The following is a 71,876-nucleotide window of genomic DNA, read 5'->3' on the forward strand; positions in this document are numbered from 1 at the left end:
GAATTTTAAAAATACCTATGAGATTGACTAGTTGCAACAAATTCTTCATTTTTCAATTTGATTATTTTGTATTTTCGGGAAAGAGGATGTATTTGGATAATTTTAAAAATTATTAATAATTAGGCTCAAATAATATATATTACGGTCTCATAACTGTGTGCTGGTGCACAGTTTACGTGTATAATATTACGGTCTCATAACTGATATTTTATAAAAATATTCTAACATTCTATGGATGCATATTAAGTACTTAATTGTATATGGATTACATGTATATATATATATATATATATATAACGTACACTTAAAACTGTATAATCTATAAAGAAAAATGAGTTTTCTAAGTAATTAGGCCACCTATAACATTAGGTTTGGGATTTAGCCTATGTTTGAAGTTTTTTAGGGAAATAGCCAAACGTATTAAGTGGCAAAATATTTTTTACTTTTTTGTCATTCAATAATTAAAGCAGTTTTTTAAAATCACGTTATTTTTTTTTCTTTTTTTGTGCATGTTAAATTCCTATTTTGTAGAAGGTAGTTACCAATCCACGTTCTCTCTCTATCTTCCACGTTCTCTCTCTCTCTCTCTCTCTATCTCTCTCTCTCTCTCTCTCTCTCTATCCACAAAATCAAATCTGGGTTTTTTTAACCACATTCTCTCTCTCTCAACAAAATCAGATCTGGGTTTTTTTTTAACCTTCAACACGCCAAGATGACGAGGAAGACGCCGATGTCGCGGGCCAAGGGGGCAGTCCAGCCGAAGAAGTTGTCGCCGATGACGCAGATCGGGCGGAGGCGGCTGAGGAGGTCGGCGAAGGCTCGTCGGAGCCAGATCAACGTCCACAGGAGGCGGTTGACGAGGCGTAGGGGAGGGAGAGCTTGGAGATGGGATCGCGACCAGCCTCACGGTGGTGGTTGGCGGGAGAGACGATCGGAGCTTGGTTAGAGGTGGCCCGACTCTCACTGTTAATTTTTTTTTTAACAGTGAAGATTTTCGAATGTCAGTTTTTGGAAAAATGTAGAGGTACATATTATTTATTTACAGTTATTTCCATTTATTTCCATTTAAATTACTTAAATGTGGAGAATGAGATCATTTCCAGTAATTTACGTTTATTATCTGTGTTGACAGGTTCTTACACAGTAACGTCAGTCTTGGTGAAGCCATTCTAGATTAGCGCGCCGCGTGATTAATAATATCTTTGATAAAATATTTTGTTGAGATTTGTTAGAGGTTAAAGGCTACGTATAACAATTTTGAAATTGTCTGTTATTTTATATCGTTATTGCCTATTATTTAATATAATTATATTAATTATTTCCATTTGATTAAGTAAAAGGGCAAATTAGTCTATTAATAATTGACACCTAAGCACGTTGGCTATTTCCCCTAAAAGTTATGAAACATAGATTAAAAACAAAATCTATAGTTTCAAATTGGTTATTTTGCTACACTGCCCAAGAAAAATTGTATATTGAAAGTATTATCGTTGTAAATATTTTAAAAACAATATTTATGATATGTTTAAAATCAAAGCTATTTTAAAAGGGAATCCTCAAAATGAAAAAATTAAAAATTAAAAAAGTTTTACGATTCTCTCATTAAAGATCAATAGAGGGATTACATCTTGTTTTGCTAGGCTTAATTCGGTAGTGTAGGCACAAATAGAAACGTTACCCAAATGAGTTTGTATAGGTTAACGGGGAAACTGTACAAATAATAAGATCGAAATTACATGAACATCAAAAATATCAAATATTCCTTAAATAACACAAATTTTTAATTTTAAGATGATTTTTCCCAAATTAAAAAATTTAAATGAAATTTTAAACTAAAAAAATTTAGATAACCATGTAAACATCGAGAAAAAAGGGTAATAGAAGACTATTCATGAAATAAAAATAAGAATTAAGATATTTTCGAATTTAAAATGCGGTACACGTTAAGCAATTTCTACTAGATAAACATTTCAATCTGCAATCCATTAAGTGACATTCATAAGACGATTTCAGAGGTCATCTACATAAATTTTTTTAATTGGACATGAATATTATTATCTTGGGAATTTCGATTTACAAAAAGTATCTTCTTTTCACGTAAATAGCAAACTTGTCGCAAAATTTTATAAAATTGTTACCACGGTCATTTCTATGACAAACTTGTCACGGAGTCTAGTATTTTATGACAAGTTGGTAATAGATGTGTAAATAAATATCTTTTTTATCTAATTAATCTAAAATGATAATATTCATGTACTGTTCTCGTTTTTAAAAGTTTTTTTCCCACTATAATTGGGCTAAGAGGGTAAAAGTTCACTTGAGATTCATTTTTTTAAAAATACACACGTTTTAAAAAATAAATAATTGGATAGTTTTTTTTAGGGTGATTTAGCAACGTAGTCAATCTCAAACATGATTTTAAGGATCTAGGCGCCAACGTTTGTAAATTGTGTAATCTAACCATTTACAAAAATAAACAGTTAGAAAATATCGAAAATACCTTTATGTAGCATAACTCATAGAAACTAACTACTAGCCAATATTTCAGCCAGCGTGTGAACTGAGCGGAAATTAAACCAAGAAAACTTGATATCGCATGTAAAATCAAATAATATTAACGGAAATTATCAGATTACCTACTATGATCGAATTTTCTTACGTTCAAAATAACAAAACATAACTACTCCTTAATTAAGGGAATTTCAACGTTAAAAGATATTAACGTGTAAATTAACATATAAAGTCAATAAAAATCAAATCAATGATTCAGCACAACTAATTGGACTACATGAATAATAAAAACAAATCAGCCGATTTTAAAACAAAGGATAGTCATGTACGTAATTTGCTATATGAATAATAACGTCACGCCATCAATTTTGGTTACATTTGAAACTTAGTCGAAACGTTAGTTAGATCGCAATTTCAACGTTTCAAGTGGCTTAGTCCATGTATTTTTTATTATTTTTTAAATAAAATTGTATGTAAGTGATTTTTTTTATAAAACATGGTCAATTAAAAATATGACACATCAAAAATAGATCTTTACCGGGGTCAAATAATCGTTTCACCAAGACAATCATGTTGGTATCAAGTTTGTTCAAAATAGAGGTTTGGATTACGAGTTATATATATATATATATATATATATATATTATTTTATAAAAAGATAATAAATATTTATTTAATTTATTAAACGTCAATTTTAGTATGCGTTCAGAGTTGAATTTGTATCCAAATTTATCGCATGAATTACTAAATTTTAGATAAAGTGATTTGAAGACCATTGACAAATGTCTTCAAAGTACGCCATTATTAACATACCTTATAAACATTTATAACATAAAAAACACTTATGACCCAACCTAGTTATATGAGATCCCGCAGGACCTCATTTTTCGTATTATTAGTATCATATATGAAATATAAAAAAAAACCATATTATGAAATGTGGTATCGGGATTTTTGTCACAGAACCATCCGGAAAATGAGATGGAACTGAGATTCCCGTTTAGCACCATTTAGTACTATCTTTTTAAAGTTTTATTTTTTTTAATTGAAAATATGTGAATTTTTTTCTTTTTTTAAATGCATTCATGATTGAAATAAAAAAAAAATATGAGAAATATGGGAATCCCGCACATTATGAAATATGGTACTGGAAATTTCTGGTACCGTGAAAAATGGTTATGGGATTTCTCAATATCATTTTTGACGGTTTTGAGAGTCTCATTTCCCGTAAAATATGAGACGGGACCAATAGATCTCATTTCTCGGGTTTTACATGGCCAGCTTTATTTAGGGTCAAGCGGCTATATAGCCAAATAGAACTTAAGCTTTTGCAAAATAGCCATAGTTTGTCAACTATAAGCAAACTAGCCAAAGTAAGATTAATCTAGGTGGGATTAAATTTAATCACAACGAACTATAAAGATAGAATTTAAGTTTTATGAAGGATGGATTAAAATTAATCGAGCCAGGATTAAAAGTCGTAGTACTCTCAATTGGCTATTTTGCTATACCTAATGAAACTATGACTATTTTGCAAAAGTCATCGTTTGAATTGGCTATTTCATACCATTTTTCCCTTTATTTATAATGTTGGTAAGATGGAGTTAAACTTGAATATCTGTAGTTATTAAAGTCATATTTCAAATACGTGAAATTCATGGCTACCGAATTCATGGACATTATTGAAATTTGCTGAAAATAAGTCATATCTTGAATTATAATTTTTTTTAAGTGAAATGATATATAAAATTAGGAGACACATATTTAACTGCATATATAATTTTTTTTATCCTAACTATCAAATATTAATAAAATAATTCAATTAGACAACAAAAATGTCAGGATTTTGTAATGATCTTGCTCATCATGAATTAAAAATAAATCTATTACATAAATAAACTCATTTAACCAAAATTAATAAAATAACAAAACATAATCGACATATTACATAAGTTAGACCGAGATTCATTTTGATTATCTTTGATCAAGTTAATTTGCTATCATGGTTGATTTAGTTTGCTTAAAAAAATAATCAATTTAATTTATTTAAAAGAAAATATATCAACTAGCTAAATAATTACTTTCCATTAAAATTGTAGCCAAATTATTTAAACAATAACTCAACTTATGTCTATGTCTCAATTATATGATGCATGTTTCATGTATAAGCTTATCTACTTTTTAATTTTTGAAATTATTTTGCTAGAATTTTAACGTAGCGAGTTTAAATGAGCTACATGATTAAATCTATATATCATGATTTTTAATTTTAAATGTAGAACGAACGAAGGAATAACACAAGTTTAATTTGATTTAATATATATAATTAAACTATCATTTTATTTATGAGTAATAATATTTACATAAAAGACCGCTGGGTTTATATATTAAACCTTTCACATTGTAAGACTAAGACCAGCAAAATCATTAAAAAAATTTAATAATAATTCAAGTTAGCTTATAATCGTCATACCAAGACTTCTCTCCCATGCTTTTGATTTACCGTGTAGAAGTCGAGTATATATATAAAAACAAAAATATATTAAAGCAACGCGTGCATTTAACACGTGTCCACCAACTAAACGTGGCTTAACTGGAGTTACCGCGCCTCCCGTCCCGCCCCCGCCCGGACTCCCGTTAATTCGCCGAACGGGAGTCCCGTCCCGTTATATAACGGGACGGAGGCGGTAAATGTCTAACGGGATCCGCGGATCCCGTTAGGCATTAAAAAAAAAAGAAAATTTAAAAAAAGAATTTAATAAATAAAATGAAAGGATTAAAGTGAAAAGATTTGGAATAAGTGGGTAGAAATGAAAAATATGAATGTTGTTAAATAATTAAAAATGGGTAAAAAAAACAATAAAGAAGAATGTGAAATTAAAAATGGGCCTCCTAAAAAACCTCACCGACCCCTAAAAAGGTGCGACGGCGAGGAAAAAGAGCACCCCTTTCCTCGTTAAATGTTTGAAAATGTATCCCGGACAAGGGCCGGGATATCCCTTTGTTATACACGATACTTTAACCATTTATGTTTACGTTTGCAAAATCAACTTCAAAATCGTCTAGAATATCGAAGCACATGAATGTTTCTTGTGCTCGATTTCGATGTTGAATCCAATCTTTTCCGCACGTCAATGCTTCGACCATCTCCGGTTTCAGGCTGCATCTTCTATCGTCGATGATCCGGCCCGCGCTGCTAAAAGCCGCCTCAGAGGACACAGTTGAAACTGGGATGGTGAGGATGTCTTGTGCCATAGATGACAAGATCGGAAACCTCATCGCATTCTGCCTCCACCAAACCAAGAGGTCGATGGCTTCGTCGTCCGACCTGACCCAATCGTTCCTATCGTACTCTTGGATCTCCGGATGGGACCGTGCGTCGGTTGCGCTTGACCTCGTCTGACTTGTCCCAGCTTCTTGTTGTTGAGGAGACGGGCTGTACGCGGGCGCGTTGACGAAGACATTCGTGTATTGGTGTCTTCTCGGATATTGCGTCTGTGATTGAGAAGGTTGCGCTCGGTATTGCGGTAGAAGTTTCGCCTCGTAAACCTTGAAAAGATCAAAAAAAGCTTGCACGATCCTCGGAAGATCAAGTGCAACGTAATCTTGGTCCACAAAATGGTTTCTTATGTATTTCAAAAAAAATTTTAAACCTCCAATTTTACATCGGACGTCTAGAATGGCTCCAAAACCGTATAGTAATGGAACCTTTCCAGCCCCCCAATATTTTAAAAACTTTGCTGTCATTGCTTGAATAGAATCTTGAAAAATAGTTTCGTTTTTATTTTTATCAAGATGCACAGCTATTGCGGTCATAGTATGAAGACCGAGAAAAGAAGTGGGAGTGTAAACAGCAGAAAGATAATAAGTTTCTTTATAAAAAATGTCGAGAAAAGAAACAAATGATTCAGCCATCCTAATATCCAAATCAGATATAGCGTTTTCGCCATGTACGCTGTTAATGTAAGAAACAATAACATCGACGTAACGCTCGGATAAGAAGTTGGTCAGCATAAGAAAGGTTGAATTCCACCTAATTTTGTTATCTAGGTGAAATGTGCGTTCTTGAAGGCCGTTTAGTCTAAGCCGTCTCTTAAGCTCATCTACTCTAGAGGTTGAACTATTTATCCAACTTATGTAATTCCTAATCTTGTTTATCGAAGGGTCGTAACTAGCGGCTCCGGCTTGAACTATGAGGTTGATGATGTGGGTAGCACAACGTTGATGTATAAGGGTTTCGTCTGCGTTAAGTTTTTGGGTCAACTCCCTAATCATGGCGTTGTTGCTAGTGGCATTATCTAAGGTCACAGATATAACCCTATTGATGATAATGTTCCTCGAACACTTGAAACTCTTGAAAAGCGGCTTCGGATGACGGTATTTGTGCTTGATATGCTTGCTCGGGATCCATTTGAGGATAATATGGCATTTGTGTGTTTGGAATTTCGGTGAATTCCGTATTGTGGAAAGTAGGAGCAACATAATTTGGATCGAAAGAGTATTGGGTGTTTGGGTCGGGGGCGTTTTGAGACAAATGCAACCAATTTTCTTCAAAACGGTGCATTCGTTCACCTCGGGAAGCTCTTCCCCTTCGACCTCCTCGGTTGTGGGATGATGATGCCATGAGAAAATGAAAGCTTTAGAGAGTAAAATTGAGAGAGTTTGAGAGAATTAGAGAGAGAGATTGAGAGAATTTGAGAGAGTTTGAGAGAGTTTGAGTGAAAGGTGTGAAGAAAATGAATGAAATGGGGGGGTATTTATAGATTTTAGAAATAAGTGAGAAAAAAAAAATAAAAAAAAAACCTCATTTTCAGCTCCAACGGCTAAAATCCAACGTTCATATTCAAACGGCTCTTTTTTTTCGGCCGTTGGATAAAAAAAAAAAAAAAAAAAAAAAAGCAACGGTCGCTAACGGGATCCGCGGATCCCGTTAGCTACAGTAACGGGACGGGACTCTCGTCCGTTAGGCTTAACGGGACCTCCCGTCCCGTTACCTTCATTACCGGTAGCGGGGATTCCGTCCCGTCCCGCTACCGGTAAGCCACGTTTACCACCAACTGACACGTGTCAACCTCTGAGTGGATCGTTGGAGATCGTGAGTTGTGTCAAATAGCTTTACTCTTGATTATAACATATCGTACTTTATATGTATTATTATATATATAGGTAATGTACCAATTTGAAGAAATATCTATATCTAGATAGGCTGGTAGCTTTTGAGTTTTGACTTTAAAACAAGATTGTGAAAATTACACTTTTACTCCATCAGCCGTATAAAAGACTGAAAAGTCAATCGGAGTTTTTTTTTTCCTCACCATCTCAGAATCCATGTGTGCGTATGTGTTTACACCGCTATTTACCACAGGAATGTGTTATCTATACTTTCTCTCTCTCGTCTTTTCCATAAGCTCTTATTTTGTTTTGTCTGAATGAAGGGCCGACTCTAATTCTGAAAAAAGTAGAAAGTATTTTTCATGCTTAATAAAGTTTAAACAATTTTTTTTATTATGAAGTCAATTATACAGTATTTGCTATTTATGTGGTGTAATGGGCATGACCTAAAATTAAATATCTTGTGTTTATGTAATGTCTCTTGTAATGTTACTTATAAGTTATAAGTAACGATAAATATTTTGATTAATCCGTCAAGGTAAAAGCAATAAAAAAAAACACGTAATTGGTAATTAATTCGGCCAATAATGATACCTACATCTGTAAAGATGATACAAATGGTGGAATAGAAATTCACTATCAACGATAAAATAAGTGCAAAGTGGTCTTAGTTTAATGATCCACCTTTCAATGTCCTCTATTACTTTCAAACTATTTGTGAATTTCGACTCATATTCCCCCTAAATCAGAGTCTCTTTACTTCAACTCAACTCACTTCCCAAGTAGTTGATCTATGTGATTTTGCATGTATTATTTTATCACTCGCACGAAACAGCGGCGGAGAGATCAAAATATAATAAAAACCATACTCAAGAATAAAAGTGTTTTGGTTCAATACTATCACAAAAACATAAAGTGTATAACCAGACTCCTATGGGCAGAATATCACTATCATAGGAGTCAAAACATAGCATTCGATGCATTGCTAGAGTTTTCATATTGATCGCCTTGTTATGATTCGGTGGAGAGAAATTCGAAAACGTATCACACATTAAATCAGACTTGCACAATATAATCACGTAACCGAATCTATCGCGATCTACCAAATAGTAAGTGTCTTTCCAAGATGTTAAGAACATGATGTAGGACATCATGGAAGCGGTTTTGCCAAACTACATAAAAATCCAATCAAACGACAGCATAACCAACTAAAATTAACTGGTTGACTGATATATTTCGATTGAGTAAAAATAACTGCTCGGTTTATTTTGACTATTAGTTTTGATCGGAATTAATCAATCGTTTAATTTTAATCGAACTCTACCACCGTCCTCCATCTGCCTTCGTTTGTCTCCTTCCCTCACTAAGTTTTCATAATTATTGAACTTGTTTGTGTAATTTGGTAAGGAATAAATCATATGAAGTTTAAGTCTTTTTAAACAAAATTAGCTATTACAAGTTTTGCACTACACTTTCGTACATCAAATTTGAAGAATCTGGTACTTTGATATGTTTCCGGCGTTCCCAAAAATTTAGATTATGCCATTTTCTGAAATATATACTACCATTTCTCTGAAACAAGACTAATATCTGAAATATATGGTAATATTTTGAATAATGTGATCATATCTTTTTGTAATACGTAATGAGAGAGTGATCATGATTGTCAGTCAGTCTGTGGAGGCTACGGAAAATTGCAACTCAATTTGCAGCGTCTGAGGTAGAGATCGCTTGGCTGGTGTGAGAGAGATATAGAGAAGTTTAGAGGGTTATCTATATTAAAGGCCTTTTATATAATTATGCATAGATTACAAATATTTGTCACCATTAATTAAAAAAATCCAATTTTATGTCTTACTACATCAAAATGTTATCGTATTTTCGTGGCTTCTGCTACTAAAAAAACTGTTATTCATATATTACTTTCATTTATATACTATATTGATGTATGTTAAGAAAGCTGGGCTTAAAATGCATGACGATGAAGACGTAGAAGTTAGACTTACTGTACTCCAAGTCATAGTATTAGTCTACTGATTATCTAATATCAATTAAAAATGAGCAAATACTTAAATATGTGTTACTCATATAATCTGCACAGTTTAAGTAAGAGCTCGGAGGCACCGAGAACATAAAGAATGAGTTAAATAGGTCCGAGGGTTCACTTTTAAGAATGACCTCTATCAAGCAGAATTTCGAAGAGAAGGGAAGATAATGGGTCAAAGACTAGTCAAACCAAATATAAACACGTGTAAACAAATTCAAACTTAAGTAAAACGCTCACCTCGTCGGTTATGCCGAGCAAACGAGAAAATAACAATCCACTACGCATGTTCTAGAGGCAGTCACTTGATAGCCGCCAGAGGCTTGGGACTCATCACCCATGTACTCGACTTGAAGACCTATAAATACAAGAAGAAATGGGTAGAAGGAGAGATTCATATTCTTGCAGACACGAGCACACGCCATAAGTTTCAATTATCATTCAGAACCTTCTATTATTTGTTTTTTTTACTAGATTCGTCTGTATTTATAGATAATCTTGTCTAGACAGTGAAAGTTTCGGGATTGCATACTCGGAACCAAGTGACTTTTGTGAGACAATTATTGTACTAATTTTGTCTTTCAAATCCATATGGCCAACAAAACAGTACATATAGATATTTATATTCAAGAAATTGATGTTCTTTTCATATGCCATTCGCTATTTATACTTCTATATTTGTAAATTATGTAGAGTGAAAAAAGTAATATTAAGCAAAAGTATAAATTACAAAACAAATGGAGAAATAAAGTAGTGGCTAAGATTTTTTTTAGGAAATAGGAAAGAAAAGTACTGAATCAGACTCCGAGGCTGAAATTAGTTTTTGGAACACACCAACCGACAGGGGTTTTATGTCCACTTTTAAATAGTTTTAATAAAGTGAAAATAAAAATATGAAATTAAGGGCAAGGAACAAAATGAGCTGTTAAATACTCTTTCCACGTGTTTATCATATATTTTATTTTTCACATTAATGCATACCAAATAATAATGAAAATAATATAAAAACAATTACACAGCAACATGCACATATACGAAAGACTACATTCCAATCCATCGGGATTTTTTTTGGTCCAAAGTTTAATTGTATTACGTTTCTTTTTGAAATATTTTCTTGATGAGATTTGGAACTTTGTAATCTCCTATCAGAATTTTGGCTAAATTAAAATAGAACATTTCCGTTTAATTTTATTACTGTCATAAATAAAACTAAAATTTAGTTTTGTAATATTAAAATAAATTCCTAAACAACATCAAAATGTTACCGTGAAGTACACCGGAATGAAATTCTAGTTTGTTCCATTCCGGTCTCTCAAATTTAAACACGATCCATCTATTCGGAATGAGAAAGTAACATACTTTGTGAATCCTTAGAAATATAATTTAAGAAATAGAGGGAAATAATGCTTCGCCTGGTTCCTCGTCGGGAATACGTTCTTCGTCCTTGTTTCCTAAGAAAATAAGAAAAAAAAGCGTGAACTAGAAGGACGAGGAGGGTTTTCCCTCGACGCGTGCTCCGACGCTCAACATTAGTCTTAATGACGTTTGTATGAGTGGAGATAATCTTGATTCTAGTCTCAAATGAATACAAGTGATAGAATTTTCTTGAGTATATTTTTTGCCATAGTTTTTGCGAGAGAGAGAGAGAGAGACTTCCCTTGTATCATGAAGGCATGAGGTATTTATAGAGGTTTGTCATTGTGTTTGGTATTTTTGGGTTTGTTGATGGGTCCCAATTGAAAATAAATAATGTAAACATATTTGTGTATATTCGGACAGTTTATTTTTGTGTTAGGCATGGCTAAAAAAAGGAGTAATGTTACTTGAGCGGATAGGAATATGTGATATACGTGTATGTGGACTCTTTGAGGAGGCATGGATGTCAGTCAAAATCTTTGGTAAAAAAGAATGGGCTTACATAATTTTTTTTTGTTTTTTTTGTTGTGGTTTCCATGATGCCACGTTAACAATTAGTATAAGTTGAGTTTTCAATGGGTTAGAAATTTGCAAGTCCTCAATTCATGATATTTATATTTCCACGTCATGCTGGCTTGTCGGTACGGAAGCCCACGGAAGGACGGAAATCCGCACGTGAAGACAGTCTATCGGAACTGCCGTTTCCCGCGTGGCACGGAACGTGGCAGCTGACTTCCGAATGGCATACGGAAATGGCAGGATGGCAGGATGTGTTGGATGGTGTCGGAAGGATTTAATGCCGAAACAGAGGGGAAAGAGAAATAAGACTGTTGCTTTCATGAGGCACGTATCTCTTACTCACATAATAGTTGGTATTGTTTTTATTTTTTTTATTTTTTTTAATTCCTTATTGGAAGTTAATGGAAATATGGATTTCCATTAAGTTCAACGGAAATTCCATTTCCAATAAACAATGGAAGGCATCAAAATGCCTAATGGAAATACAATTTCCAATAAGCAATGGAAGGTGGCATATTGGAAATGGAATTTCCATTACCTTCCATTGCCCAGGATGATTTCCACGTAAGAAAAACTCTAGAAATTAAAGTGGAAAACACTTTCCCAATTACGTACCAAACACGCCTATATGTTTGCATTATTCTCATGAAGGATTGATGCTGTCCAGAAATTATATAATCATCACCTTATCACCTTATCACCTTATAGATGCGTTTGGGAAACATAATTGGTCATCAAGCTAAAATACATTTACAGAAGAGAAGTCAAGTACTAAACCCTCTCTTTCCAAATGGCTAACTCATTCCTGGGCCTATTTCTACTTCTCTTATTATGCCTTGCTTTGGCGCAGAGTCGCCGCGTTACTGATCACACTTACACTCTTCAGCTCTCCTCCTTAACGCCCTCCTCATCTTGCAACCCTTCCTCCAAAGGTTATATCTCTCTCTTTCTCTGTTTTTTTAGTGTATAAATATATGTATCGGCCTGCTTATATATATTTTAATAAAAGTCTACATTTCTACTCTGTCTTACGAACACTATATCAAAATCATCATTTGTATATATCAATTGCACGACCCATTTTTAAGTTTCTTTACCTTGAATCTTAATTTATATACACGTAACTGAGACCATTTGAGCAAAAATTATCGATTCGATTGTCGAATTAATTTTGTTTATATTTAAGTTGTGAACAATCTGAAATTATTCGCTTACAATACATTATGCTCAAGATATATAATTTAGATAGAACTGGTTAGAAATAGGTCATTCATTTTCATTGTTAGATATGCAATAACTTATTTATTGAAATAAAATATAATGTTATATCGCCGATAAGGATTAAAACTAATTAACATGAATCCTAAATACAACGCCTAGAATCGGTGCAAAAGTAGTAAACACGGATATTTTATTGCGATCTATAAATTAAAGCATCATTTTATTAAATCACAACAAGGAACATGCTTGCTAAAAATACTAAAAGGGTTGGTTCTTAGTTCTTACAATACACTCTATTACTGTTATTATTATTATACGATCATTGATTTCAGTGCCAAAGTCGAAGTCGTCGATGAAAGTGGTGCACAAGTACGGCCCGTGCTCTCACCTCGACCAGCAAAGCAGCGCGGCGGAGATCGCGAGCGAGATCCTCCGGCAAGACATAAGCCGAGTTGAACTAATCCGGTCCCGATTCTCGGGCGATCAGAGCAAGTTTGAGGAGGAAGCAAGGACGACGTTGCCGGCCAAGTCCGGAAGCGAATTAGGGTCGGCAAACTACTACGTGACGGTGGGGCTGGGGACGCCGAAGAAAGAGAAATCGCTGTTGTTCGACACGGGCAGCCATCTGACGTGGACGCAGTGCCAGCCCTGCGCCCGTCAGTGCTACCGCCAGAAGGAGCCCATCTTCGACCCCTCGGCCTCCACTTCCTATGCCAACCAGACTTGTTCCTCTCACGCTTGCAAATTGCATCGATCTGGTAACTCATATATATAATACAACCGCTGCTAGAATTTAATGCTTTTATACTTACAGTTTTAAGGTTTTATTTATTTATTTATGATTAATAACTTATAAATAACCGATGATAATTGTAAATAAACTCTAAAGGCATAAATAGAATGTTAACAAAAATCCAGATAATGTTCGTATCACTGCAATATTATTTACTTGAAATTTACCACAAAAATAAATTATGATTTAATTGTGTTTAATGCATCATATTTACATTTTCATTTATTTTTTTGATAATTTTAAAAAATTTCAGATATTTCTATATTTAATGTAGTAACGTGATTTTTCTACATCTATGGTATTAAACATGATTTTTCATCAAACACAATGGATCTATTTTTGAAGATCTCGGCGTCACGAATCCGTAGGATTTGAAATCACTAAATTTCGAGTTCATATGAGATATATATTGTTTTTTGAAGTTTTCATGTAAAAAAATGTAAAAAAAACATACAGAGAGAAAAAATGACGAATTTGTTATTAAATAAGTACAAATAGACCTTAATCATTTTTCCCTATTTTAAATGAGCAAACTGTGATATATAAATATGGAGTAAGCCAAGGTAGAAAGTAAAAATAATTGCGTGTGTGTTACGAACGTGAAGGGTGTTCGAGGTCGGACACGTGCATATACAGCATAATATACGGCGACGGGTCAGTGACGGAGGGTTACTTGGCGACAGAAACTCTGAGCCTAACCTCCTCTGAAGTCATCCAAAACTTCCTCTTCGGGTGCGGCCAGAACAATTACGGCCTCTTCCGCGGCGCCGCCGGACTCCTCGGCCTCGGCCGCGACGCCAGTTCCATCGTTCAACAAGCCGCCGCCAAATACGGCCGGAAATTCTCCTACTGCCTCCCCACCGTCCGTTCCTCCGCCGGCCACCTCACCCTCGGCCCCGCCAGCTCAGCCGCCAAGATCCAGACCCCAATGCTGACCCTCAAAAAATACCCCAACTTCTACGCCCTGACCATCGACGCCATCACCGTGGGCGACAAGGCCGTCCCCACGGCGGGGCTGAGGTCGGTGCCGACGATCATCGACTCCGGGACGACCATCACGCAGCTGCCGACGGAGGCGTACCGGGCGGTGAGTGCCGAGTTCAAGAAGTACATGACGCAGTACACTCCCGTGACCGTGTCTAACGACACGTGCTTCGACGTGGGGACCACCGGGGAAATTTCGATCCCCAAGATGAGCATCGTGTACGGCGGCGGAGCCGCCGTGGATCTGATGCCGGAGAACATATTGTTTCAGGCGGATGAATCGACGATATGCCTGGCGTTTGCTGACATCGGGGACCATTTTGCTGTTGTGGGGAATGTGCAGCAGGTTGGGTTCGATGTGTCGTACGATCTTGCCGGGGCTAAGATCGGATTTACTCCCAATGCTTGCTAACTACTTTTATTATTCGGATCTTACTTTCATTAGTAGTGATCGATCATATCATGTATTTTTATTTCAGTCTTGCTTATTATGCTTGCTAAACTCCTATGGGAAAACGTTGCCTTATAGTGGTGTTTGTACCTTCTCATCTTCGGATGTGCTTTCGAGTGATAATATCTATTTTTCTTTCTGCTTCTGATAAAAGACTATTATTTTCCTGTCCACAATTTAATCACGTAGTCTATATAAATACTTAAACTTGGACATGTAGTCTATATAGATATGACATTGGCAGTCGTAAAAAAATATGATATTGACAGTCATAAACTTGTGACAATTTAATCACGTAGTCCATATAAATATGATATTGACAGTCATAAATAGATTTTTTTTTTTTTTTTTTTAGTGTTAGTGTCGGTGTAGGATTTCGTCCATCTACATATCAAATTGATTATTATAGGCTTGCACAATGAGGACAATCAGTTCGAAGAATTATAGTGATCGTCTCACGCGACCCGAGCGGAACTTGGCCCAATTGAATCAAAGATTAGAAGCACAAAAATTGGTCTGACGCATAAGACCTGGCCCACCTGTTAAATGCCAATTTTAAATGGTCTTTTATTGAATGTTCGTAGTTATTTGGCGAGCTACAATTAGTAACAATGATATTATATAAATCGAACTTCATATTTTTAAAAATATACAAAATCAATTTAAATAAAAATATTTTAGCTAGCATAAACCTCTCTCTTGGGGATCGTATGGGGCGTAGCTCTTTAGAAAAAAAATTATATTGTAAGGATATTTAGTTGAGAGTATTTTGGAAGACTTATCTGTAAGCCTAATTTTTCTCTATATTTACTATGTGTTACGGGATAAAATAGTCAGACACCGAGTAGGGTAGTCGGAGCCCCGAGCAGAATGTAAAACTCAGCACCGAACTCATAAGTTAAGAACGAAACCTACCGATCAGAACTTCGGAGAGAAGAGAAGATCGTGGGTCAAAGACTAGTCAAATCAAAAGAAAACATGTTTCAAATGCTTAAACGCGCACCTTGACGGTTCAGAAATCGTGTAACCGTCCACCTCAGCGAGAGGGAATCGACAGTTACCGAAAAAACCGTCTAGAACGTGGGATTGATCACCCCACGTTCCCCATAATAACAGTCAAAACCCACAACCACGAAGCTACACCAGACAAGTATAAATAGGAGCTCGCAGAGGACTTTAGGAAGGAGATCACTGATTGATTGATACTTAGAACCTCTAGAAAACATTGCTCTCTTATATTAGATTCATCTGTATAAAGAGAAAGTCTTACCTAAATCATCTTTGTACTCGGAGTTCTTATACTCGGAGTCTGTGTATTTTCGTGAGATATTGTTGTACTAATTTTACAGGTCAACAGTTGGCGCTAGAAGGAGGGGGCACAGCTGAAGAATATGGCTAGCTCATCCACCCCGATCACTGTCCCCAACCAGGAGACGGAGATAGAACATCACAATCGCACCTTGCCTCTCACCCTGGAGGAAATAGCTGAACTTCTCCCAGAACCTAGTCTCGAAGAACAATTCAGACAGATGCAAGAGCGTCTTTCGGTCTTAGAGGCGAATAACAGGGAGCTGAAGAGAAGGCTGCAGGCAAAGAAAGTTACACTGCGAAGCGCGGTAGTGATCCCAGATGAAAAACCCTCACACCGATCAGGGAAAGAACCTGTCGGGCAGGATCCGCAAGTTAAGAAATCTCGGCAACGGCGCCAAAAACTTGTTGCGATTTTTACGCGCGCAAGTGCACGTGTCGCCCAAGTAATATAGTGAATTTAAGTACGAGTGTCGATCCCACGAGGAACAAGCTTAATTAACAAACAACTCACTAGCACGAATTGAACGTAAAGTAAAGATGGAAAGATGTCACAAATTAATGACAAGTTTTAAAGCAACTAAATAACAAAATACTTAAGCAGAAGTTGTAAGCAGAAGGAGAGGCTAAGGACCAAGGCTTCACGGGTTTATTCAACGGTTTGGATACATGACTGTCACGCACAAACAATAATCACTCACTACTATTTGCTAATCATACTCACAGAATGATATTGCTAAATCTCTCTCGAGCATCTAACCACCTATGTCAAAATTAGGAAAATCTTCTCTCGATCTCAATCCCTAACAAAAACATGCATTCATAACAAGAGCATTCACACGATTCTATGACATCCTAACTATCTCTAGCCTAGGCATGCAACATAGTAATTCAAACCAAATCGCTAACAACCTAATCTTTCTCAAGCATCAAGTCGAAGTATAAAATCATGAACAAGGTAGCTAAGCTTGAACAAGCATTAAAAATGGATTTGAATTAAACAAAGTAGTAGAGAATGAGAATTGAATTTCAATCTATTAAATAATATCCCAAAACCGAATCCTAAACCCGCTACGCCATAGTCCTTAATGGAATTAGTTCATGGCGTAGCGAGAAAACAAAAATAAAATAAAAGAAAAGGAAGAACAAGAAATCATACTTGAAATACTAAATTGAAAATTAAAATAAGGGAGTTCAAGAGAAAAGAAAAGAATAAAACTGTGATTGGCGCCAAATTGATGAAGAACGGTTCTCCTCTTCTCTGCTATCTCTCCCAACACTAAGAAAAACAATGAAAAAGTGCCAAAAGTCCTAAACAAAAGTTTGAGAAGTGTATTTATAGGCTTAGGTCGAAATTAGGGTGTTTCCTCTAATTTTCGGAGTAGACTGGGTAACAAAACTTGATCCGACGGCCCAGATCGCTCCAGAAAACGCGTTTCCTTTTTTTTGGATTCGCGCACCTCGCGGCGCGCGGTACTGGGGTCGCGGCGCGAGGTCGCATTTCTCAGGAGGTCGCGTTCCGCGCTTGACGCTCGGGGATTTTCTACTCTGACGTTCTTCAACCTCGCGGCGCGCGGTCTGGAGGTCGCGGCGCGAGGTGAACAATCCCACACCTTCGCGGACCGCGCTAGACGCTCGGAGACGACTCGAGATGCGTTTTCAAACCTCGCGGCGCGCGCTAGGTGGGTCGCGGCGCGAGGTCTGACGCCTTGGTGATTCCTTCTTCGTTCTAGCCTCGTTTTCGATCCCGAATGCCTCGATTCGTGCGGCTTTGCCCCAGATATCATAGAATTCCCATTTTTGACCTAAAAACCTTCAAAACACACGAAAAACCTCAAAACTACCCAAGAACAAGCTCGGATTTAGTTGGGATAATAGGAGTTTTCTACGTACGACACGCACCTATCAAATACCCCCAAACTTAAACCGTTGCTTGTCCTCAAGCGACAAAATAATAGACACAAAACAAAAACACACCAAAGAAGTTACCTACACTAAATTGGTAAATCTCAATGCTTTACGTGAACTAACTGACTCATATTTGCCTCAATTTCAAACCTTCAGACTTACATTGACACGGGAATCCATGGTTTTAAACTCTAAGTCAACTACCAAATGTAAAAGAATCCATACAAGTTCGTGTTAGCTCAAGCCGTTTGCAATGTTCTTTGTCTCGATTAGCTCTTGATTCCCAAGATTCGTAGCCTTTCCCAATCCTAATTTGCGACCACAAAATCGATTCTATGAATGATGATGATTTATTCGATTCGACACACCATAAGCCTTCTCTTCACCCTTGATCTCCACTAATGTGCACATGTCATTTCTAGCTCGTCAATAGGTCTTTAAAGCTTGTAATGTTTTAGGCTAGGGTCAAAGGTATGGAATGGAATTTTTAGTAGCTAAAACATCGACCTTAGCGACTCAAACCTCTCACCAAAATCACAACCCTCATACAAAGCTCGTTCACTCACCTCCCTGTCCTTGGCATCAACTTTTGCCTAATAAGAACGTTATCCTTAGTCTTTTATTTCCCATGTTTCCCCCAAACTTTGACTTAACAACACAAACGACAAGTCTCTTAAAACAACAACATAGAACACCACGCCGAAATAAAACTATACGACATAAATAAATACTTTTTTTTTTTTTTTAGATAACCAAATAACTAAACACCGGCGTGGTATTCTAGTAGACAATGTAATATTTAGAGACTAGTCGGAAACATGTCATAAAATAAGAAAAATTCACTCAACCATGTCACTCAAGAGTCGCTAAAGTCAATGAGGTTCTTTGTGGGATTTTTCAAATCAATGGCTCGGCTTTTTCTGACTAAGTATCTAGAAAGGTAAATCGTTCGGCTTTTTGTGAGTGGGTTCTAATTGATAAACATTCTCGGGTTGGCTTTTTGGCTCGACGGGTTATTCCTAACGCCTATATCATTCTTACTAGATCAATGTGCGCTCAATTTCGCTTCGACTAGGGATCCGAAAAGGTTCTTAGTGTGTTCGGTGGTCACTTTTCAAAACCGAGTTAAACTACTACTCAAGGTCGTCTAAGAATCGAGACAAACATTATTCGGGCTTTAAGCGATAACACAAAACTCAACAAGATTCTTTTTCACTCGGTAATTCACGGATTTTTTTTCACATGTCTACGGCTTAAGACTATCCATATCATCGGCAAACATTTATTGAGTCAGTTAAAGCACACAAAACACTAATTTCTACCAATTATCCTAAAACAAGACAAAAACAACCTAGAAAAATAGCTACTAATATACAAAAAAGAATCCCCCGCAAGACAAACAATTATCCCCCCCAAACTTAAAACTTACATTGACCTCAATGTAATCACACAATACAAACGATGGAAAGGGGACTTACCTCGCGGGGGTGGCCGAGCTCCCCTACTCGTCCTCGTCGTGGCCGCCCTCATCGTCGTGTTGCGGAGGGTTGTAGCTGCCCGAATCCCACGAAGGGAAAGCGGGGTACGGCGTCATTAGGTGCGGAGGATATGCCGGGTAGCTCGGGGCGTCCGGGTAGATGGTCTGTTGATGCGCAGTCCACATGTTGTAGACATTCTGGTGAAACCCGTCCCGCTCCCGTTGTCGCTCGCCGAAGTCGTTGAGGAAACCTCCTAGTGCGGTGTGGGTGTCGCTCAGACGGGATTCGAGCCGGTTCATCATGATCATCACCTCATCATAGTTGTTGTCTCGCTCATGGTGGGTCGGGGCGTGCTCCGGTTCATCAGGTGGTCCGAGAATGGGGGCATTTGGGTCGCCTCGGTGTTGCTCCGGGATGTTGATGAACCCCGCCCCATCCGGATGTGCGTGCCCATGCTTCCATTGCCGGAGTTTCATTATTCTCTCGGCATCAATTGGGTCCCCAAGACCAAGCCGGGCTTCATTGTGAACGATTCTCAGCCCGGCTTCTAGGCACATGCCAGTTATGATGCCACCGTGCCCGAGCGTCACTTCGGTGTCGCGGTTCGCGCAGAAAACGAGTCGCTCCTTGATCACCTTTCCGATGTTAATCATTTTACCGGTTACAATGCACGCGAGGAGGGCGAGGCGAGGGAGGTCCACAACATGCTCTCTCTTGCACGGGAGGAGCGTCGAGCAAATGAAATGTTGCCACGCCTTGGCATACCGGTTGAGGTCGGAGATGGCGAGAAAATTGGGTACGACTTGACCACGCACCCGCTTCGTTTGGTATTGAGCTCCGGGATGTGCTAGCAATCGAATCCACTCTTCCCATTGTGGGTGCAAGAGGAGTGGCGCGTATTCGTCATGGTCCGGCTCCGGAATCTCGAGGTAGGCATTGATCGCGACCGACGAGATGTTGACAACCATGTTCCTCACACGAACGAAGTTGTCGACGGTGACGGATAGGTTCGAGTAGAATTCCCGAACAAGCTTTGGTGCCGCTCTCATCTCAATATCGGCTAGTTTCTTCCAATGACGGCTCGCAATTTGGTGCTCCATGTTTCCGCACCGGTGGTCGGGTCGGAGCGCCTTCTCGGGTAGCTAATTCACTTGACAAATCTTGTCCCATATTTCGCCGGCACCGTCAATGAGTGTGGGGGGGCGTGGCAATGCCGGGAGTGAGTGTCAGGCTCGCTTGGGTCGAGACGATGAGGCGGCTCGATGCATCTACAAGACAAATAAACCCCAAAATTAGTCAATCATATTCGAGCGAGGGGCGCATTTGTAATGACTCACTTCCCCCAAACTTAAACCTTAACCCTCTTTATCTCATTATTACGCATGGATTCAAGCCCCGATTGATCACAAATTTCATCACAATTTGGTTTAGACATTTCATTGAACACGTGGTGGGCGAGCCAAACGGACACTAATATTGACAAATTTGGCATAAAATGGCTCGACCCAAACAATAAACTTACTCTAACTCATTGCTAAAACACGAATCTCACACCAACCAATCATCAAATGCGAGTTTAGAGAGTGTTACCTTGTTGGCTTGAAAAGAGAATGAAGAACACACAAGGAAGGGTAGAACGTGAAGAGGACAATCCGACCCAAGTGATGAACAACGAAGGAAACGTGTGATTTCAAGAGTTTTGTTGTTAAAATATCGAAATCTTGAGTGGGGGTTGTGAGAAAATCGGAGAGAGTTTGAGAAAGAGGTTTGGAAATGAAAAAATTATGTTTAAAATCGCCCAGTTCTTTTTAAACACCACGTGACCTCGCGGCGCGAGGTACTAGGGTCGCGCCGCGAGGTAGCGAATTTTGGAACTTCGCGGAACGCGCATGCTGCTCGGGGGGGATTTTTCAAAAACCCTCGCTACCTCGCGCCGCGCGGTCCAAGGGTCGCGGCGCGATGTAACAGATCCGAGCAGCACGCGTTCCGCGCCTGTTGCTCGGAGATGCCAAGTTTAACACTTTTTTTTTTTTTTTTTTTTTTTTTTTTTTTTTAAAGAAAACAAACGTGATGAACAGAAATCAAGATATACCAACTAAAATAAAAAAAAAATATAATGCAACGAAAGAAAGCACGGGTTGCCTCCCGCGAAGCGCTTTAGTTAACGTCATTAGCTTGACGGGTTACCACTTGTACTTGCTAGACGAGGTCGAGGTAGGCCACCACTTTCTCGCTCTCGAAAACCGCTCCGAAGTACGGTTTGACTCGCTGACCGTTCACCTTGAATCTTTCTCCGCTAGCGCTCTCAATCTCGAACGTTCCCGACGGGAAGGCTTGTGTGACTTTAAATGGCCCGGACCATCGCGATTTGAGTTTTCCGGGGAAGAGTCTCGACCGGGAATTGTAGAGTAGAACTTGTTGTCCCGGTTGTATCTCCTTGGGCTTGATGTGCTTGTCGTGCCACGCCTTTGTCTTTTCTTTATAAATCATTGCATTCTGGTACGCGTCTCGTCGAAGTTCATCGAGCTCGTTGAGTTGAAAGAGCCTTTGCTTTCCCGCAGCCTTGTGGTCAAAATTCAGAATCTTCATCGCCCATAGTGCTTTGTGCTCGAGTTCCACCGGGAGATGACAAGCTTTGCCGTAGACAAGCCGATACGGGGACATTCCAAGCGGCGATTTGAAAGCCGTCCGGTACGCCCATAATGCATCATCGAGCTTTTGGGCCCAATCTTTGAGAGAGCTTCCCACCGTCTTTTCCAGAATTTTCTTGATTTCACGGTTTGAGACCTCGGCCTGTCCATTGGCTTGCGGGTGGTACGCGAGAGTTTTCCGGTGCGTGACGCTATACTTTGCGAGGAGCGCAGTGAATTGGCGATTGCAGAAATGCGATCCTCCATCACTTATAATTGCTCGGGGAGTGCCATGGCGTGTGAAGATGTTGTGCTTGAGGAAGTTGAGCACCACTTTGCCCTCGTTTGTCGGGCATGCCTTTGCTTCGACCCACCGTGTCACGTAGTCGACCGCAAGAAGAATGTATTTGTTGCCGTACGAGGATGGGAAGGGTCCAATGAAATCGATCCCCCATACGTCAAAAGGCTCTATCTCCATGACATTCTTCAATGGCATCTCATCTCGCCTTGAGATATTTCCCGTTCTTTGGCACCTGTCGCATGATTCGACAAATTTCCGGCTATCGCGGATTAGATTAGGCCAAAAGAAACCACATTGGAGTACCTTCGCTGCCGTGCGATCGGGCCCGTAGTGTCCTCCGCACTCCAAAGTGTGGCAATGATAGAGCACAGGGAGTATTTCATCGTCAGGCACACATCGACGAATCACCGAATCTGCACAATGGCGATACAAGATAGGCTCTTCCCAATAATAGTGGTGCACGTCGGAGAGGAACCTCTTTCGGTGGTGATGATTGAAATCCGGGGGGATTTTGTTGCACACCAAGTAGTTGACAAAGTCGGCATACCATGGCGGTGAGATTCCCTCCGAGGCTAGCACTTTCTCGTCCCTGAAATCGTCATTGATGTGCATGCGATGGTCGGGGACATGAGAGAGATCTTCTAAGCGCGAGAGATGGTCGGCGACGAGGTTCTCCGATCCCTTCTTGTCTCTGATTTCCACGTCAAACTCTTGGAGGAGGAGCACCCACCGGATAAGTCGAGGTTTCGCGTCCTTCTTGTTCATCAAATACCGGATGGCAGCGTGGTCGGTGTAGACGATGGTTTTGTTGCCGATGACATAGGGCCGGAATTTGTCAAAGGCGAAAACCACGGCCAGAAGCTCCTTTTCGGTGGTGGTGTAGTTGACTTGGGCGTCGTTGAGAGTGCGGCTCGCATAATATATCGTGTGGAATGACTTGTCTCGACGTTGTCCAAGGACCGCCCCCACGGCGTAATCACTCGCGTCCGTCATGATCTCGAATGGTAGAGCCCAATCGGGAGCGGTGATTACGGGAGCCGTGCTTAGCTTATCTTTGAGGATGGTGAACGCTTTCATGCATTCGTCGGTGAAGACGAACTTTGTGTCCTTTTCGAGCAGGCCGCAGAGAGGCTTCGTGATCTTTGAGAAGTCCTTAATGAATCGCCGATAGAAGCCTGCGTGCCCGAGGAAGCTTCTCACGCCCTTGACCGAGACCGGAGGTGGCAATTTCTCGATCGTTGCTATCTTTGCCCGATCCACCTCCAGCCCTTGCGGTGACACTCGATGTCCCAGAACAATCCCTTCTTTGACCATGAAATGGCACTTCTCCCAATTAAGCACCAGATTCGTCTCCACGCAGCGCCCTAATGCCTTAGACAAATTCTCGAGACAAACATCGTAAGTGGAACCAAAGACAGAAAAGTCATCCATAAATACCTCAATGGTTTTCTCGATCATGTCTGAGAAGATTGCCATCATGCATCGTTGAAAAGTGGCAGGGGCGTTGCACAAGCCGAAGGGCATTCGCCGGAATGCGAAGGTGCCGTACGGACATGTAAACGTGGTCTTCTCTTGGTCTTCGGGGGCGATGGCTATTTGGTTGTACCCCGAGTATCCGTCAAGGAAGCAATAATACTCGTGGCCTGCGAGCCTGTCGAGCATTTGGTCGATGAATGGGAGGGGAAAGTGATCCTTTCGGGTCGCATTGTTGAGCTTGCGATAGTCCATGCAAATCCGGTACCCTGTGACGGTGCGCGTTGAGATAAGCTCGTTGTTGTCGTTCTTGATCACCGTGATGCCCCCTTTCTTCGGGACACATTGAACCGGGCTCACCCATGCGCTGTCGGAGATTGGGTAGATCACCCCCGCGTCAAGCCACTTCAATATTTCTTTGCGCACCACCTCCTTCATGGCTGGATTTAGTCGCCTTTGGTGCTCCACGGACGGCCGAGAGTTGTCTTCCATGAGGATGCGATGCTCGCAGTAGGATGGATTTATTCCCTTGATGTCGGAAAGAGTCCATCCTATTGCGGGCATATGACTTCGCAACACTCGCAACAACTTTTCTTCTTCCTCGGCATTGAGTTGTGCGGAGATGATGACCGGCAGTGTCTTCTTTTCACCAAGGAATGCGTAACGGAGATGACCGGGCAATTCCTTGAGCTCGATCTCCGGTGGCTCCTCCACCGATGGTTTGGCTCGTCTCTTGCTTTCTCCGAGCTCCTCAAAATATCTTCTAGTATTTGCCTCGAAGCCATTCATGTGATTTGCATATTCTAGGGCTGCGCATGTGACAAACGCATTAGTGAAATCAGAGTTGTTTAAGAGACATACCTCGAGGGGCTCCTCCGAGCGAAAGGAGTGGTCGTGGATAGCTGCCTCGCACACGTCTACCCGGAATATGTCATCACTTGCTTTTGGGTACTTCATGGCTTTGAAGACGTTGAAAGTGACCTCTTCGTCATTCACCCTCAGTTTCAGCTCGCCTTTCCGCACGTCGATTAGGGCTCCTCCGGTGGCTAGGAACGGTCTTCCCAGGATGATGGGAATGTCGCGGTCTTCCTCCATGTCAAGTACCACGAAGTCGGCGGGGAAGATGAACTTGTCGACCTTCACGAGTATGTCCTCGATGATGCCTCGGGGATGCTTGATCGACCTGTCCGCCATTTGAAGTGTCACCCGCGTGGGCTTCACTTCGCCGATTCCTAGCCGTCGAAAAATGGAGTAGGGCATGAGATTGATGCTTGCCCCCAAGTCGCAGAGTGCCTTGTCGAAGGAGAACTCGCCAATTGCACATGGAACGGTGAAGCTTCCCGGATCTTTGAGCTTCGGTGGGAGCTTTCGTTGAATTATAGCACTACACTCCTCCGAGAGTGTAATGGTGCTACAATCTTCGATCTTGCGCTTGTGCGTGACGATGTCCTTTAGGAATTTCGCGTATGCGGGCATCTGCTCAATGACATCGGCGAAGGCGATGTTGATGCGAAGTTGCTTGAAGAGCTCCATGAACTTGCTATATTGCTTGTCGAGCTTCGCATTCTTCAGTCTCTGCGGGAATGGCATCGGCACCGTCTTGATTGTGGCCTCGGGATGGGGAGGCGTGGTCGTTGGAGCTGCGACCGTAGAGGAAGATGGCTTGTCCTCTTCTTTCTCTTTCTCTTTCCCCTTGTCGGCGCTTTTGAGCTCGAGACCGCTTCTCAGTGTGATGGAGTTGCACTGATCTCTCGGGTTGACCTCGGTGTTGCTTGGTAGAGCGCCCTGAGGTCGTGCATGGAAGTCCCGAGCTAGCTGCCCCACCGTCGTCTCAAGGTTCCGGATTTGTGCCTCTTGATTCGTCATTCTCGTTCGAGACTCGGTGATGAAGGAGGCCAAGAGTTCCTCTATGTTTGGCTTTGGTGCGGGCTGAACTTGTTGTGGACGGTTCTGGCCTCCCACCTGTTGTTGATGTTGGTGCGGCATCCCCGGTGGTCGGTTTTGTAGGAAGCCTTGTTGTTGTTGCGCCCTCCATGCAAAGTTGGGGTGGTTGTTCCTCGCTCCGGTGTTGTAGTTGTTGGAGTTTTGGAATGTGGGCCGGTTGTAATTCCCCACGTAGTTCGCATTCTCTGCATGGCCATCATTCGCGTGCGGGCAATCGTCGGTGAAATGACTCCCTTGACACCAGAAGCACGGCTCCCAAGTTGTTTGCGTGGCGTTCACCACAGCTTTCATCTCTTTCATCTCCCGCATCTCCTTTCGGAGGTTTGCCATCTCTAAAGTCATCTGCTGCATTGTCTCCGGATCAATCGAGGTCTTCGCAGCTTGAGCAGTGGCGGGGCCGGCCTTCATGATTCTTCTCTCTATCGGGCATTGATCGTTGGATCGCGCTAACTCCTCAAGGAGAGCTTGGAATTCCGATGGCGTCTTAGTTAGCACCGTGCCTCCCGCGGCGGTGTTGACTAAGGTCTTTGTCGAGGTGAGGAGTCCGTAGTAGAACGTTTGAAGTTGGACCGGCAACGAGACCCCGTGGTTTGGACATTTCCGGAGCATTTCCTTGAAGCGTGCCCATGCTTCGTGGAGGGACTCGCCGTCCATTTGCGCGAAGCTGTGGATGGAGTTTCTTAGGCGGGCCGTCTTCTCGAACGGGAAGAACTTGGCGAGGAAGGTGTTGCACAGCCCCTCCCATGTGGTGATGGAGTCGGGAGGCAGCGAGTTAAGCCATGCTTTTGCCCGATCACGGAGAGAGAATGGGAACAGTCGGAGTCGGATGGCGTCCGCGTTGATGTTGTGGATCTGGAATGTCCCGCACAACTCGTTGAAGTTGGAGATGTGCTCGTTCGGGTCCTCATTCGGGGCTCCGGAGAATTGATTCTGCTGAATCATGTTGATCGTCCCCGTCTTGATCTCGAAACTTTGGTTCCCTCCGATGGCCGGGTTGACAATGGCCGGGCGGTATCCTTGAGTGGTGGGTAACACATAGTCGATGAGTGGTCTCTCTTCGTTGGCCATGATCTCTTCCTCCATGTCTTCCTCGTCTATGTCTTTCTTCTTTCCCTTTCGATTTCTCTTGCACGTTTTCTCGATTTCGGAATCTATCGGAAGGAGACTCGAATCACCGTCTTTTCGCATCAACCTTCAAAAGAGAAAGATAACGCAAAACAGGTGAGACACAAAAAAAATAAAAGAATGTTCAAATTGAAATCTAGTTAATTGAATTGCAATTAAAAACTTGCTCCCCGGCAACGGCGCCAAAAACTTGTTGCGATTTTTACGCGCGCAAGTGCACGTGTCGCCCAAGTAATATAGTGAATTTAAGTACGAGTGTCGATCCCACGAGGAACAAGCTTAATTAACAAACAACTCACTAGCACGAATTGAACGTAAAGTAAAGATGGAAAGATGTCACAAATTAATGACAAGTTTTAAAGCAACTAAATAACAAAATACTTAAGCAGAAGTTGTAAGCAGAAGGAGAGGCTAAGGACCAAGGCTTCACGGGTTTATTCAACGGTTTGGATACATGACTGTCACGCACAAACAATAATCACTCACTACTATTTGCTAATCATACTCACAGAATGATATTGCTAAATCTCTCTCGAGCATCTAACCACCTATGTCAAAATTAGGAAAATCTTCTCTCGATCTCAATCCCTAACAAAAACATGCATTCATAACAAGAGCATTCACACGATTCTATGACATCCTAACTATCTCTAGCCTAGGCATGCAACATAGTAATTCAAACCAAATGGAATTAGTTCATGGCGTAGCGAGAAAACAAAAATAAAATAAAAGAAAAGGAAGAACAAGAAATCATACTTGAAATACTAAATTGAAAATTAAAATAAGGGAGTTCAAGAGAAAAGAAAAGAATAAAACTGTGATTGGCGCCAAATTGATGAAGAACGGTTCTCCTCTTCTCTGCTATCTCTCCCAACACTAAGAAAAACAATGAAAAAGTGCCAAAAGTCCTAAACAAAAGTTTGAGAAGTGTATTTATAGGCTTAGGTCGAAATTAGGGTGTTTCCTCTAATTTTCGGAGTAGACTGGGTAACAAAACTTGATCCGACGGCCCAGATCGCTCCAGAAAACGCGTTTCCTTTTTTTTTTGGATTCGCGCACCTCGCGGCGCGCGGTACTGGGGTCGCGGCGCGAGGTCGCATTTCTCAGGAGGTCGCGTTCCGCGCTTGACGCTCGGGGATTTTCTACTCTGACGTTCTTCAACCTCGCGGCGCGCGGTCTGGAGGTCGCGGCGCGAGGTGAACAATCTCACACCTTCGCGGACCGCGCTAGACGCTCGGAGACGACTCGAGATGCGTTTTCAAACCTCGCGGCGCGCGCTAGGTGGGTCGCGGCGCGAGGTCTGACGCCTTGGTGATTCCTTCTTCGTTCTAGCCTCGTTTTCGATCCCGAATGCCTCGATTCGTGCGGCTTTGCCCCAGATATCATAGAATTCCCATTTTTGACCTAAAAACCTTCAAAACACACGAAAAACCTCAAAACTACCCAAGAACAAGCTCGGATTTAGTTGGGATAATAGGAGTTTTCTACGTACGACACGCACCTATCAAAGCTACACCAGACAAGTATAAATAGGAGCTCGCAGAGGACTTTAGGAAGGAGATCACTGATTGATTGATACTTAGAACCTCTAGAAAACATTGCTCTCTTATATTAGATTCATCTGTATAAAGAGAAAGTCTTACCTAAATCATCTCTGTACTCGGAGTTCTTATACTCGGAGTCTGTGTATTTTCGTGAGATATTGTTGTACTAATTTTACAGGTCAACACTATGTATGTTGATGTTTAATTTTGGGGAGCTCTAAAGAGATTGTAAATACAACTTTCGATTTGATTTATTAATGAAATCTGCAAAAATAAAATAGAGGTGGTTCTCACATTGAGAATGAACTATTATAAATCTATACATTGTTATTTTTCTTTATGATTGGATTTTTTTTTATCAACTCGAATCCTGAAAAAAGATGGTCACATTTATTTTTCTGTTAAAGATTGGTATACTATATCCTATCTTATTACGAGGAATGCAGTTAAAGGAAACTTCATACATACTAGATACGGATCACTTTACGTATAGGTTGATCCGAGATTAATCAATAAGATGGTGTTAAAAAGTTAAAAAAAAAAAAAATGAATTGTGTACGTAATTGGCTTGTTATTACACTCTGATGGCGACCTGAACATCTACCTAACTCACTTTTTACCTCACGTTTCGGAGCTTTTATTACATACAAATTAATACAGCAAGACATCCTTTATTTTTTATTTAAAAAATTATGATTAGACTATTAGTTAAAATGCAAAAACAGTAAGTTAGCCCATCAAAATCTTTTCAGATTATGACCCGACTCCGCTTTATATATTTATTTCTTTGTGATATTGTCATTACTCAGCTAGTATTATGAACCATTCACTACAATTAATATTTTCTTAAGAAAATCGCCAGGGTATCAACAATGGTGAAGACACACAACACTACTAAATTACTTGATTTTTCAATGTAAAAGAAAATAAGCATGCGATTTATTGTTTTTTTTTTTTTGGTTCAACAGAATGCATATTTATTGTTATTGGAACTTCGTGAACGTAAACAAAATTGGATTGCAAACCACGTACGTAATCCTAATGAAACCATGACTACTCATGCTAGCTGTTTGTCATTTGTGTGTGTGTGTGTGTGTGTGTGAGAGAGAGAGAGAGAGAGAGAGAGAGAGAGTAGTTAGTGGGGTTGGTATATATGGAAAAGGTTCGAGTCAGTAGACAATGTGAGAAACAGGATTACAATAACATTTGGAAAAATAATTCCATCAAGGAGTTACTAGTTTGGATATTTCAGGTTATGGAAAAACAATCTCCCTTGTGATTGTGTTTGTGACGCAAAAAGAGTTGTACTTGGAACGTCCTAGCAAAAAAAAAAAAGAATTGTACTTGGAACGTAGTTTTAACTTCATTTTTTTTTATAAGACATGGCTCTAATTTCATTTTTTTTTATCAGACATGGCTCTAACTTCATTGTTTATTAAAAATCGTTCTTAAAAAAAAAAAAAAAAAAAAAACACAAAACAAAACAAATGGAGAGTGGGATGTGGACCAAGTTCCAACAAACTTTCTTTCTCACGCCGAAGATTTAATGGTATCACTTCACTAACTAGTCACTGGACTGGATGCTCTATAATTCAAAGTTTCACACACACTCGACAACAAGACTTATTTTTCTACGTAATATATATATATATGAATGATCCCGTGTTGTACACGTCATTTAATTATATTATTGTGATGTGATCTTCTATTAGAACTGTGGCAATTATAGCAAATTTTGATTAACATGATCGGAACATCTTCGACCTAATATAATTTAGTTTTAATCATATTAAGCAATATCTTCTTATCTAATATAACACTTTTCGTTTCAACACAAAAGAAAATATTATTCCTTTCTCCATTACTCTCAATAATTTTATAACAACTTGGGGGGTGTGGGTGTTTATGCTAGCCCTTTTTTGTCTTTTGGAACTCAAACTCATTCTGTTATTATCTGATAAAAGAGGACTAAATTAACCTTCTTTGAATATGAACTACGAAGCAATCACGTATGCTATAAAAACGAACCAATGAAAACACAAAGGAAGAAATCAAAATGATAATAGTGCAGCGAATGCGCGTGAGCACATGCTTGGTCCCCCAATCTTCTCAGCGCGAGTGCTAAGACACTTTTGGTCACAAATCACTGACGAGTCGAAGTGACAATAATACCCTCAACGAGGTACAATGAAAATCAATGAAGGATAAATGACGCGTTATTATTTGTCTCCCTCTCAAAAGGTGACGTGTACGTGTCCCAATAAGCTTGATTATAAAAAGCCAAGGGAAAGGGTTGGACTGTTGGAGTGTTAGTAATAAGAAGCAATAAATTCTTTTGCGTGGGAGCTCCAAATTATTAAGATGGCCTATTATTCTCTCCCTGCTGGAAGATGTTATATCTTATCTTTAATAATATGCATATCGTTTATGTGCAAGTGTTTTGCCTTGCAAGAACAAACTCACACTGTTCCACTGGCTTCTCTATTTCCGGCTTCAATCTGCTCTCACTCTTCTTCAGGTACTCAATCGGAGATCTATTTCTTTTTCATTTACTTCATGTTTATTCTATTTGGTGTTTTCATTTGTGACTGGCTCCTGATTAATGTCTCCGTATAATTTATTAATACTTGTATAGTTGCTGGGGTACCCTTATACTTATACGTTATTGATTAGACAATAACCACACATAACTTTAATAGCCAGTGTTTGATTTTCATTTATTTAAAAGCTGAGTGGAAAATAAATATTACAAAGATATAATATAAATAGAGCTTTTGCATCCGAAATTACAATCTAAAAACAGAAACAAATAAAGGGAAATAAAGTAATGAAATATTCTTAAATAATTAAAAATCTATAAATAGAAAAGAAGAACGCCAAAACATAGAAACTTTTTTTTAAGTAGTGGCGGAGCCATGATTTACATATTACTGAGGACGAATTTGATAAAAAAAATATACAGGAGATGTATAAAAAAATATTATTAAAAAAAGAATATACATGAAAAGAAAAATTGAGCTAATATAAAATATAAATAAAGTATTCAAATAAATTAGCGTAAAAAATTTAGTTAATAAGAGAATCCCCTAATCCTGAATCGGCCAAAGTCCATGATTTTAAGGGTATGAAATTAGGCGATCGGATTTTGCTTGTTGGGCTGTTTCTACTCATAAATTCATTTCGACGACGTCAATACACGACGGTCTTGTGCCATGCATATGTCATTGTTCTACAAATATAGATATCTCATTGACTGTTTGACACGCAAATATAGAAGATAGATTCGTGAATTCAATTTCAATATGAACAAAACTATTACCGTATATACTATAAGACAAGGGAACGAACACGTGAAGACCCTTATGGTCTTCAGTCGGCTTGGATTTTTAGTCAATTCCATGGCCTTCAATTTATTCCGGAATTAAATTTATGAAAGTGGGTGTGTGGGTCCGCTATATTAAATTATATTGTACATTTAGGTTTAGCTCTTCGCCTTTTAAAGCATAAAGTACAGAATCGCTCGTTGGTTAACATGCACACATCAGATGTGTAGTGCGTATTTAGCTAATGTACCACGTTCAATAAAATACACAACACGCTAAACGACACGTCGTACGTGTAGTGGATTGAGGAGGGGGTGCAAAAAAAAATTCAGAAATCACAGTCACGGGTGAAGTTTCAGAGCCACGGAAATACTAGAGACGATGATTCACCAAAAAAAATAAATAAAAAAAAAGGTCTCACTGTAGTTATTCGTTGGATTTAGTAACATGTACAAAACGCATAAAAGAGAAAGTCATAAGCAATAATTAAGTTTTGTTGTAAAATATCTACTCATACAAAAATACGTCCTTATGATTAAATGTGTAATATTCACTGCTCGATATATCATTATCATAGAATCAATCAATCAACTAAACAGACAAACCAACAAAAAACCATGAAACTTAACAACACCACCTAAAAGTCACGATTGATATAATATAATTAGTTGAAATTATCATATCATCACTTTTTCATCATACCCTCAAGATAGTGGATTTATATTCTTAACTTGTGCTGGCTTGAATTTTGTAGACTAACCATGAAAATATTTATTTTAAAATTTGGGAAAATTGAGTATGTACTTAATATAAATCCTCTACTAAATAATAAAAAAAAACAAATAGATCAAACATACGCCTCATATAGCTATAATATGAATTGAGAGTAATCATTAAACTATCTCAAACAATTTTTTTTGTTAAAATTAATTAACAATAAAATAATTAAATCTATTTATTTCTATTTTTCATATATGCGAATAAATAATCTTCTCTCTTTTCTCTCACAGTGCATGAGAAAGAGGAAGCAACTTTGAAAGTGGTGCACAAGCATGGCCCATGCAGTAGCTCGCCGGTGGTCCAAGACCACGGCAAGATCCTCCGACAAGATGAGGCTCGCGTGAAGTCAATCCGGTCCCGTCTGAGGGTGGCTCGAGCCGAGAAGCAAGTGGAACGTCGTGGTGGTGGTGGTGGTGGTGGTGGTGGTGGGACAGACGTTCCGGCAGTATCAGGGGCGGCGGTGGGGTCGGGGAACTACATAGTGAGATTGAGATTAGGGGCGGCCAAGGAAGAGCTGTCTCTGATATTCGACACGGGGAGCGACGTGACTTGGACGCAATGCAAGCCGTGCTCGAAGTGCTACGCCCAAAAAGAGCCCCTTTTCGACCCTTCCACCTCTGCCTCTTACTCCAACATCTCTTGCAATTCCTCCGAGTGCTCTTCCCTCAAATCCGCCACCGGTATTTATATTTCTTTTAACAATCTTAAAATTAATTTGTGTTAGATCATCCAATTAGTAATTAGCTTGACTTAGTGGTTATTTCACATCATCCAGTTAGTGATTGGTAGTACTACTAATAATAAGCTTGTATCATCTATTATAGCTTAGCTGTATATATGAAAGTCATAACAGATCAAGATCAAGTAATTCATAACAAACAGCTCTCTCACTTACCCTCCCCAATCTCTCTCTATCTGTCTCACAGTTTGTGATGAAGCCATTTTATCAATTAATAAATAAATAAAATATACAAAATAACTATTTGAAATTAATTGATTAATAAATTAGCTAAAATTAGTGATAGCACCAAAATTTTCCGATTATGATTTATGACATAGCATTATAAAAGTTACAGTGGATACCTAAGTACCCAGAGATGATGAAGTTCCAGTAAAATAGTAAAAAATTATTACGTTGTTATAAAAAACTAGTTTTTGACATTACAATTAAAATTTTTGACGATTTATATAACCAAATTCTCGTTTTCAAAAAATTATATCGTAAATTTTTTAAAAAAAAAAACTATTGAACATTCTAAACAAACTAATATGTTGCAAATCTTTCCGTTCCAATTGAGTGTTGATTAATTTACTAACACCGTGTGTCGGTAGGTATAACCCCGGGTTGCAGCTCGGGAACATCGACGTGCATATACGGAATCCAATACGGCGACAAGTCGTTCTCCGTCGGATACTTCGCCAGAGACACCCTAACCCTAACCCCCTATGACGTCATCCCATCCTTCCTCTTCGGCTGCGGCAAAAACAACCAAGGCCTCTTCGGCGCCGCCGCCGGTCTCCTCGGCCTCGGCCGCAACAAAGTCTCCTTCGTCGAGCAATCCGCCACCAAATACGGCCGGAAATTCTCCTACTGCCTCCCCGCCACCTCATCCTCCTCCTCCGGCTACCTCTCCTTCGGCGCCGCCGCCTCAAACCACCGCGCCGGAAACCTCGTCTACACCCCTCTCTCCTCGACCAGCGACTCCTTCTACGGCGTCTCCGTCGCCGGAATCAGCGTCGGCGGCAAAGCGCTATCCTTTCCGGCGGAAAATTTCAACTCCGGCGGGACCATCGTGGACTCCGGGACGGTGATCACGCGGATGCCGCCGACGGCGTACTCGGCGCTGAGCGCGGAGTTCAAGAAGCAGATGGCGGCGTACCCGGCGGCGCCGGCGCTCTCGATACTTGACACGTGTTTCGACCTCAGCCAGAACGAGACGGTCAGTGTGCCCACAGTGGTGTTCATTTTTGGCGGGAAGGCGGCGGTGAGTCTGGCGGCGGAGGGGATCTTGTACGCCGCGAGGCCGACTCAGGTGTGTTTGGCGTTCGCGCCCAATGGTGACGATGGTGACGTGTCGATCTTTGGGAACGTTCAGCAGAGGACGCTTAAGGTGGTTTACGATATCGGTGCCGGGACAATTGGGTTCGGCGCCGGAGGGTGTAGCTGAATGACTGTATTGAGCAATGAGCTTCAATTATTCTGTCGTTTTCATTGTGTTGTATGAATAAGCTTGTGGTGATTATTGTTGTGGTGGTTTTAGAATGCTAAAAGTCTTGAAGAAAGGTTTGCAACTGTATATTACAAAATCGAAAAATATCATTTGATGGCTGTTAAAATTCTTTCTGCTTAGCTTTTTTTTTTTTTTTACAGCATAACAAATATATTTAAAAAATTTAGGACGAAAATAATTATTTTTAAGTTGTTAATTAACATATCTTTTTCTTTATGTTTAACATCTTTTTTAAAAGATTTGTGTACTATTTTGGGTTTACTTAACTTTATTTACGATTACGAATTAATTTAAAAAGAAAATAATTCTTTACCATTCAAAAAAATTATTTTTGAAATAAGTTAAGAACACTTAGAACGGTTATCGTTGTAATTTCTCCTATATTTGTGGACCTCCAACATATAGGTTTGCTATTTATAAAAACTTGGTTTCAATAATGCATTTATCATGCGTTAAATTTGTTATCGTTAAATTTTTTAACAGTGGTAAATTGTGTGAGAAGGACTAGATCAGTAGTTATCGTGAAAATAGCCTATGTAATTATTTTATATGGAAAATAGTTTTTGTGTCTGATAAAATACCAATTTTATCATTATTTAATCGTTTTGTATATTATGTCATAAATATTACGGTCTCATAACTGTCTGCTGGTGCACAGTTTTACGTGTATAATATTACGGTCTCATAACTGATATTTTATTAAAATATTCTAACATTCTATGGATGCATATTAAGTACTTAATTGTAATTGTATATATATATATATATATATATATATATATATATATATATATATATATATATATATATAACGTACACTTAAAACTGTATAATCTATAAAGAAAAATTGTATATTGAAAGTATTATCGTTTTAAATATTTAGAAAACAGTATTTATGATATGTTTAAAATCAAAGCTATTTTAAAAGGGAATCCTCAAAATAAAAAAAGTTTTACGATTCTCTCATTAAAGATCAATAGAGGGATTACATCTTATTTTGCTAGGCTTAATTTGGTAGTGTAGGCACAAATAGAACGCTACCCAAATGAGTTTGTTATAGATTAACGGGGAAACTCTACAAATAATAAGATCGAAATTACATGAACATCAAAAATATCAAATATTCCTTAAATAACACAAATTTTTAATTTTAAGATGATTTTTCCCAAATTAAAAAATTTAAATGAAATTTTAAACTAAAAAAATTTATATAACCATGTAAACATCGACAAAAAAAAGGGTAATAGAAGACTATTCACGAAATAAAAATAAGAATTAAGATATTTTCGAATTTAAAATGCGGTACACGTTAAGCAATTTCTACTAGATAAACAGTTCAATCTGCAATCCATTAAGTGACATTCATAAGACGATTTCAGAGGTCATCTACATAATTTTTTTTAATTGGACATGAATATTATTATCTTGGGAATTTCGATTTACAAAAAGTATCTTCTTTTCACGTAAATAGCAAACTTGTCACAAAATTTAATAAAATTGTTACCACGGTCATTTCTATGACAAACTTGTCCGAGTCTAGTATTTTATGACAAGTTGGTAATAGATGTGTAAATAAATATTTTTTATATAATTAATCTAAAATTATAATATTCATGCACAGTACTCGTTTTTAAAAGTTTTTTTTTCCACTATAATTGGGCTAAGAGGGTAAAAGTTCACTCGAGATTCATTTTTTTTTTTTAAAATAGACACGTTTTAAAAAATAAATAATTGGATAGTTTTTTTTAGGGTGATCTAGAACCGTAGTCAATCTCAAACATGATTTTAAGGATCTAGGTGCCAATGTTTGTAAATTTTGTAATTTAACCATTTACAAAAATAAACAGTTAGAAAATATCGAAAATATCCTTATATAGCACAACTCATAGAAACTAACTACTAACCAATATTTTAGCCAGCGTGTGAACTAAGCGGAAATTAAACAAAGAAAACTTGATATCGCGTGTAAAATAAACTAATATTAACGGAAATTATCATATTACCTACTATGACCGAATTTTCTTACGTTCAAAATAACAAAATATAACTACTCCTTAATTAAGGGAATTTCAACGTTAAAAGATATTAACGTGTAAATTAATATAGAAAGTCAATAAAAATCAAATCAATGATTCAGCACAACTAATTGGACTACATGAATAATAAAATCAAATCAGACGATTTTAAAACAAAGGATAGTCATGTATGTAATTTGCTATATGAATAATAACGTCACGCCATTAATTTTGGCTACATTTGAAACTTAGTCGAAACGTTAGTTAGATCGTAATTTCAACGTTTCAAGTGGCTTAGTCCGTGTATTTTTTTTATTATTTTTTAAATAAAATTGTATGTAAGTGATTTTTTTTTATAAAACATGGTCAATTAAAAATATGATACATCAAAAATAGATCTTTACCGGGGTCAAAATAATCGTTTCACCAAGACAGTCATGGTATCAAGTTTGTTCAAAATAGAGGTTTGGATCACGAGTTATATATTACTTTATAAAAAGATAATAAATATTTATTTAATTTATCAAACGTCAATTTTAGTATGCGTCAGAGTTGAATTTGTATCCAAATTTACCGCATGAATTACTAAAGTTTAGATAAAGTGATTTGAAGACCATTGACAAATGTCTTCAAAGTACGCCATTATTAACATACCTTATAAAATTTATAACATAAAAAACACTTATGACCCAACCAACCTGGTTATATGAGATCTCGCGAGATCTCATTTTCCGTATTATTAGTATCATATATGAAATGAAAAAATACCATATTATGAAATGTGGTACCGGAATTTTTGTCCCAGAACTATCCGGAAAATGAGATAGAACTGGGATCCCCGCGTTTAACACCATTTAGTACTATATTTTTAAAGTTTTATTTTTTTAATTGAAAATATGAGAATTTTTTTTTAAATGCATTCATAATTAAAATAAAAATAAAAAATAAATATGAGAAGTATGGGAATCCCGGAACCGCAAAATATGGTGTGAAAAATGGTTATGGGATTTATCAATACCATTTTTGACGGTTTTGAGAGTCTCATTTCCTGCAAAATATGGGACGGGACCAAGAGATCTCATTTCTCGGGTTTCACATGGCCATCTTTATTTATAATGTTGGTAAGATGGAGCTAAACTTGAATATTTGTAGTTATTAAACTCATATTTCTTATACGTGAAATTCATGGGACCGAATTTATGGACATTACTGAAATTTGCTGAAAATAAGTCATATCTTGAATTATAATTTTTTTAAGTGAAATAATATATAAAATTAGGAGACACATATTTAATTGCATATATAATTTTTTTTTATCCTAACTATCAAATATTAATAAAATAATTCAATTAGACAACAAAAATGTCAGGATTTTGTAATGATCTTGCTCACCAATTAAAAATAAATCTATTACATAAATAAACTCATTTAACCAAAATTAATAAAATAACAAAACAGAATTGACATATTACATAAGTTAGACCGAGATTCATTTTGATTATCTTTGATCAAGTTAATATGCTATCATGGTTGATTTAGTTTGCTTAAAAAAATAATCAATTTAATTTAATTTATTTAAAAGAAAATATATCAACTAGCTAAATAATTACTTTCCATTAAAATTATAGTCAAATTATTTAAACAATAACTCAACTTATGTCTATGTCTCAATTATATATATGATGCATGTTTCATGTCTTAGTTTATTTACTTTTTAATTTTTGAAATAATTTTGCTAGAATTTTAACGTAGCGAGTTTAAATGAGCTACATGACTAAATCTCTTTTTAATTTATCATGATTTTTAATTTTAAATGTAGAACGAACGAAGGAATAACACAAGTTTAATTTGATTTAATATATATAATTAGACTATCATTTTATTTATGAGTGATAATATTTACATAAAAGACCGCTGGGTTTATATATTAACCTTTCACATTATAAGACTAAGACCAGCAATATCATTAAATATAAAAAAAAAAATAAAAAAAAAATAAAAAAAAAAAAAATTCAAGTTAGCTTATAATCGTCATACCAAGACTTCTCTCCCATGCTTTTGATTCACCGTGCAGAAGTCGAGTATATATATAAAAACAAAAATATCTTAAAGCAACGCGTGCATTTAATTATAACATATCGTACTTTATATGTATTATTATTATATATATATATAGGTAATGTACCAATTTGAAGAAATATCGATATCTAGATAGCGGCTGGTAGCTTTTGAGTTTTGACTTTAAAACAAGATTGTGAAAATTACACTTCTACTCCGTCAGCCGTATAAAAGACTGAAAAGTCAATCGGAGATGTTTTTTTTTTTTTTTTCTCACTATCTCAGAATCCATGTGTGCGTATGTGTTTACACCGCTATTTACCACAGGAATGTGTTATCTATACTTTCTCTCTTTCGTCCTTTCTAATTTCTGTAAGCTCTTATTTTGTTTTGTCTGAATGAAGGGCCGACTCTAATTTCGAAAAGGGTAGAAAGTATTTTTCATGCTTAATAAAGTTTAAACAATTTTTTTATTTATTTTATGCTAAAATATTCAATAAAGTCAATTATACACTATTTGCAATTTATGTGGTGTAATGGGCATGACCTAAAATTAAATATCTTGTGTTTATGTAATGTCTCTTGTGATGTTACTTATAAGTTATGCAACGATAAATATTTTGATTAATCCGTCAAGGTAAAAGCAATAAACAAAAACACGTAATTGGTAATTAATTCGACCAATAATGATACCTACATCTGTAAAGATAATACAAATGGTGGAATAGAAATTCACTATCAACGATAAAATAAGTGCAAAGTGATCTTAGCTTAATGATCCACCCTTCAATGTCCTCTATTACTTTAAACTATTTGTGAATTTCGACTCATGTTCCCCGTAAATCAGAGTCCCATTACTTCAACTCAACTCACTTCCCAAGTAGTTGATCTATGTGATCTTACATGTATTATTTTGTCACTCGCACGAAACAGTGGCGGAGAGATCAAACCATAATATTAACTGTACTCAAGAATAATAGTGTTTTAGTTCAATACTCTCACAAAAGCATAAAGTCCTATGGGCAGAATATCACTATCATAAGAGTCAAAACATAGCATTCGATGCATTGATAGAGTTTTCATATTGATCGTCTTATTATGATTCGGTGGAGAGAAATCTGAAAACGTATCACACATTAAATCAGACTTGCACAATATAATCACATAACCAAATCTATCGCGATCTACCAAATAGTAACCGTCTTTCCAAGATGTTAAAAACATGATGTAGGACATCATGGAAGTGGTTTTGCTAAACTACATAAAAAGCCAATCAAACGACAGCATAACCAGTTAAAATTAACTGGTTGATTAATATATTTCGACTGAGTAAAAATAACTGCTCGGTTTATTTTGACTGTTAGTTTTGGTCGGAATTAATCAATAGTTTAATTTCAACCGATTATGTCATGATTGACCATGGCTAACCAACCAACAGAATATATATATATATATATATATATATATATATATATAACTTTTAATTGGTTAATCATTCTATAAAAAATCAAGGTTAACCAGTTAAACTTATAAACGGCTTGAGCGGCTAATCCTCTAAAATATTTGAAAGCTCGACCGATTAATTCACCTTTGATGTGGTGTAGATAAGAATCAGTAAAAAAAATCAATATATTTATTGGCAATGACAAAGTAATGAAGTGAGTTTTTCTTTCTTTGAGAAATTTGATGTAATATGATTCAAAATCCATTATATTTGATTTTTACTCAAACTTACAAAATATTTGAATTATGTGACTATTTTTTTGCGTAAAAAAGATATTTATTGTCTCTATTTTGATCATGATAGACTTCTATATCTCCGAACTCTACGACCGTCCTCCGTCTTCCTTCGTTTGTCTCCTTCCCTCACTAAGTTTTCATAATTATTGAAGTTGTTTGTGTAATTTGGTAAGGAATAAATCATATGAAAGTTTAAGTCTTTTTAAAAAAAAAAAATAGCTATTACAAGTTTTGCACTACACTTTCGTACATCAAATTTGAAGAATCTAGTACTTTGATATGTTTCCGGCGTTCCCAAAATTTAGATTATGCCATTTTCTGAAATATATACTACAATTTCTCTGAAACAAGACTAATATCTGAAATATATGGTAATATTTTGAATAATGTGATCATATCTTTTTGTAATACGTAATGAGAGAGTGATCAGATTGTCAGTCGGTCTGTGGAGGCTACGGAAAATTGCAACTCAATTTGCAGCGTCTGAGGTAGAGATCGCTTGGCTGGTGTGAGAGAGATATAGAGAAGTTTAGAGGGTTATCTATATTAAAGGCCTTTTATATAATTATGCATAGATTACAAATATTTGTCACCATTAATTAAAAATATCCAATTTTATGTCTTACTACATCAAAATGTTATTGTATTATTGTGGTTTCTTCTACTACTAGTTGAATAAACGCGCGATGCGCGAGTCAGCAAAATTATTATTGTTTTCTTAAAAAAAGTGGGAAATAAAAATAAAGAAAATAAAATAAGTTTAAGACTTTTAATTTTATTAAATTAAATCTAGGAAAATCGTTGTCAATGATGTTTAAAAAAATTTAAAAAAAAGTAGAAAAAACTCTTTTATGATTCAAAAGTTTTTAAAATACTGCATGTTTTCCTATCTGTTAGATTTCTTAGAAGCATTATGGGAAAAAAAAATTAGGTAAGTAAAAGTTGAAGTTAAATTTTGATAAAAGAAATTAAAAAATATATATATAAAGAAATAGAAAGAAATTTTTTTTTATATTTATATTAATAATAAATATTGTTATGTTAAATTGCAAAAGTGTATTATACATCAAACAATAAAATATAAAATCTACGTGTAATATTAATACCACATAGTTTTTCCAAGAATATATAATAATAATAACATATATTAAAAAATATACTCAAAATAACGTATGTTATAGGTATAATATAATATAGTATTAGTAATTATGATTATAATATACAAAAAAAATTATACAAAATATATTGATAAGAGAAGGAGGAAAAAAAATTAACATAAATAAAAAAAATTATACAAAATATATTTATGAAAGAGGGGGAACAAATATGACAGCTGAAAAAAAGAAGAAGAAGAAGAAGAACACAAAAAAAAAAAAAAAAAACCCGCCACGTGTCGCCATCTAGCGGGGCCATGTGGTGGCCATAGGATGCATGTGGGGGAGAAGTTGCTCCTTATTAACTATGTTATAGATATATAATAACATATACTCAAAATAACGTATGTAATTGGTATATTATAATATAGTATTAGTAATTATGATTATAATATACATAAAAAAATTAGACAAAATATATTAATGAAAGAGGGAGAAAAAAATAAATAAAAAATATATACAAAATATATTGATGAGAGAGGGAAAAAAAATTAAAGGTCGTGAAAAAAAAAATAAAGGATAATGTATGTTATTGATATAGTATAATATAGTATTAGTAATTATGATGATAATATATATAAAAAAAATTATACAAAAGATATTGATGAAAGAGAGCGAAAAAAATATAAATAAAAAAATATACAAAATATATTGATGAGAGAGGGGACAAAAAAAAAAATTAAAGTCGCCACCTGGCAGCGCCACGTGACGGAACCAGAATGAAAGTTGAAGAGGCATTGCCTCTTATTATCATGTTATGGATAAATAAAAAAGATATAAAAAAATATATATTGATGAGAGAGGGAAAAAAAAATTGAAGGCAGAGGGAAAAAAATAAAGGATAATGTATGTTATCGATATAATATAATATTAATAATTATGATTATAATATACATAAAAAAATTATACAAAATATATTGATGAAAGAGATACAAAAAAAATATAAATAAAAAAAGATACAAAATATATTGATGAGAGGGGAAAAAAAATCTAAAAGCCGAGAAAAAAAATATAAAGGTCGGGGCAAAGAAAAGAAAAAAATATATAAAAAAAGTTAAATTCTGAAAAGAAAAAAAAAAAAAAAAGTTAAAACTTGGTAGGTAGAAAAAAAAAATAAAAAAAAAGAAGTTAAAACCGGGAAGGAAGGAACAAAAAAACAAAATATGCAAAGGGCCGCCACGTGTCGCATCCTGGATGCGCCACGTGGCGGCCATATGATTAAAAGCCTCTTCTATCTATGTTAATGGAAAAGAAACTATCCATATATTACTTTCATTTATATACTATATTGATGTATGTTAAGAAAGCTGGGCTTAAAATGCATGACGATGAAGACGTAGAAGTTAGACTTACTGTATTCCAAGTCATAGTATTAGTCTTATCTAATATCAATTAAAAATGAGCAAATACTTAAATATGTGTTACTCGTAAAATCTCACAGTTTGCAAGAGTTCGGAGGCACCAAGAACATAAAAAATCTAACACCGAGTCCGAGTCAAATAGGTCTGAGGGCTCACTAAAGATAAAAGACGACCCGTTCAAGTTAAGAACGACCCCTATCAAGTAGAATTTCGAAGAGAAGAGAAAATGATGGGTCAAAGACTACTAGTCAAACCAAATATAAACACATGTAAACAAATTCAAATTTAAGTAAAACACTCACCTAGTCGGTTATGCCGAACAAACGAGAAAATAACCGTCCACTATGCACGTTCTAGAGGCAGTCACTTGATAGTCGCCAGAGGCTTGGGACTCATCACCCCATGTAATCGACCTCAAGACCTATAAATACAAGAAGAAATGGCTAGAAGGAGAGATTCATATTCTTTCAGACACGAGCACACGCCATAAGTTTCACCTATCATTCAGAACCTTGTATTATTTGTTTTTTTTTTACTAGATTCGTCTGTATTTATAGATAATCTTGTCTAGACACTGAAAGTTTTGGGATTACATACTCGGAACCAAGTGCCTTTCGTGAGATAATTATTGTACTAATTTTGTCCGACAAATCCATATGGCCAACAAAACAGTACATATAGATATTTATATTCAAGAAATTGATGTTCTTTTCATATGCCATTCGATATTTATAGTTCTATATTTGTAAATTATGTAGAGTGAAAAAGGTAATATTAAGCAAAAGTATAAATTACAAAACAAATGGAGAAATAAAGTAGTGGCTAAGATTTTTTTTAGGAAATAGGAAAGAAAAGTACTGAATCAGACTCCGAGGCTGAAATTAGTTTTTGGAACACACCAACCGACAGGCATTTTATGTCCACTTTTAAATAGTTTTAATAAAGTGAAAATAAAAATATGAAAATTAAGGGCATGGAGCAAAATGAGCTGTTAAATACTCTTTCCACGTGTTTATCATATATATATTTTATTTTTCATATTAATGCGTACCAAATAATAATAAAAATAATATAAAAACAATTACACAGCAACATGCACATATATGAAAGACTACATTCCAATCCATCGGGATTTTTGTTGGTCCAAAGTTTAGTTGTATTACGTTTCTTTTTGAAATATTTTCTTGATGAGATTTGGAACTTTGTAATCTCCTATCAGAATTTTGGCTAAATTAAAATAGAACAGTTCCGTTTAATTTTATTACTGTCATAAATAAAACTAAAATTTAGTTTTGTAATATTAAAATAAATTCCAAAACAACATAAAAAATGTTACCGTGAAGTACACCGGAATGAAATTCTAGTTTGTTCCATTCCGGTCTCTCAAATTTAAACACGATCCATCTATTCGGAATGAGAAAGTAACATACTTTGTGAATCCTTAGAAATATAATTTAAGAAATAGAGATTTAAAAACTATAACTTGATTGAGTGCGAGGTTGAAATGCGAGCACGAGAAACAATGGCATGGTCAACAAACTCGAGCTGACTGAGTTAATATAATTAACTTCGAGAGAATCAATTAGAGAGCTCGATTTTAAAAAAAAAAAAATCAGTGAACCTTATAGAGAATCCCAAATTGCATACCCAATTATTGGCTCATCTCTTAGCATCACTCTGAGGTGGCACAATGATCGAGATGATAATACACTCCCGTGCACATCTCTCTTTAATCACAAAAACCATAACAATAATAATAATAATTCATATGCAACAAAACCCAGCTCGATTCTCTTAACCAATTAATATGCATTGAATGATTGCCATGATAAAAAAAATTAAGTACAATGATTTCTAGTTAAGCGCGAAAAATAAAATAATATGTAAGAGCTTCTGGCATTAGTTCCAGCATTTAAGCTGGATTGAAAATTATTTTCAATTTTTTTTTCGCGTGGTAAATAAAGAAGAACGAAAGATGTAATTCCCACGAGATTCCTTATCTGATGAAAATATTATAATATGGAGGTTTGACTTATAAGGTCATTTTGATCAAATAACGGTTTTTAAAAGCACATCAATTCATAAGATTGAAACATTGTATTACTCTCTATGTATGTACTATTTACTTACAATAATAATATCTCCCATGTTTGTTTGACTAATACAGAAGATACCAAAAAAATAAGAATGGTCCTACCTAAGCATGTACAAGATGGAGATGAGATTGATGAACGTTGAAAGCTAGGTAAAGTCCAGAGCAACGTCTTTCTAAATCTCACTTGAGCTTCTTTGTGTTTGGCATTTTGCATAGTAATTATTAATTATTGCACAAGTAGTGGACGCCATTTTCTTTCTTCTCTGAGGATGGACGATCAGCATCAAAACACGTGTCTTTTTTGTGACTTAGTCAGAGGTTTAATTAGCTGCCCCATATTTTTTACAATCCTTTGTCTACACTCTACAACACTGCTATGCTTTCTCTTTCTCACCCCACATAACAGCTACGGTAGAGAATCAAATCTGGGCTATTAATATCTTGTCCTTTTTTCGTGAAAACGAATGGGCATAAAATAAGTACATGATATTATATCACAAAGCTATTAACACCGACTTTAATGGTTCGCACACACACATATCTCCATTTTATTCGAGTCCCACAAAAGAATTCTCAACACCCCTCTTGCAAAGTTCTGTGTGTTTAAAGTGAACAAAACAAGAAAAAAAAATTAATAATTCAGAGAGCCAGAGAGTCTGAAGAAATAGCTGTAAATAAAACGAAAAAAAAAAAAAAATGGGTGAAAAACGAATGATGCGTCGTCGTTTCAGGTATTATAATTTTTTTTTAATGAAATTATCTACACTCTCCACCGAATCAATGGTGTTGTCATGCTCATCTGAAACCCCCACCACCAATCCCCATCGAAAATCCCCCAATTCACATTCACCAACCAGATGGCCAGATCATCGAAAATTAAATTAAAAACCCTAATTATTAAAAAAAAAAAACTAATCGTCATCGTCATCGTCGCCGGAGCCGTGATGGTTGACCTTCGCCACACCCCTAGCGACGCTCTGCCCCGGCGGCGCGCCGACAACCGTAGCGGAAGACATCTCCATTTGGCAAACCCTAACGGCTCCGACGAGCTTCTCCGGGAGCTCGTCCTCGGCCTGAGCCTCGACGAGGAAGCCCATGTCGATTGCGACGCTGGTGACGTAGCCTAGGGCAAGGTGGAGGATCGCGGTGGCTATGGCGGAGCTTCCGATGTCGACGTCGATCTCGAGGTAGTTAGGGCCGCGATGGTAATTGCACGTCAGAGCTTTTCCTAATAGGCACGCACTGTAATTCCCCACCGCCTTCTTCACGATCCACGGTCCTTTCACGATCCGGTTCACGATCTTGAACCGCTGGTTGCGGAACGCGTCGTCGCCGTCGATGAATCGCTGGAGAAGCGATCCAGCCGGGATCGGATCCTCCGCGGCGAAGTAGAACACTGCGCTGTGGATGTCTTTTCCGGGGACTTGGAGGTTCACCGCGAAGATGAAGCTTTTTCCGGACTTTCCGTCGGCCTGAGCACGGCGGAGCGCGGAGGCGACGCGGTTGTCCGGCCGAGAGAGGACGTGGTCGAGCTTGCCGGAGGTGGATCTGAGCCAGTCGACGCCGGCGGGGGAGAGGAGGTAGTCGCCGCCGGGGGATTTTTGGCGCTTCGTTAGGTAGGTTTTGGAACGGAGGTTGAAGAGATTTCCCGACGGAGAAGCCCAGCCGTTTGTGCCGGCGTGGAGGTCCACGCGGCGGAGCGATCCGCCGTTGATCGTCTCGGTCAGCCAGTCGGAGTCTCCGGCGGTGGACTCGCCGGAGCTGGGATGGTCTCGGTTGGTTTTTGGGCACATTTTACAATGTGGCTTTTGGGTTGGGCCAATCTCAATCTCTCCGATAGTTCTTTTGGAGAGTGTAGAGAGAAAGGCAGAGAGAGAGAGGAAGTCTAATCTAATAGTGTGATAATATACGCGAAAATATTGGAGTGTCTTGGTTGTATTACCAAATTGCCCTGCCTTTATTCTTATGCCAGCAGAGCAATTGCTTGCTTGGCCATATTTTTTTTTTTCCCATTTGATTATTTATTGATTTCTCTAGGCATTTTTCTTTCGAGCGAATAGCTTTTCTAGATAAGAATTAAAGATCGGAGAAGATGACATTTTTACACGAAACCCGTTAGCCCGCCCGTTACCCGGTCTTAACGGGTCGGGTAATACCCGTTCAAAATGAGTTAACGGGCTAACGGGTATTACCCGTTAGTATTTTAGCGGGTACGGGTCGGGTAGCGAAAATGTTAAACCCGCCCCGTTAACTCGCTAACCCGCCCGTTAATTATTTTTATGGAAAAAAACTAGATATTTTTTTAAGAAAACATTAGATTACATCATAATGAGTAGGTTGTTGTTTTGATTCTTATTAAAAATTATTTTTTTATTTTTTTTTAAACGGGTTAACGGGTTAGTGGGTGCTCAATTTTGGCACCCGTCACCCGGCGGGTATACCCGTTACCCGCCCCGTTGGGAAAACCGGATTAACGGGTACGGGTTAACGGGTATTTTAATAGACGGGTACGGGTACCGGTATTAGTGTACCCGCTAAAACTCGTACCCGTTGCCATTCCTATCAATCACCCTACGTCAGGTTTTTGTTCTTTTTCTTTTGAATAAGATGCTAATTGTTTTTTTTTTCTACAATTAATAATTTTATACATCAGTGTTGCTGTTGAAGTCGAACCCAAAACAAAATTAAATTAAATGTAGTTTGATGTCAATTTCGCTGACTTGTTTTCGGCTTCATAATGTTGGCGTGACAGTTGTGGAAAACCCCACATTAGAAGAGTTCGTATCACAAAACCTTTGCAAGCTCACCTTGGACTCGAGTAATTTGTAACCTGAAGATTGTTTTTATTTTTATTTTTTTATTGCGGAGGTTCTCTAGTCCATAGATTTTTGCGTTAAGATTTATGACTTGAGCTTCGTATCAAACGAATCAACAATTTACATGTATATGAACTACGGTGTGAAAGAAAAATTGATTTAACTCGTTGAAACTTGAAATATGTAGTCGATGCCTTCCTAATTCAACCAAACCATTATTTAGCCCTCTAAGAATTAGGAAATATAAGATATTATTCAACGCAAATCTAAAATAAATTAAACCTTCCCTTAAAAGTCAAGACTGAGATATTAATCCTATTTAGTAATCGGGGGAAAAAGAGATAAAGAGGATCTGGGACATTCATGAGTACCAGATTTTCATATAACTTCTACAGCACAAAATACTTTTCAACTTTTGACACATTTAAAAAGAGAAGGTAAAAAGAAGAAAAGAGAGAGAGAATCTACAATGACTAGTCACATTGGCAACGAAAACAGATTCTATTAGTTTTAATCGAATAAAGAGGAAGACATATAAGACCAAAACAGATCGCGGAGAGTAAGGACGTAACGATAAATTTGACACCGTGTTGGGGACTATTTTTTTTTTACATTTACTTAAAACTCGTCTGATAGGACACGTGGCAAAACCAATTACGTACAATGGGCAAATGCAAGTTTTGGTCATGATGCCACTCACCATTGGACGCAGACGTGTGTGTCCAGACTACTTCCCGTCGAACACGTGGCACCATGACCCACCAGCTTTTTATTTTCACAGCTTTGAATTACGTCATTAAACACGGTTGATCCGCGACTCAATACTTAATCGTGTCACGCTTGAATAAATTAAGCAAAAAACAACCATCCACGCCGGCCAATGATTCGATGCAAGTAAAAATAAAACGAAACGAAACAAAAAGTGCTTATAAATTCGAATATTATAAGCTCCAAAAGAACCAAGCTACATGACCGTGCCAATAATGATCCTGGTCATCCTGGCATTCGGAAGGAAAGTAGGGATGTAAAAAAATTGATCGAAAATTGGTTAAATCGATAACCGAATCAATCCGGAATTGAAATTTGGTGTCACGTCATCAAACTGAAAATTTGGTTCGATTAACCAAAACCGAATTTAAGAACCGGTTCGATTATCAGTTTTGAATATATAAAAATTCGGTTATCGGTTATTTAATCGATTTTTATATAAAACGGATAACCAATTTTGAAATCGGATAACCAGTTTTAAAATCGGATAACCGATTTGAACCGTATAACTTATTTGGATAATTGTAAGATCTTTAAATTTGGTCATCAAATTCTGAAATCGGTTAACCGGTTTAAGGATTGGTTAACCAGTTTTAAAACGGTTATAAAACTGGTTATCGGTTTTACAGAATTGGTTAACCGAATTTTCGGTTAACCGAATTTCAGTTTTTGACCAATTTGGTTGGGTCATTGGTCCAAAATTTTCAAAACTGAAAATTCGGTTTCGATTTTCAAATTGGTCCAAAACCGAACCGAACCGATTTCACCCCTAAAGGAAATAAGACTTTCATATTCCGAATTTCATGATGTGTTTGACGGAAGTGCCGATTTTCGTTTGACTCATAAATAAATAAAAAATAAAAAAATAAAAAAACTTCAGCCAAGTGTTGAAAATGATAGAGAAATTTGTCGAAAATTGACATATTTTTAATTACCGTTAAAAGTGGACGTTACATAGGAGGCATTTAAACATGCAATCTCAGTCACTGAATTTGTTAACGTTTGGACATCAATGACTGATAATATTTATCCGTTTATTACCGTTTGAGCTCAAAAAATAACAACATTTTTACACTTTCATCCATCCCTCAATTTATACTATAAATATACCCGGTTTTCATTCTATTATCACAATAAATCACATTCTCAACTCTCTCAAATCTCTCTACAATCTACATTTCTCTCTATAAACTTTCTATATATATTACATACTTAAGTTTATTATATAAATTTTTATTATAAGTTTAATTTATATTATATAGTTTTGATTTAAAAAATATATTATATAGTTAAATTATTAAAATTATAGTTCTAAAATTATAGTTTTATAGTTATTATCTATAAAAAAAAATGTATTATATATATTTAAATTTTTATAATTATAGTTTATAAGCATGTCTGGTGAGTCATCATCTCACCGAGGTTCACGTCGAAGTTCACGTGAATCGCGTCAAAGTTCTAGTCGCACTCTCACATCATCACAATCACAACAAGAATATGAACAACACGAAGAAGTTCAACAACCATCTCCACCACACTAATTTCCACTAAACTGGTTAAACCTATGTCAAATTCACAATTACGAAAACAATGAATACCAACCACCACAATGGCATCCTCCAAATGTCTCTCTAGAATTAGCCCGATTCGCCCCAAACTTTCATTATCAACCAGAATATCTACCACAATGTCTTTCTCAACAAACCTCCACCTCATGCTCGTCCAATTCAATAACAGTATTATACATAACATCCGCATGCTCAACCTATTCATGACCAACCATCTAGCTCCCACCAACATTCGCACGAAAACCTTTACTTAGTATATCAAGAACAACTTCGTAGATTTCAAGATCATTTACCTCTTCCACCACCTCAACACGAGTCACATCCTCCATCACCATAATAAGAGTCACTTCCTCCACACGAAGATCCATCAAATCTCGAAGACCAATAAATCCACAAGCTCAACAACCAAAGAAGAAAAGAAAACCACGTTCCGAAATGTGGAAACACTTTCAGGAGATCCACGATGTCGAAGAAAAGAAGGGTCTATGTAGCAAATGTGGGAAGCTCATCAAAACCGACTCTTCTACTCACGAGACTTCCTCCTTGCGCCACCACTACAAGATGTGTATCAAGGCCGGATGTTGTTCATATCAGGTAATTACTCACGATCCCGTTGAATTAAAAAAACTTGTATATACATAATTACTACCGACCATTCCTTTTCTCGCGTAGAAAGTGAAGGCTTTAGTAGATTTGTGCATTATCTAGTTCATGATATTAATATTACTAAAAGAAAAACTCTTCGTAAAGAAATTATGAAAAAAAAAATTAGAAAAAAAGATACACTTAGAGTTTGCTTCATGTCTGTTCGGTTTAATGTAGCACTCATTTATGATATTTGGTCGGGAAACACTGAAATGGACTACATGAGTGTTGTAGTTCATAACATAGATTATGTTTGGAATCTAAACAAGATGATCATAGCCCTTAAAAGAATAGAGGGTAATCATACAATAGATACCATATTAGGAATTTTTCTAGATATTATAAAAGAGTGGAACTTTAAGTGAGAGAATCATTTCCATAACTCTTGATAACGACACCAACAACGACTCCATGGTGAGAGCTTTATGCATTAAGATACTCAATCAAGACTCTCTTTTACACCAAAGATGTGCTACACGTATCATAAACCTCATAGTGAAAGTCGGGTTTATGCATTTTGACGAGTGTATTAGTAAGATTAGAGAAGGCATAACTTGGATAAACAATTCAACCCAGAGAGTAGACAAATTTAAGAGGCATTTTTTATTTAACGGTCTTGACAAGAAGGCCTTCCACACCGACAACAGGATTAGGTGGAACTCAACATTTTTAATGTTGAATTCCTTCTTAATCGATAGATATGTTGAGGGTTATCCGTGAATATGTGTACAAAAACGAAGGCCAACCGAAGCAGACATCGCAGTGGCTAAGTGTTTTACTCATTTTCTTCACGTTTTTTTTACGATGAAACATGTGCATTGTCCGCCGTTTACACATCCACATCTTATTTAGAGAGTGTTACAAAAATTTCCGAACATCTTCACGATTGCAACCATTTTGAAATATTTCAACCATGTGTCACAGCTATGAGAGCAATTTTTTTTTTTTTTATATTGGTTAACTTCAAATATTCCAAACTATATGGTTTTGCATGCATTCTAGACCTCCGAATGAAATTTGAGGGTTATCTTACATTTCTACACTATTAACATGTCATACTGGACATGATTACATGACACATAATCATACTAGGGTCGTTGAAGAGTATTACTCTTTTATCTGGTTTTACAAACGACAAATTCCAACCTGTCCCGACATAAACTTTCAAAACATGATTATTGTAATGTTTTACTCATAATCTTATTGTAATGTTTTTACCTTTTTTTTAAGTTATTAATAAAGATGCAATTCATTTATTAGTACCTTTTTTTAAAATTTTAATATTTGAGTCTCTTCCATTTTCCATTAAAATGTTTTCTTTTATTATTATTTAATGAAAATTAATGGAAATACTAACTTGCATTAAGTCTAACGAAACTTTCTTAATGAAATGTGAGACAAAAAAATTGGCTAACAGAAATACTACGTTAAAGAATAGAGGACACACTTTCGGGTATTACTTTATTGGCGGTGTGCGGGTCATGCATGTTTGAGTTTGACACCAGCATGTTCGATTCATTTTTATGGAAATAAAAGATTTATATACCTGGGCCGAGTTAGTTAGTATAAAGGCAAGGGACAGAGTAGTTTTTGTATAGTGAAATTATTTGGACGGTTAGAAGTCAAAGCAAACGAAATATCTCTTGAACTGATTTCAACTATCAATCACCCGAAATTATAAACCAAATGTGTAATTTTTTTTTTTTTTTACCTCTCAAGATATGTCAAAAGGGAAGACAGAAGAAACAATAATGCAAAAGGGCAACACATACTGCGGACCAAGCTATAGCTAATTCTTGTCTAATTTGGACTTAGCATAATGATTGACACTCTACAGCTTCAAGTCCTTCAGCGCCTCTAATTATTTTGAAGATTATAGAAAGAGAATACAGTACACGCAGGCTTATAATTCAGGAAAATGAAGCAATAATAGCATATACAGTTTGAGGAATCTCTAATGAATAGAGAGAGAAATTCGAATAATTTTGTTGACATGCAACAAAAACATATTCACTACTTATTTTCTATATATATTTTTTTTAAATCACACCAATAATCTACAACCTCAAAAGTCAGAATAAACCGATGCCCAAAGGATTACGAGTTTATAAATATCACATCAAGTTATATACGTGCAGACATTCAAATTCTACCCAAAACCTACAGAGCATTAATAATTACATCACAACCTAGTCTTACATATATATCTACTACTCTACTTACTTATCTGAACCGCAGACTTTGGAAGTTAATGGTTAGGCACAGATAAGTATCATGTAGGAGCTTAATTAAACAGGTTCAAGAACTTAAAAACCTTCCAACAAGACCTGACTCAAACATCAACAACCGAGCATCTGATCTCATTTAAAATATTATTGCTTAACATTATCAACTCGAAACTACTTATCAAATAATCGGTTAAAATCGCAAAAACTCTCGAATAACCGTTTCAGCTAAATACTACATCTTCACATGACAAAATAAAATACAACCATAAAACTTCTCATCATGCCATCAAATCTTTTGTCCCAAATTCTCCAGCCTACAAAATTTTCAGTGCCATCTACCAAACGGCTAATTGCAAGGTAGAATTTACCATACTTACGACACTAAACTTAATTTAGAAATGTCCTCTTCTACTAATGTAAGAAAAAAAACATTCAAATTAAAATGAACTTAAACCCAAGCCAACGCAAAATATAAAACACCTTCTCATGTGAAGTAGAATCCCATATGTGAACTGTGCCTAGTATCGCACCAGAACTTCCATTGTTCTGGTACTGTTAAAAAAATTGGCCGAAACAGTACGGAACATATTCCTCTGATTGCTCTGGTTTATGCCTGGGTCCTCGCAAATTTATAGGCACAGGATTGTTAGAGCCCATTACGATTCTCCTTATTTTGTTTCAAAGGCCAAGAACATACAAGGCACTAGATACATTACAAGTAACAAGTAGTCGGACCAATGATTTTATTTTCCAATCGTCTAAAACTAATTTGTGTTCCCAGTTAATCCCTGATGCTACTATTGCTTAGGAATAAAGTTTGCAAACCATAACCTTGATTAATTTTTCTTTACTGATAGAAACAATATGTTTATTCCTGAGAACGCTGATTGGTTTGAATAGCTTATAAAATTCAATGCAGATCGTTCAATGTAATAAATATAAGATCTGAGTATAAAGAAAGCTATGGCGTGAAGCCAAACTATTGTTACCATTGCCAAGCTAGTTGTTAACACAGAAGTCAGAATTGTATCCAAACAAGTGCCCAACACTCATAAAATAAATATCACTGCGTCGAAGCTAAATAAGTTACACCACAGTCGGTAAATTTACATTATATACACTATATAAAATAAACTTACATAATGTAAGGTGAGCATGTGAGTCCAATAGTTTATGAAGCATAAAAATCCAAATAAAACCCCCAAGCAAGAAGGATTTACCAATCACCTTCATTGCCAAAAAAATTCGTAGACGTGCATATGGAAAAAAAATTGGGTTTTGAAAAAATAAAACTCAACGGACTAGGCTTAATAAGTTCTTTACAACCACAAATTACCTACATAAAAAGGGAAAAAAAAGCATGGTTCAGAAAGTTCCTCTGAGCAAGAAATTTGGGAGAAAATGTTACGTAGTTGAACTGGAAACTTAAATGGAAGCAAGAAGGCTAATACTGTATCAGTCCAAGAAATTGGGCATTGGTTTAGTGCATAGCATTATCTTGTACGAAACAATGTAGGCACTGATAGACGCAAAAGGCTGGGCAATCAAAGCATTTTTCCTGGAAGGTAACACAAAGTTTAGTGTATAAGAAGGTCTTTTTTGAAAAAGGCTAAATCCTATGCCATTTCACTCTTCTCTCCTTCTTGTTTACTACTATGATCACAGCAAATAAAATTATAATAATAACATATAAGAAGAAGTTTGATGACCAGAGTAGTCGACAAAGAGATTTCAATGAAATCCCGACCAGATAACCGTTCTACTTGCCACAGATACAAGCGTAAAGGAACGGGGATGCGAATAGGACTATCAACAAAACTAAATCCAGTATTTTCTACCACTCGAGGCTGCATTGTAAAAGGATTAAATAAGACATCAATAATTGTTCCCATTTTTTTTTTCTTTTTGAATAGCTTGTCCGTAGGAGGGAACAGATTAGCCCGATTATTCCTTATAAATTCTAAACAAAGAAAGCATACATGATGAAGTGATAACCCAAAGTCCCGAAACAAACAAGAAATATGCACCTTTCCCTTTATTTTTATTTTACATCGTTGGGAAACCAAACACAATCCACTACAAAGAAAAAGGTAAAGTACCCATGAACATCACGAACAAAACTAATAAGTGAGCCACACATTTGGTATCTGGTACCTTTACAGCCAGAAAATTTATACTCAGGGTTCCAACAGAGAAAGGAAAAAAACTGAAAAAGAGAAGAATTATCCGGTTGATTGGAGACATGTAACGAATCTTCTCTAATCGTGTGAATCCGATGAAATATTCAACACACTTCAACAAAAGCACTTCAATGGAAGCCTGTGAGTACACCTTGTGTTTGTTAATGAGAGTTTTTTTTATTCCAAAAGCAACTAAAAATAAAAAAGTGCACACACAATCAAGTGCTTAAAACTCTACACTGAACTGAAATCTCCTTAATCGGATTATATTTCCATGAATATCAAATTAGTACCCAAACCAGCTAAACTGATTAGTAATCCATTCATAATAAACTAATTAGGGTTATGAACTGACCTTTCACATCCTGATTCATCAATGCGCTTTTCTCCTCTGAGGCTGTTTCTCACTCGCTAGTCTGTAAATCCAATAGACCTGAAACAATGAACCAAATAATCATATATCAGTTTCGAAAATAGCCTGGAAAGAATAGATAGAAAGGTCTTGGACATTACCAAAGCGAAGACATGAGCAGCAATGAGAATGACAACCAGCAGAGGAAGGGCTTCGAGTATCCACGGCCGCGCTGAGACTTGCTGATTCGCCATAGATGAACAGATCGGAGATTCAGAGATGAAATAACGCTCAGATACAATAGTTTTCAAATTCGCTAAACCCTTTCCTTAGCTTGTACGAAAATCCCTTTTCTTGGACTTGAGCTTTCGGATCGCGTTAGTTTGTATTTATGAAGGGAAATTTGATTATGTAAACATGTGCCTTAGCTCGTGCGGCTATTTTCTTTGATTATGATTATGTAAGAATATTGCTATTTTCTTAATAAAATAAATACTAAAATTTTAAAAGAAATTAACTAATTGCAACATATTCTTCTCAATATATTTAGTCTGAAATTTGATAGTGTATTTGGAGTAAAAAAAATTGGGCTAAAACACTAAATTCAATATTGTGGTTAGAAATGCCATAATAATTTCTTTGAAATTAATCATACGCAAAAAAATATATATATAATAATAAATTCTCAAACTATATATTGATAATTTTTTTTATTATATAATAATAATTTTATTGATGGCAATTATGGACAATTAAACCACTAGTTCAATAACACACTTTTAAAAAAAAGTGATCGAAGTTTCATTTCATTAAAAAAGAAATAGCCGAAATAGCCCATCAAATCCGCGGTAAAATAATTAACTAAATAGTAAATTAAACTAATTTTTTTATTTAATTAATTTATTATGAACCTGGTGGATTATTTTTTGAAAAAATAGACGAATTAACCCATTTGAAACGTTGAAATTGTAAGATAGAAAACGTTTTAATATTTTTGTTTAAATTGTCAATTTTGATGATGTGACAATTAAACCAAAATTTTACTTTCGATTTTGCCCTTATATTTTTTTTATTTTCGAAATTAATAAATTATAAATGAAAATTTTAATTAATTTGTTTAATTTGGGATCTTCTTTTCAAATAAATACAGACTCACACTCTATCTCTCTCTCTCTCTCCTTATTAACCGTGTAATTATATGTCTAATATCCCATTCAGCACAAAATCACTTTAACAAAATAAAATAAAAGTTTCCTCTTCTGAATTTCTCTCTTGCGAAGAACACGAAAATCGAATTCTTCATCACAAAACTCAGTAAAATAAAAAGAAATCATCAGTAAAAAAAAATATTATTAAAGTGCGATTTCGAATTACGTCTGTTTAATTTTGTAATTTTATTTTTCTCGTATTGAATAATATTCTTAGCGTTTCTCATTTTTTTTTATTTCAATTATGAAATGTTTAATGTAGAGTATTTTAAATATTTGATCATCCACAATTTTTGTCAATGGCTAATTTATAAAATTAACAAATTTTTGCTCATTTAGTAAAAAAATCAAATTTATTATTGACTACCAAGCTATAAAACCTTAGTTTTTGAATATTTTTTGTTTTTTTTGGACTAAAATCTTAAAACAAAACTACGATAATGTCTATTTGCAACAAATTATTGGCGGTGGCAATTATGGTTAAGAAGCAAATCACACGCTTATTATTAAAGAACATAATAAATAAATTTGTTATTGTAATCGAATAAAGTGAAGTAATACGAGAGGAGAAAACGGTCACGCTCGCGTACCAAGCAGATCGGTGTGGCCGAGAAATGAGTTAGTGACGGTGCAGAAGTCACACGTGGCAGTTTCCTGAGCCTCCAAGCAGATACACATCAACACGCAGGTCTCTCGCACTCTGCGTGCCAATGCCATCGCGACCACCTTTCACTAGCGCAATTCAACAAACACCTTCTCTGCAGCAATTGCTTCTTCTCGTTCAAATGCCTATCTAACTAGACTCCGCTTTTTGTCATGCGATCGTCGCCGCCGATGAGGAATGTCTTTGCCGCTCTGAATCGTCGCCGCCAGTACCGGCTGGTTTCACCGAGTACTGCTCTATACTTTTCCATTCTCTTTGACCTGTGTTAATTCTGGAAGAATTTGATCGAGATCTTTTTGTTTGTTTTTACGCACTTAAAACTCTGTATTGCTACGTGAAAAGTCGAAAGTAATGTATTGTTGTGTTTTGTTTCCGGTGAAACACGCATTCACGATGCTCGCGAATGTTGATTTATATGTAGACTTTGAATTCGATTTGTAACGATTTCGCCTTTTAAATCGATACCTGAATTCGGTTGAAATGCCTATCAATCTAACGTTATGGATGAAGTTTTGTCTCTTAATTCGTTCCGAATGTCGCATTTCATCCAAATTTTGCCATGTATCGAACCATCGCTTCACAACTTCTTTTCTTTTGTCTATGAAATTTCCTGATTGCTAAGGTTGCAAGTTTAGCACTTTACTGCGCATTCGAATGAATTATGTTAGAATTATCATCCGCAACGAAGCTGCATATAGTGGAATTGACGGTTATTATTTGAGTTCAGGTCTACACCGTGAAAGCGTTATAGAGTCCGTGTTGACGAAATCCTCGGTGTCGAGATGTGAGAACACTGGGATTCATTATTACTTGTCTCTGAAACAACCGTGAGTTGATTGTTATGTCCAGTATTTAGTCATTTCATTTTTATGTATTGTTACCGTAAAATTGATGAATGTTGCGCTTCTTGTCGGACAGATATTCAACTGGCTTCACCAGTGTGCACGGTGAAGGACCATCGGCCGAATATGCAAAGTTAAGGAAGGAATCACTAGAATCAGAATTTGGTTTGATTCTAGGGACTCAAAGCTCTAAAAGTTTTTCCACAGTCTACCGTTTTGGCCCCTTTTTGGCCTTGTACAGGGCGACAATTGTTTCATTCCATGTAGTCAAGCTGTCCATTTGGCAGTTCTTCATACGAGATATTAAGAAACGTGCTAACAAGGTACTGGGTTTTGTTTGTAGTCTATAGTGCTGAACTTAGATAAATAATAATAAATAAATAAAAACAGATCCTCATACGGTTTTTGCAATTTTTTTGCAGTTTCGTGAAACTCTTATCCAGTTGGGACCTTTCTATATCAAGGTAAGTCGACCAATGTGATATACGGTTTCTTTATTGGTTGATAATGGTCATTACATGGCTAATTATCTTTGTTTCGGCGATAGCTTGGCCAAGCTTTAAGCACTAGGCCAGATATACTCCCAACTATATATTGCCAGGAGCTTTCTAAGTTGCAGGTTGGTACAATTTTTTTACTTTCTTTTTATTTTTCTCTCTCATTCTTAAACATTGTTTTTTTTTTTAGGATCAAATACCTCCATTTCCAACTCGAATTGCTATAAAATCAATTGAAACCCAGTTAGGAGCTCCAATTTCTCAGATATTTGCAGACATAAGTGCAGAACCCGTTGCAGCAGCGTCCTTGGGACAGGTCTATAAAGGTTAAGAGTCTTTCAAAAACTAGCTCTTGGTGTACCAGCAAAGTACCTACTATCCTAATTGTTTTAGATAGTCTCCATCTTTAAGGAAATCTCACGCTTAATGGTTCATGTTGTAATTTCAAGTTTTGCAGCTCATCTGCATACTGGAGAGCTGGTAGCTGTTAAAGTTCAAAGACCTGGAATGTCCCTTTCGTTGACCCTTGATGCCTTACTATTCCATATGATTGGGGGCCAATTGAAGCGTTTTGCTAAAGCTCGTAAAGATCTATTAGTTGCAGTTAACGAGATGGTGAGTGAACTCTTTATATCTGTACCAACAGGAAAAATATTCTTCAGAATCTGGACCTTAAACCAAAGTTTGTTAATTAGTCTCTCTTGATGAACAGGTGAGGCACATGTTTGATGAAATTGACTATGTTTTAGAGGCACACAATGCTGAACGATTTGCTTCTTTGTATGGTTCTGGTAAGTCCTTTTATACTCGTACAAAATTGCACTTTATTTACAGATCCATAGGACAATTTTTGCAATCACTTATATATCATGTTTTGAAAAATACTGAAATTTCATCCATGATCTCACCTAAGTGTATGTTATCAGTAAATTGATTCGAGTTTAACTAAGTGTCATGCTGAGAAATATTCTAGGATCCGTTTGTTTTTTATTTTATTTTTATTTTTTTATATCTCAACTTTACTGCTTATACAGGGTTGCTTAATTCCGAGTATTTGGTTTCGAGGTGAAAAAATTATGCTGATAAGATTAATGATTTATGGGAATTAGAATTAGGACGTTCGATTGTTTAGCCTAGCCTAGTTCCTATAACCATGTTCTGGTCTGCCCTGTTAGGTCCACTTCTCATTTCTCGACCACAATCTTTTTTTTTTTTTTTTTAAGGTACAAATAATGAAATGATATATTTTTATTGTCATTTGCAGTGGATGGCCAAAAGTGCCACCAAGAAGAAATGTCTGAGAAAATTTCCAAACATGCAAAAGAGGGTCATATTAAGGTGCCAAAAATATATTGGGATTTCACTCGGAAGGCTGTGCTTACCATGGAATGGATTGATGGAATTAAGCTTACAGATGAAATTGGGCTGGAGAAGGCCTTTCTGAACAGAAGAGTACTAATTGACCAGGTATTGGGTAGAATTTATTATCCTATGTGCCGGAACATTTCTCATTCGTATAAAGCACCATTTACTATTTGGTCCCATTTCAGCTTCAACGTTTTTGTTTCAGGGAGTGTACTCCTCTTTGAGGCAAATGCTGGAGGTGGGATTTTTTCATGCTGACCCACATCCAGGAAATCTTGTTGCCTCTAACAATGGTTCTCTTGCTTATTTTGATTTTGGAATGATGGGTGATATTCCCCGGCACTACCGAGTGGGCCTCATTAAAATGGTAATCCTTGTGCTTTTGTGCCATCAATAATTGCAGTTATATCTTCATTCACATCAGCCTAGAGCAAAAGTCATTCACTAAATTTTGATAAATGCCCAATGTTTATGTTTTCTTCGTCTTATTTGTCCTTCCCGGTGCTAATACACCAGAGCTTTTATGGTTGTTGATAAGTTTCCATTTCTTTCAGCTTGTGCACTTTGTTAATCGTGACTCACTGGGTTTGGCAAATGACTTTCTTTCCTTGGGATTTATTCCCGAAGAGGTTGATATTCACGCAGTCTCAGGTGCGTTAAAGGCATCGTTTGGAGATGGGGCTAGGCAGACTAGAGACTTCCAGGTTTCTTAATAAACATCTTTGTTCAAAACTTGTTTTATCCTTTCTTATGTTGTCTTCTTGACTTGCATTGTTGTCTTGGATATCAGGGAATCATGAACCAGTTGTACGATGTTATGTATGAATTTAATTTTTCACTTCCTCCTGACTATGCTCTGGTTATAAGAGCCTTGGGATCGCTAGAGGGTACTGCAAAGGTCCTTGATCCTGAGTTTAAAGTTGTCGAGAGTGCATACCCCTTTGTGATTGGAAGACTTCTAGCGGACCCAAATCCTGATATGCGGAGAATTTTGAGGGAGCTTCTTATCCGTAACAACGGATCCATGAGATGGAACCGGCTTGAACGCTTGGTAGGTTTTTCCACTCTGGCATAACATCTTGTATCATGGGCATTTATCACTCACACCCATATTTAGATATCATAAATGGGATTAGCATTAGCCCATGTGGCAATAAGTCGAAAGATTTGTTGCGTCTGATAAAATGTCTATTCAAATGGAAATTCCATAACTCAGTTGATAGAAGCGATTTTATCGTAATATGGACTAATTGAAAGTTGAGAGTTCCAGATGAAAACGTTTTTTTTTAGAGGTTTACTTTTCTTGCACATTTTAAGTGGTTGCTTTTAAGTGTGTATTTTTTTATTAAACTGAATATGATACTGATGTGCGTATCTTTTTTCAGATAGTGGCAATATCTGATCAAGCTTCTGAATCTTCTGGGGAACGTTCTAGTATGGAAGATAATAATCAAAGCCCTCTTGGGTGGAAATCTTTTGACATGTACGCCGTTGTTTCTGCTACCGAAGACCTTTTGGAGTTCATTCTATCCAAAAAGGGTCAGAGGGTACGAGTTTTTCTTCTACGAGATATTGTTGAGGCCGCTGATGCTTTTTTGGATGATAAAGTTGTTGACGGCATATTTAATGGAAGGATTAATACAAGAAAATCAGAGGTTTGTTTTCTAATTTTTTTTTTAACATTATATTATAAAACTTTAAATTAGGGCCTATGGTACGTTACACGAAAACAGTTTCCCGTCTATGCAAAGCTTGAATAATTAGCAATATCTCAATGGTTTAGTTTGGGACCCAGATTCGACTAAAGAAAATGAAAATTCAAGAAAATAAGAATGGTGCGGAAAAGTTTAAAGGTTGAAAAGTGGTTTCCTTATTGTTTTATTTGGAAAATTGACAACTAAAGAATTAAGAAAAGAGGGCACAAATATACTGAATCCGGAAAATGATTTCTTCCCATGGATTTTGATTTTCCTCACGATTTCGAAGGAAAATTGAATCTCCATTCTAGTGATATGTGCTTCCCCCATAGTATCCATCAAGTTCTCTTTCCCTCAAATTTTCATCTATCCAAACAAGACAACGAAAACGCTTTCCTCACGATTTCGAAGGAAAATTGAATCTCCATTCTAGTGATATGTGCTTCCCCCATAGTATCCATCAAGTTCTCTTTCCCTCAAATTTTCATCTATCCAAACAAGACAACGAAAATGCGATATATTCTCATTTTTTTTCCCTTGCATTTTTCTGCGTTTCACACACAGTCCCTTCGATCTTTCATTTTAGGAAGGAAACCCCTAAAATTGGTTATCTCTTGGAACTACACTCCGAAGTGTCTATTCTTGTATTTCCTTCCGCATAATACGAACTCAATTGTCTATCTAAGACCGAGTTGCAAGTTTTTCTTTAGCCCGAAAGTAAGTGATTCGTTGCTTGTACTGACTGTTGATGGCTACACAGGAGGAACACGACATGATGAAGAGGGTCATCACGGGGTTTCGGAGTATACGCCAAGCTGTGAAGTTGGCCCCGGAAGTGTGGACAGCAATGTTTCTCCGCTTCTCTGTGAAACCCGAGGTTCATGCTTTTGCGCTTGACACAGTCTCGGCACTCATGATTCATCTTAGCCACAGATTTTCAGAAACTTCTTGGATCTGTATCTCAAGATTTCTACATGAGTTGACAAGAAAGGATACCCAATTGTGATTATTTAGCATTTTTTTTGTAGACCCTTTTTTTTTTGTGAACATTCTTCATATAAATAATTTTAAGTCGAAGACAACTTCCTTCTGATGTATATGGTAGAGGAGAGAAAGCAAAAGGAAAAAAATTAGAGGGATTGATTTCTTTTTGATGCATTTAGAAGGATGTAAATTATTTTTTGAGTAAATTACAAATACAACGTTTATTAATTTAATTATTATGTACAGATATAATGATGATATATATAGTAATTTTAGTATAATGAATATAAATTATTATCCTCTATTTTTTTTATACCAAACAACAAAAAATAAACTATAAATAATCTATCTTCATATTATACCGTTCATGATTAATTTTTTTAACGAGCTTTAAGAAAATATAAGGCTTGTAAAGGAAAATTGTTAATCTGACAAGCTGCCGATAAAACGAGGAAGAGAGGATAGATAATGAGTTCTTTCTAGATAAAATATAAAAATATTACATTACTTCATGGTGATCGAGTGTTTATTTCTAGCATCTTTTTTATTTGTTACACTTTACAGGCTGACACTGAGACTCGTGTTTTTTAGTTTGAACTTTGAAGAACTTGACATATGGGCGACCTCACAAAACAATCTTTGGTTTCAAAAATGAAAGACAACATAGACAGCAAAACATATTATATTAGGAAAGTAATTAACAATTGGACACGTCACAGTCACACTTTCCGACGGAAGTTAATAATGGAAACCCACGTAACTTCTTGGCTAAAAAAGCCAAACCAAAATCAAGAAAGTCTGTCAATGATACCAGTCTAAATCAGTTTGAGACAATCATTGCCACTATAATATTTTTTGGAATCAAATAATTTCGTCACATTGTTGTCCTTATCTCTATATGGATATTTCTTGCTCTCTCTCTCTAGTGCACATCACTTCGACATCTTCATAGAAATTCATATTGACCATGACTTTTCTATGGTGATGCTTGGTCAGTTCCGAGACAATAATAGTAGGAGTAAATTGGTCAAGGCTTGACGAGTGACCAAGTGTTTGTGAATATTCTCATTCGTCTACAGTACTAGTAATGTGTTTTCAAGGTACGACTTGCATTTCTTGCTTGTCATCACGAATCTTTGTGATGAAATAACGATAAGTTGTTACAATATTGGTTTACGCGTTTTTTTTTTTTTTTTTTAAGTTGAAGAACATACACTTTGCAACATTAACGAATTACATATCAAATAAACTAATTGTAGCCGCCTAAGCAATGTATTGAAAACTCCTCTCAAGATGTGGACACCTACAAAGATACACGGAAACTACCTGTAAGAAAGAAGACTAATTACAGAATCTTCGTATTAATATTGTTTCTGTGTTCTATTCCGAGTATTTAAAAAGCTTAAAGAAAGATATCATGTATCATTTATTTAAAAATAAATTACGCAATTATTTCCATAATTTTTAGAAATATCAGATGTATATCTATTAATATTACTATTAATAGCATGTTTGTATCCTAAATTTTTTTTATTGAGTAAATTATGATCTATTTTATATTTTTTCGAAATTTTTATTTATTTAAAAAGGCAATTAAATTGGCAATTGTAGAGAATATTCTCTAAGAAAGTCGACTAAAATCCTAATAAGAGTCATATAGTGACGTAAAATAATATATTTAATATTTCAAAAAAATCATGATAGCCGATTTTAATAATCCTACTATATAATAGGATGTTAAAGAAAGGTTGTAAAATTTGCCGGGATGCCAACTAATACGTGTATACACAACTATTAGTTGCATTTCAACAATGAAAAAATATGTATAACCTCAATTGTCTAATTTGATTCACATAATAGGAGATCTTTAAATACGGGTTCAAATATTACAAACATAAAATTGTCATATATTATGAAGTTTAAAGGTTATATCTGTAATTTATACTTTAATACTCGATATATTCATACATTGATTGTTCATGATATACGTATGCATATGTTATTGAGTAGTGCACGAAATATTAAAAAACAAAAACAAAAACCTCAATAACCAATCTAGTTAATGATGCATCGCTTTCAATGATGTTTAAGATGGCTTAGTCGTCGCTCTCTCTCCCTAGAAATCAAGACTTAGATTTCTAATTTTTGGTGTCGTCGTCTTTCTTAATACACAGAAATTTCGGTGCTCTCGACCAACGAAATACTCTCGATCTAGAAAGAATGTACTTTTTATTTTTATATTTCTTTTTTATGTTTTTTTTTCTTTCGATTATGTTTCAATAATCCAGACTTATTTGATTCGGTGTTCGTATCGCCCGATCTTTAATCGGAATAGTTAGTTCAGATTTAAAATATAATTTTCTTTATTCATGGATCTCAGTTAAATAAGATCCCTATTGTTGTTACATTAATTGACGATTTAATGTTGGCAAAATAATATAGAATCGTGGAATATATTATCGGATAGCGTTGGGCTTTGTTACAATTTTTTGTCGCAAGTGTCGCAGTTTGTGTTGTAACAGTCCTGTGTAACAGTGTCGGCCCATTCACTTTTGGGCTTCGCTACTCCGACTTGAAGAAGGATTCCAGCGTGGATTAATGAGATAATGGGCTTCCTAATCCGACTTCAAGATTCGTGTTGACCTAGTTTTCTCATATAAATAGGTCATCACCTCACCTTCTACACTGACGCCTTTTGAGAGATTTATTTGAGTGTTTAGCTGAGCTTAGAACGACCTGTGTTCAAGCTTTTAAGGTGTCTTTTACCTCTGCTTTGTTGCCTATATACGGGTGATTGTATTAGAAGCTAGAGGTTAGGTTTTTCAATTGTTTTTGTTGGGAAACACGTTTAGAAGTCTCGGGAGAGATTTTCTGTGGGAATCGAGGGGATCTCATGCTTCGGGGGAGCCTAAGTTGCTGTTGAAGAGGATAGACGTAGGTTGGGTAGCTAGCGAGGGAGTCGTTGAGTGTAAATCCTTATTGTACCACGTTATCATAGTAAACTGCTTTCCACCGGGCAAAGGCCCTCCAGACGTAGGCACGGATTGCCGAACTGGGTTACCAACTCCGGTGTCTATTTATTATTTCCGCACTCATATTGTTAATTTGTTGTTTCTCTAAATTTCAGCAACTGTCGCACTTTCTGTTACAAACACTTTCTGAAACAGTTGCGCAGGTTCAGTAATTTCAATAATCGCAATTTGCAACAGGTGAAGACCGACGTTTCTGCTCGTGATTCGTGTAGTAATATGAAAATGACTCGTTACCTACATAAATAGATAATCCACAAGTTATTTTATTGTATTTATGATTGTTTGTGATCCACTTTTCATCTTATTCAGGTAGAAGATTTTGAATTCCCTTCGCACTATTTTACTATTTTTGTAATGTAAGTCTTTTGCCTTTTACTAATATATTCATGTAAGGAGCGCTTTATAAAAAACATATATGGGAAAAATTATAGCTATTATAAAATAAAATGAGTAACACGTCAGCATCCATTGCATGTGCGACACGTGCGAAGCCCACCGACCATATAATGGGGATTGGATCGGGCTTTGATCTCTCACTCTCTTTTCCCGATTTAGGCCCGAATTTGACTCCGCCCATTTTTTTCTTCCGCGACACGCGTCTGTGTGTGGCCACCCTCTACTCTACCTATCTATAACCCTAATAAATAATAATAATAATAATGAACAATAATAATAATATATAAAACAAATTATGAAATATGATGACGATGATGATGGTATAATATCAATGACTCCGAATCCCAAACCAATTTCAACACGACATTTTCCAACAAACAAACTAATTCCCAATCCACCATTGCGCTTCCTACTTTTTTTTCCTTCTTCTTCTTATACTTCCATAATTTGATGTGCCTAATTAAGAGATTCTTTTTTTATATTTCTTAATCACAATATTGTTCTGTTTACTATATTTAAACTAAAACCATTTCTAAGAGCCAACAGATCAAAAAACCAAAGCTTTTTTTTTTTTTTTTTTTTTTTTCCCCAACCAAAACCAACCTTCGAAGGAAATCGAATCATCTCGCTTTCTCTCAAGAAATTCCTTGTCTCACAGTTGCGTCATTTTCTCATATTCGCTCTCTCCGTGTCATCGTTTATGGCATTTCGTTCCCTCATCCTTTCCTCAGGTATTATTATTATTAGATTCCTCTGTTTATCGTTGCTTCTGTGAGGAGGAAATCCTCTGGTGACCTTGTTTTGTTTTCAATTTTTTTTTTCTGCACTGATTCGTTCAATTAGAAGTCGAGAAGATCTGTAATGATTCCGTTGCTAAAAGAAATATGATAAACAAAATCTAATCAATTGTCGTTTCCCATTTTGTTCAGGTTGATTTTTGGCGATTCGTGTGATAACAGGACATGGTTTAAAAATCAAGATAGTAAACAATAATTTATAAGTGTAGGAATTGTTGTTGTAGCTGCAATATTGATCATCAGAGTTTTAAGAGTTGAGAAAATTGTTGACCGGGACGAGAACAGAATGGGATACCTAAATTCGGTTTTGTCATCTTCGAGCCAGATTCACGTTGACGACGCACCTGTTAGTGGTGGTGGTCTCAGGTCCAATTTTTTATTTTCCTTTATATATACATATGTTATCAAGAGTAGATCTAGGGCTGTTACTGTTGTGTTTTTGTTATGCTTTTTAGCCTAGATTATGAACCTCTTGATTGAATCGTAAAATTTGATTTTTCTGCTCACGAGTGTTTGGCACTGCTAGTCGAATCTTGTTTATGCGTTTTAATGTTTGAGTATTCATGAAAGTTTGATTTTTCTGCTCAAGAATGTTGAGTACTGGTCGTCGATTCTTAATTTTATGCGTTTTAATGTTTGAGTATTCATGTAAATTTGATTTTTCTGCTCAAGTATGTTTAGGACTATCTTATTTCTAGGTGGTATTTTTTTCTTCTTCTTTAAATGATCATTTTGGTTAATTTTATGATATTTTTCCGTGTCTAAGACATACATGCGAAAAGATTTTGCTATGCTGATCTTATATCATTGTTTTAGGAGAGAACTCTCAATATATCTTTAACCAGCGACTTTGGCGTTAGCTGTTTTCTGACTTTTATTAAATGACGTTGTAACAGTCAAAATGGGAAATTCAGCTATGGATATGCAAGTTCACCAGGAAAAAGGTCTTCAATGGAGGACTTTTACGATACCCGGATCGATGGTGTTGAAGGAGAGATCGTTGGCCTCTTCGGAGTCTTTGATGGTTTGCGCTCTCTCTCTCTCTCTCTCTCTCTCTCTCTGTGTACATCATAGGACTACAAAAATATTTGGCTGAGTTAATTATTCCTTCTTAAGAAACAGTTGATAGATTAAATCAATTATTTTATCTTTTGTTGGTTCAGGCCACGGAGGTGCACGAGCAGCTGAATATGTGAAGCAGAATCTCTTTAGCAATTTAATCAGCCACCCAAAGTTCATTTCTGACACGAAATCAGCTATAGGTACCTTTCCCTATGCGAGTGGAGTTAGAATAAATAATTCGATTCGAGTAAAAGAAAACAATGTTAAAAGGCGTGTTGGTTGGTCACTGTTTCAGCTGATGCATATAGCCATACAGACTCGGAATTTCTGAAATCGGAAAATAATCAAAACAGAGACGCTGGATCAACGGCTTCCACCGCTATCCTTGTTGGTGATCGCTTGCTCGTTGCAAATGTTGGAGATTCCCGAGCTGTTATCTGCAGGGGCGGTAATGGTAAGTCACGTCTCTCTCTTCTATATATATAAAAAAAAAAGTTGTCATATGTTTATAGCTTTTTGCAATTTCCGACAATAACCGTTTGAAACTTTTACAGCGATTGCTGTTTCAAGAGATCACAAGCCAGACCAGAGCGATGAACGGCAACGAATCGAGGACGCTGGAGGATTTGTTATGTGGGCTGGTAAAGTTCAGATTACTCGTCAAGTTATTTCTTCCATATTTTGGTCAATTGCTTTTTTCTTGACGGAGACTCGTCGTACTATCAGGAACTTGGAGAGTTGGAGGTGTCCTTGCTGTTTCTCGAGCATTCGGTGACAGGCTGTTGAAGCAGTATGTTGTTGCTGACCCTGAAATTCAGGTGATTGCTTGCCATACTTTATTAAGCTTTGTTTTCAATTCACATTTGTTGGACACATGTACCTTGTCAAATTGTATTAAAGTAGCAATATTTAAAAAAAAAAAAAAAATCCCCTTGGAAAGCTGCTAAGTATTTTAGTCTAGCACTTTAGTATACATTGCTTAAACTAAAGTTTTTTTTTTCCCTAATATTGTACAGCGTTTATTTTTCTCATTCAGATATTTTGAGGACGTGCCAAAGCTTTAATCGTTATATATTTTCTGTACATGTTTTATTGCCTTTGTCAATTTAACAGATGTAGGAATACAGAATTCGGTATTGGGTGATAGATCGTCTTAAGACCACAATCTCTTAAACATTATTCCCAGCTATAAATTCATCGTTCTTTTTCTATTTTATTTTATAAATCGTATAATCCTAACAGTGATTTTTGTGGGAACGCAGGAGGAAAAAGTGGATAGCTCTCTTGAATTCCTTATCCTTGCCAGTGATGGATTGTGGGATGTGGTCACAAACGAGGTTTGCCACGATTCTCTTTCCACATCAAACTTATCTCAATTTTTTTTATCGATGCCAACTAGTCATTAACTATCTGGTTCGATTTGGGCAATTTTCTACAAACCTCTCTCATTGCATCCGCAGAAAGTAAAAAAATAAAAAATAAAAAAGGACAAACAGAACACGATTCCAACACAGCTTTCGCTGTAAATATTCTGAATGGTGGGACAATATTTTCAGGAGGCTGTTGAAATGATAAAACCGATTGACGAGCCAAAGCAGGCTGCGGAGAGACTGATGCAAGAAGCGGGCCAAAGGGGTAGCGCCGATAACATTACGTGTGTTGTTGTTCGTTTCTTGGCGAATCAAGGTGGTTCGTCTCATAATAGTTCGGGCTGAGAAATTGAAGACATTACTTGTTCTTCTTCCGGGAAATAGCATATTTCGGTTTCCAGCCAGATTTGGAATTCGTTGCTAGGAAATTTGTCATAGGTACTGTATAACAATAGAGGAGGCCAAGTTGAATTTATTATTTTGCTAATGTGTAAACGTCTTTTTTAATTGTTTTTTTTAACGCTCTTTGGTCGCTGGCGTAGAATTGTATCCTAGCTTAGTTTATGTACCTTGGTCTTCGTCCAACAGTATTTGTTTTGTCTGTAAAGAGTCTTATGATCAAGTCTATTGTACATGTGGTTTGAACTTCACTTTGCAACACGGAACGTTTTATTTTATTTATTTCAATGGTGTCAACTTTTCGATGAAATAAATCAGGTAAATTGCACAATTAGATTAATTTTATAAGTGGGAAGGTTCGTTCAAAAGGTTTGTTTGTCATACTCAAGTCTGGCTTTCCGGGGGTTCCGGCCGGATTCTGGACGGGATCCGCCGAACCGGAGGGGACCGGGACGGAACGCGAAGAAACCGGTCCCGTGTCGTGGAACTGGGAGGAACCCGGTTGAACCGGATCAGATTCCGTTTTTCCTCGCCTTCGTTGGATTTCGCGAATTTCGTCATCTCCGATGTGCATCCCGACGGATCTCGTTGTTCGCAGAGCAAGTTTGTCAATTTTCCGGGGGAACCGAGAGGTAAGTGACGAGGGTTTAAGAGATTTGGGGATTTTTCAAATTTTTTAAAAAATTTGTGTTTTAATCTTAGAATATGATGATAGATTATTTAATTTGATGGTTATTGTCATGATTATGTTGAATTTAAATTAATTTGGAGATGATTGTGATGGTGATGATGTTGAAATGTTGAATTAAACTTAATTAGATGATGAATTGATGATTGTGATCATAGTTATGTTAAATTAAAATTAATTTGATGATTATTGTCATGATTAAGTTGAATTAAAATGTTGATTAAAATTAATTTGATGATTATTGTGATGATTATGTTGAATTTAAATTAATTCGATTATTGTTATGGTATTTTGTGAATATGTGGAGTTGAAATGATTATGATTTGTGATTTGTTGAAATGATTATGAATATGTGGAATTGAATTATTATGATTCTGATTACTCTACTTATGGTATTTTTTGTTTAAGAACTCAGTTTATGTTTGATATAAACATTTGACGTTTGAAGTTTCAACTGTGAAAAGTATGTTTATTATTGCAAAATATTTGTCTGAATACCCCTCGGTTTCCTCTACGGTAAGCAGTTTCCTACCGGTACCGATTTTTTTTTTTTTTTTTGAATCCCCTTCGGTTTCCACTTCGATAAACGGTTTTCCCCTAAAATTGAAGTCTCAGTATGATAACGGTAACGGTAAGGCGATCCTCGGTCATACTGTTGAAAACATCTTAAATTCTTAACCCAAATACTTGTATAATATAGAGTATCCATATTGACTTTCAGTTATATCAGTATAAAATACATAATAATACTAAAAAGGGAAGAGAAACTAGATGTATACATTTAGATTTAAGTCTTTTT

General features: G+C 36.5%; 5 protein-coding genes and 1 pseudogene across 6 annotated transcripts; 4 read left to right on the top strand and 2 right to left on the bottom strand.

The window, feature by feature from the left end:
- The first annotated feature begins 12,277 nt into the window (after window positions 1-12,277).
- Window positions 12,278-15,197, top strand: LOC149391725 (aspartyl protease family protein At5g10770-like). The gene is made up of 3 exons (XM_089618746.1): window positions 12,278-12,534; window positions 13,156-13,581; window positions 14,222-15,197. The coding sequence occupies exons 1-3, from the start codon at window positions 12,393-12,395 to the stop codon at window positions 15,010-15,012; spliced, it is 1,359 nt and encodes a 452-aa protein (XP_089474872.1). The 5' UTR covers window positions 12,278-12,392; the 3' UTR covers window positions 15,013-15,197.
- Window positions 15,198-31,076: 15,879 nt separating this feature from the next.
- On the top strand, window positions 31,077-35,205 carry LOC149391726 (aspartyl protease family protein At5g10770-like). The gene is made up of 3 exons (XM_089619443.1): window positions 31,077-31,280; window positions 33,096-33,545; window positions 34,198-35,205. Exons 1-3 carry the CDS (start codon window positions 31,124-31,126, stop codon window positions 35,031-35,033), a joined length of 1,443 nt encoding a protein of 480 aa, XP_089475569.1. The 5' UTR covers window positions 31,077-31,123; the 3' UTR covers window positions 35,034-35,205.
- A 10,845-nt stretch (window positions 35,206-46,050) lies between these two features.
- Window positions 46,051-47,422, bottom strand: LOC149391727 (protein ENHANCED DISEASE RESISTANCE 2-like pseudogene; annotated as a pseudogene).
- Window positions 47,423-54,590: 7,168 nt separating this feature from the next.
- LOC149391728 (uncharacterized) lies at window positions 54,591-56,486 on the bottom strand. Of its 2 annotated transcripts, none has more exons than XM_089620543.1 (3): window positions 56,238-56,486; window positions 56,080-56,157; window positions 54,591-55,102 (listed from the first exon to the last, which is right to left on the bottom strand). In XM_089620543.1, exons 1-2 carry the CDS (start codon window positions 56,328-56,330, stop codon window positions 56,098-56,100), a joined length of 153 nt encoding a protein of 50 aa, XP_089476669.1. In that variant the 5' UTR covers window positions 56,331-56,486; the 3' UTR covers window positions 54,591-55,102; window positions 56,080-56,097. The 2 variants fall into 2 exon arrangements, with proteins under 2 accessions (XP_089476669.1, XP_089476668.1); XM_089620542.1 differs by lacking the exon at window positions 54,591-55,102 and adding an exon at window positions 55,551-55,863 and having other exon boundaries at window positions 56,238-56,480.
- A 1,319-nt stretch (window positions 56,487-57,805) lies between these two features.
- Window positions 57,806-63,442, top strand: LOC149391729 (Protein kinase superfamily protein). The gene is made up of 14 exons (XM_089618848.1): window positions 57,806-58,176; window positions 58,676-58,775; window positions 58,867-59,113; window positions 59,213-59,254; window positions 59,338-59,409; window positions 59,478-59,613; window positions 59,745-59,902; window positions 60,000-60,078; window positions 60,552-60,754; window positions 60,858-61,019; window positions 61,207-61,356; window positions 61,443-61,703; window positions 62,038-62,307; window positions 63,110-63,442. The coding sequence occupies exons 1-14, from the start codon at window positions 58,101-58,103 to the stop codon at window positions 63,353-63,355; spliced, it is 2,202 nt and encodes a 733-aa protein (XP_089474974.1). The 5' UTR covers window positions 57,806-58,100; the 3' UTR covers window positions 63,356-63,442.
- Window positions 63,443-67,082: 3,640 nt separating this feature from the next.
- LOC149391730 (putative protein phosphatase 2C 59) lies at window positions 67,083-70,671 on the top strand. Its single transcript, XM_089618849.1, has 9 exons — window positions 67,083-67,492; window positions 67,691-67,924; window positions 68,455-68,582; window positions 68,722-68,820; window positions 68,916-69,074; window positions 69,175-69,261; window positions 69,347-69,438; window positions 69,883-69,957; window positions 70,177-70,671. The coding sequence occupies exons 2-9, from the start codon at window positions 67,845-67,847 to the stop codon at window positions 70,333-70,335; spliced, it is 879 nt and encodes a 292-aa protein (XP_089474975.1). The 5' UTR covers window positions 67,083-67,492; window positions 67,691-67,844; the 3' UTR covers window positions 70,336-70,671.
- The last annotated feature ends 1,205 nt before the right edge of the window (window positions 70,672-71,876 follow it).

This window comes from Urtica dioica, chromosome 7 (assembly GCF_054948205.1).
Source record: "Urtica dioica subsp. dioica isolate 48M chromosome 7, U.dioica_male_clone48M_v1_H2, whole genome shotgun sequence".
Lineage (NCBI taxonomy): Eukaryota > Viridiplantae > Streptophyta > Magnoliopsida > Rosales > Urticaceae > Urtica > Urtica dioica.

What these genes read in the sequence shown, in the direction of transcription:
- LOC149391730 (XM_089618849.1), top strand. Translation starts at nt 67,845, where the DNA reads ATGGGATACCTAAATTCGGTTTTGTCATCTTCGAGCCAGATTCACGTT. An exon ending in GTTAGTGGTGGTGGTCTCAG is followed by an intron (nt 67,925 to 68,454) that starts GTCCAATTTTTT and finishes ACGTTGTAACAG; the next exon opens with TCAAAATGGGAAATTCAGCT. An exon ending in TGACACGAAATCAGCTATAG is followed by an intron (nt 68,821 to 68,915) that starts GTACCTTTCCCT and finishes TCACTGTTTCAG; the next exon opens with CTGATGCATATAGCCATACA.
- LOC149391726 (XM_089619443.1), top strand. Translation starts at nt 31,124, where the DNA reads ATGGCCTATTATTCTCTCCCTGCTGGAAGATGTTATATCTTATCTTTA. An exon ending in CTGCTCTCACTCTTCTTCAG is followed by an intron (nt 31,281 to 33,095) that starts GTACTCAATCGG and finishes TTTCTCTCACAG; the next exon opens with TGCATGAGAAAGAGGAAGCA. An exon ending in TTCCCTCAAATCCGCCACCG is followed by an intron (nt 33,546 to 34,197) that starts GTATTTATATTT and finishes GTGTGTCGGTAG; the next exon opens with GTATAACCCCGGGTTGCAGC.
- LOC149391728 (XM_089620543.1), bottom strand. Translation starts at nt 56,330, where the DNA reads ATGGCGAATCAGCAAGTCTCAGCGCGGCCGTGGATACTCGAAGCCCTT. An exon ending in CTGCTCATGTCTTCGCTTTG is followed by an intron (nt 56,158 to 56,237) that starts GTAATGTCCAAG and finishes TCATTGTTTCAG; the next exon opens with GTCTATTGGATTTACAGACT.
- LOC149391725 (XM_089618746.1), top strand. Translation starts at nt 12,393, where the DNA reads ATGGCTAACTCATTCCTGGGCCTATTTCTACTTCTCTTATTATGCCTT. An exon ending in TTGCAACCCTTCCTCCAAAG is followed by an intron (nt 12,535 to 13,155) that starts GTTATATCTCTC and finishes CATTGATTTCAG; the next exon opens with TGCCAAAGTCGAAGTCGTCG. An exon ending in TTGCAAATTGCATCGATCTG is followed by an intron (nt 13,582 to 14,221) that starts GTAACTCATATA and finishes ACGAACGTGAAG; the next exon opens with GGTGTTCGAGGTCGGACACG.
- LOC149391729 (XM_089618848.1), top strand. Translation starts at nt 58,101, where the DNA reads ATGCGATCGTCGCCGCCGATGAGGAATGTCTTTGCCGCTCTGAATCGT. An exon ending in AGGAGCTTTCTAAGTTGCAG is followed by an intron (nt 59,410 to 59,477) that starts GTTGGTACAATT and finishes TTTTTTTTTTAG; the next exon opens with GATCAAATACCTCCATTTCC. An exon ending in TAGTTGCAGTTAACGAGATG is followed by an intron (nt 59,903 to 59,999) that starts GTGAGTGAACTC and finishes CTTGATGAACAG; the next exon opens with GTGAGGCACATGTTTGATGA.